General features: G+C 47.9%; 2 protein-coding genes across 2 annotated transcripts in view; one reads left to right on the top strand and one right to left on the bottom strand.

The window, feature by feature from the left end:
- The window catches only part of TIMM17A (translocase of inner mitochondrial membrane 17A), a 21,618-nt gene extending 19,482 nt beyond the window's left edge, over positions 1 to 2,136 (bottom strand). Inside the window, exon 1 of the mRNA XM_065403621.1 lies at positions 2,078 to 2,136. Coding sequence (XP_065259693.1) covers positions 2,078 to 2,103 — 26 coding nt within the window. The 5' untranslated portion in view covers positions 2,104 to 2,136. The remainder of the gene's footprint in view (positions 1 to 2,077) is intronic.
- Positions 2,137 to 12,244: 10,108 nt separating this feature from the next.
- Positions 12,245 to 60,879, top strand: LMOD1 (leiomodin 1). The gene is made up of 3 exons (XM_065404242.1): positions 12,245 to 12,505; positions 58,242 to 59,723; positions 60,853 to 60,879. The coding sequence occupies exons 1-3, from the start codon at positions 12,245 to 12,247 to the stop codon at positions 60,877 to 60,879; spliced, it is 1,770 nt and encodes a 589-aa protein (XP_065260314.1).
- Positions 60,880 to 71,648: the final 10,769 nt, after the last annotated feature.

Below are 71,648 nucleotides of genomic sequence, written 5' to 3'. Positions count from 1 at the left end.
AGGCAAGTCACCATGCGGTTCTCCCAGTCATCACAAACCCACCTATCTATGTTTCTAATGATCGAATCCCCCTAACTATTACCCATCTCTTCCTAATAACTGGAGTTCCCTCCCCCGGAGAGGTATCCTCAGTGCAAGAGGATACCATGACATCATCTGGAAGGAGAGCCCCAACTACAGGATCATTTCCCTCTCCTCCAGTTGGATGTTCTCCTTCCCTGAGACTGTCATCCTCCTCAACAGCACAGAGGCTGTCAGACCAGGGGTGGGACCGTTCCACAGTGTTCTGGAAAGTCTTATCTATGTACCTCTCTGTCTCCCTTAGCTCCTCCAGCTCAGCCACTTTGGTCTCCAAAGCCCATACACGGTTTCTGAGGGCCAAGAACTCCTTGCACCGAATGCACATATCCAGTTTTTCTACATCCTTTCTATTCATTTGTGAGCAAAATTGGACACAGTCCTCCAGCTGAAGCCTAACCAGCACCAAGTAGAGCAGTACTATCATCTCCTGTGATTTGCATGCTATGCCTCTGTTAAAGCAATCTAAAATTGCACTTGCTTTTTTTGCAACAGCATCCCATTGCTGACTCACATTGAGGTTGTGATCAGTGCTGCTGACAAGACAGTTTTCCAGTATTTGTGCATTTGGTTTTTCTTCCTTAAGTGTAGCACCTTACATTTGTTTTTGTAAAATTTCATTTGGTTGGCTATAGCAGTGGTTCTCAACCAGGGGTATGTGTACCCCTGGGAGTACTCAGAAGTCTTGCAGAGGGTTCTCAACTCATCTACCTCACTGTTTCTCAATATAGGGGCTGCAGCCCCCAGGGGAATCACAGGACAGGTTGCAAGTGCAGGGCCAGCAGTAGGGGGCAGCAAGCAGGGCAATTGCTCAGGGCCCCATGCTACAGTGGGCCACATGTGCTTCAGCCCCATGTGGTGGGACTCGGACTTCAAACAAGGCTTACAAGTGAAAAAACAAGCTCAAGCATCACACTGAAATGTAAGTACAATATTTATATTCCAATCGATTTATTTTCTAATGATATGGTAAAAATGAGAAAGTAAACAATTTTTCAGTAATAGCGCCCAGCATCACTGTTTCAAAGTAGCAGCCGTGTTAGTCTGTATCCGCAAAAAGAACAGGAGTACTTGTGGCACCTTAGAGACTAACAAATCACTGTGACACTCCTCTATTTTTATGTTTGATTTTGTAAGCAAGTATTTTTTAAGTGAGGTGAACCTTGGCAGTATGCAAGACAAATCAGACTCCTGAAAGGAGTACAGTAGTCTGGAAAGGCTGAGAACCACTAGTCTATAGCCCAGCTCTCCAATTTATCAATCCTTCTGAATTTTAGCTCTGTCCTCCAAAGTATTAGCAACCTTTGTCTCATCTGCAAACCTGATCAGTATGCTCTGGATTCCTACTGCCAAGTCATTATAAAAATGTTACCACCACCAAACCCAAAACAGATCCCCATTGAATCTCACTTAAGACCCCCGTTCCAATCCGACATCATTCTATTAATAGTGACACTTTGTTGGCAATTGCTTAACCAACTATGTATCCGCTTAACTGTGGTTCTAGTGAACTACCATTTCTCCAGCTTGCTTCTCAGAACGTCATGTGGATCACCCCGAAGCACCCCACAGCTGTCTCCGGACCTGACTCACGGGACTCATGCTGTGTAATTAGCCCCATTAATTTTTATAAGAGCATCATAGTTGTAACATTTCCCCAGTTATTCTCCAGCCTGCCCTCCCGGCCTGTGGGCACGAGGAGCCCCAGCCCGTCCCGCGCGGGCACAGCTGGCTACCACCCGCTCTGCTCTCCGAGCACTGCCACACGCCTTCCCTGCGCCCCCTCCTCAGTCGGCGCGGGGGCTGCTCGGCAGGCCCAGTCCCGGACGGCGCGGGCCCCGGGCACGGGCCGGCGAACGTAGCCCCCGGCTGGGGGAGCGCCCCACGGGCCCGGCATCGCGCTGCCCAGCGCCCCCCGAACCGGCACAACTCCCAGATCAGAGGCGCGGGGCAGCGGCCGCCCGCGCGACAGGCATGGAGCCCGCCAAGGGCCGCTCACCAAGGCTCGCGCGCGTACTCCTCCATCTTGGGTCAGCTGCAGAGTCCGAACCGGCACCCGAATAAGTCACGTGACTGACCTATGACACGTCCCACGTTCGCTCGTGACCCTGAGGCAATGCGGTTGGCTCCAGCCGTGGCGTGCTGGCCAATGGGGTTCATGAGGGCGGGCCGGGCGCGCTGTCATTCGAAGTGGGCGGTATTCGTCCTTTGACCCCAAACCACCTGATCCCTGCTGAGGCTGCCGGAGCCTGTAGGGGGCAGCCGCGGTGATCGGCCCAGGTGGTGTGTTCCATGTGCTGCCCTTCCCCCCCACATACCCCGTGTAACCCCAGGGTAGTGTGTTGTCTATGGTGTCCCTCCCCCCACACACTGTGATCCCAGGGTGATGGATTACCTGCGGTTCCCCCCAACTGATTCACAGAGCAGGAGGTGGCTGTGATTCCTCCCCTAGAGGCAGAAACATAGGAAGCTAATGGACTTTTGTGAAAAACACAGGAGATGACTGAGTTTGGCAAGAGTTATGTGGATCGCAGAGGAGCCAAAACTGGGACTTAGGCACCTAAGTACTTTTTTGGCTCTCACCCCTTATCCCAGCAGCTTCCCCTAACTAAGCAGCCAAGGACTACTCAGTCATTCCTCCTATTGGGGCAACAGAGAGTGATTCTGGCCTAGCACTGAAGCAGCACTAATCAATGTGCTTTGAGAGCCTGGGGATCAGATAACACGGCTGCTACTCTGAAAGATAACTCAGTGGTTTTCAACCTTTTTTCATTTGTGCACCCCTAAAAAATTTCACATGGAGGTGCAGACCCCTTTGGAAATCTTAGACCTAGTTTGTGGATCCCCAGGGAGTCGCAGACTAAAGGGTGAAAACCACTGTTCTGTGGTAATGACAATCTTTTGCGGACCCCTTAGACATAGTCTGTAGACCTCCAGGGGTCTACAGAACACAAGTTGAAAACCACTGAGGTAATAGATGCCCCTGAGGACTGAGTTTTCAGTGCAAGCAAAGCAATCAACTGCTCAAGGAAATCATTGACTGAGACAATGGGGGAAAAACCCTCTTTTTCTTCTTTATTTTGCTGTTTATAGAGGTGTTAAAAGACGGTCTTGTAAACGTAAAGATTTATTCTTATCACTGAATGCAGCAAGTTCATATTTGTCTTCATTGAGAAGAGGATAGTACCTCTCTACCTCGATATAACGCTGTCCTCGGGAGCAAAAAAATCTTACCGCGTTATAGGTGAAACCGTGTTATATCGAACTTGCTTTGATCCGCCGGAGTGCGCAGCCCCACCCCCCCGGAGCACTGCTACACCGCGTTATATCCGAATTCGTGTTATATTGGGTCGCGTTATATCGGGGTAGAGGTGTAGCTTTATTTCAAATGTATTGTTGTGCTGCAATAATGAAGGCTGCCAGAAGGTGGTGCTGTGGATTACATTTAGGCAGGACCCTGGGGGAAAAAAGAGGGGAAAGGCAGAGCATGAGTGGAAAACCATGTTCAGTTCAAAGCTGCAGCCTGGCTGTGTAGTCTCTACTCCTGCTAAAGCGTGAAACATCTTTCCAACATAGAGTTCATTTTTTGTATTAATACTTGTGGGTACATAATGAGCTGATCCACCCAATGCCAGTCACTTGGGAGCTATGGGAATGCCATGGTAACAATGGGATTCGCGTTCTCAGACAGCTGTTACCCTTTTCTCTAATTAATGGTGGACTGACTGGGGCAAATTAAATGCTAAGGGAACAAGCAAATCCATAAACCTCAGCCTCCAGGGAGAGTTCTCAGGATGGCTTCCAACATCGCAGGTGCAGCTGGTTTTGGCTGTCACTGCCCAAGTGCCATAGCTGCAGTGACTACAGCCATAGAATCATAGAATATCAGGGTTGGAAGGGACCTCAGGAGGTCATTTAGTCCAACCCCCTGCTCAAAGCAGGACCAATCCCCAACTAAATCATCCCGACCAGAGCTTCGTCAAGCCTGACCTTAAAAATCTCTAAGGAAGGAGATTCCACCACCTCCCTAGGTAACCCATTCCAGTGCTTCACCACCCTCCTAGTGAAAAAGTTTTTCCTAATATCCAACCTAAACCTCCCACACTGCAACTTGAGACCATTACTCCTTGTTCTGTCTGCTACCACTGAGAACAGTCTAGATCCATCCTCTTTGGAACCCCCTTTCAGGTAGTTGAAAGCAGCTATCAAATCCCCCCTCATTCTCCTCTTCTGCAGACTAAACAATCCCAGTTCCCTCAGCCTCTCCTCATAAGTCATGTGCTCCAGCCCCCTAATCATTTTTGTTGCCCTCCGCTGGACTCTTTCCAATTTTTCCACATCCTTCTTGTAGTGTGGGGCCCAAAACTGGACACACTACTCCAGAGAAGGCCTCACCAATGTCGAATAGAGGGGAATGATCACGTCCCTCGATCTGCTGGCAATGCCCCTACTTATACAACCCAAAATGCCGTTAGCCTTCTTGGCAACAAGGGCACACTGTGGACTCATATACAGTTTCTCGTCCACTGTAACCCCTAGATCCTTTTCTGCAGAACTGCTGCCTCGCCATTCGGTCCCTAGTCTGTAGCAGTGCATGGGATTCTTCCGTCCTGAGTACAGGACTCTGCACTTGTCCTTGTTGAACCTCATCAGATTTTTTTTGGCCCAATCCTCTAATTTGTCTAGGTCCCTCTGTATGCTATCCCTACCCTCCAGCGTATCTACCACTCCTCCCAGTTTAGTGTCATCTGCAAACTTGCTGAGGGTGCAGTCCATGCCATCTTCCAGATCATTAATGAAGATATTGAACAAAACCAGCCCCAGGACCGACCCTTGGGGCACTCTGCTGCCAACTAGACATGGAGCCATTGATCACTACCCATTGAGCACAACGATCTAGCCAGCTTTCTATCCACCTTATAGTCCATTCATCCAGCCCATACTTCTTTAACTTGTTGGCAAGAATACTGTGGGAGACCGTATCAAAAGCTTTGCTAAAGTCAAAGGAATAGCCATGAAAGTGTAAGGGGACTGTTGGCCCCTTACTAAAACTCAGTGGGGGTTTTTTGGTTGCTAGCTCCCAGTTTCTAAAAGGAAGGGGAAGGGTCGATGGGAAATCAGGACCCTGAGATTGACAGTCCCGAGGAACAATGGAGAGGGGCCAATGCTTCAGGTCAGCCTGATTGACAGGGCAGGCAGGCGAATGAGGGAGTCAGGAGCCTGGGATCCCGTCCTCCACGGGCACTGGAACTGCTTGAGGCAGTATAAGTACACAGACTGATAGAACCTCACTTAACATATGTTGCTGCATGTGAGCTTCCTTGAAGGAAATTTATTTTCCATATGGTATCATACCCATCTTGAATCTTCATCTCTGACAACTCGATGCTGTCTCTGAACTGAATTCTCTTGGTGAAATTCATAATATCCATAAATGGGCAAATCCTTACACTTCTCCTAAACTTCCCCTGTACATGTATGCCTAGGCTCCTCTACATTAGTCCTTTCCTGATGTTCACAGTACCTGCCATGCTAGTACGAACTGTGAATTTCATTAATGTGCTATTTTTCTTCTTCTAAATCATTAGTTAAAATGTTAAATAACACCAAACATAATGCTAATCATTATGATACCCAGAAGATACTGCCCTTCAACTTGGCCTTTGCTTTCTTCCTGGCCTACTGATCTGTAATAAAAAGTGGGACAGATTGTGACTTTCTCAGCCTCTGACGAATTTTAGGAATGCAGAGGAGCACCACACCAATACCAGTTTCTAGAGCCATTCTGCATGTGGTGAAGAGCGTCCGAGTGAATGTCTCCAGGGGCCCCTAAGAGGTGCGCACAGAGTGACAACTGCTGCACAGTTTAAAAGGATGCAGCATGCCTTCCCCAAGTGCTAGCATCAGACTGCCAGATGATGTGGAAGAGGTTGAGGCCAGAGTCCCGCTTCAGATATCCCAGGACATGCATCCTTTGGGGTATTTTACATTGCTAGTGGCACTCTGGCTGCCCTGCATATTGTGCTCCAGGGGCAAAATCCTGGCTCTATTGAAGTCAGTGGCAAAACTCCCATTGACTTTAAAGGGCCAGGATTTCACATGAAGTGTATGATTGGAGTTGCTCCCTGTTCAGGAATGCAAGGTGGGAAACAGATCCCTGCACACACTTTCTGTGACACCCTGTACCCCATATGACTCCCTGTACCTCATTTTCACCACTTTTATATGGTTATGATATGTTTTGTACAAAGTATGCCTTGTGAGGTGTCATTTGAAAACTCACAATCTACTGAACATCATTATCATGTTTAAATGTGTGGGTGACGGGTTGGATCACACAAACCCCCTTGGGAACTGCCAACTGATGTGCCAAGACTACTTCTGCCCCTGCTTTCCTGCCCTGGCAGCTTAGGACTCCAGCACCCTGTCTTGTTGAGCCAGACATGCCAGTCTGCTCCAACACAGACCCAGGGTCTGAACCACGTGCCCCAAAGCTGCAGACTTAACTGAAAGCAACTAACAGAAGTGTTCCGGTCTTTAACACTCAGATGCCCAGTTCCCAATGGGGTCCAAACCCCAAATAAATCCATTTTACCCTGTATAAAGCTTATACAGGGTAAACTCATAAATTGTTTGCCCTCTATAACACTGATAGAGAGATATGCACAGCTGTTTGCTCTCCCCCCCGGTATTAATACATACTCTGAGTTAATTAATAAGTAAAAAGTGATTTTATTAAATACAGAAAATAGGATGCAAGTTGTTCCAAGTAATAACAGACAGAACAAAGTGAATTACCAAGTAAAATAAAATAAAACATGCAAGTTTATGTCTAAGAAAACTGAATACAGATAAACCTCACCAGTTCCAGTAAGCTTCCTTTTACAGACTAGTCTCCTTCTAGTCTGGGTCCAGCAATCACTCACAGCCCCTGTAGTTACTGTCCTTTGTTCCAGTTTCTTTCAGGTATCCTTGGGGGTGGAGAGGCTCTCTCTTTAGCCAGCTGAAGACAAAATGGAGGGGTCTCCCAGGGGTTTAAATAGACTCTCTCTTGTGGGTGGAGACCCCCCTCCTCTCTCCTATGCAAAGTCCAGCTCCAAGATGGAGTTTTGGAGTCACATGGGCAAGCCACATGTCCATGCATGACTCAGTTTTTATCAGCCAAGCCACATTCCTGTGAAAGTTCAGATGTGGATTGGCATCGTCAAATTCATTGTTGGCTTATGTGTTTTTTGATTGGGCACTTAATTTGCACTTTTCTCAAGAAGCTGACCAAATGCTCTACTAGACTAGTTAAAATCAAGCAAGTATACAGCCAATATTCCTAACTTCAAGTACAAAAATGATACATGCATACAAATAGGATTAACAGATTCAGTAGATCATAACCTTTACAGAGATATGTTATATGGCATATGTAGCATAAAACATTCTAGTTATGTCATATTCATAAGCATATTCCATAAAGCCTTATGGGGGGCACCGTCACAGTGTGTATCAACATTGTATAGGGAGCTATGAGACCTTGCTATATGATTGTTACAGAAATAGGATGTAGTTCTGGGTAACACCCTCAGACTATTTTCTCAAAGACAAAGACAGACTTGTACACCAGCAAGGTGCTAAAGAGCCATTACCTACTTGGACATCCACCAGCAGGGGAGGAAGGTATAAACAAAGTATTTGCAATTCACCTGAAGGACAGCTTGTACGCAGTGGAACTGCTGACCCCATTATCCAGCAAAGACTTTTTCAATACAAAGGGTCAAAATATAAGAAGGGGGGAAAAGGCCTCTGGCTACCTCCCCACTCCACCTCCCAGGACATCAAGGAATACCTGAAGAACACTGAACTAAGGGGAGTGGTCCTAGGCTGGAAAAAAGAAGCACCCTGTGAAATACATTGCAGCTAATGGTGAGACGACCTATTTTGCTTTTAGAACCATTAGCCTGGGTAAAGTTTAGAAATTAGATTGTGGTTTTATCTTTTTATTTCTTTTGTAACCAATTCTGACTTGTACGCATTATCACCTGTAAATCACTTAAAATCTATCTTTCTCTAGTTAATAAACTTGCTTTACTGTTTTATCTAAACCAGTGTGTTTGTTTGAAGGGTTTGGGAAGCCTCCCCATGAGACAAAAAGGCTGGTGCACATTCATTACCCTTTGTTGGAATGATGGACTGATTTATGAGTTTGTACAGTCCAGTGAGCTACTGAATGGTACAAAACTCATATTTCTGGGAGGCAAGGCTTGGACTGAGGGGAACGTGAGTATCGCCCTGTAGCTATTCATGGATGGCTGGGCATAGTATTCATGTACTGAGCTGGGAGTGACTTTGCATGCTGCGAGTGATCAGAGCCTGGAGAGGTTTGCTGTTCACTAGCAAAGCATTGCAAAAGGCACCCTGGGCTGGAGAGTTAAGGGGACCTACCAGCTCAGCAGTTCAGGTTGCACCCTGGGGAATGTCATACTTTCCCAACCCCTATCTGATACTGTCCCAAGAAAGGGCAGCCAGAAAACAGGCCTGTGTGTAAAATACTCTGAATGTGTTTGGTGTATCTCCTAAGTATCTAGCCTATGTTTTCATGCACATACATTGATTTGTGTATGATATTTAGGGTTATGTAGTTTACAAAGTCCTTTATGCGACAGATGCAGTGCTTTTTACGAAGCACAGAATATTCAGACTATTTTATTAAATTTATAAATGTTACATGTATCTTTGTGGACTGGCTAGTGATTGAACCAGGAATACAATGGGAGCTAAACGATCTCCTGGAGGAACTAAAATCACGGAGGGGAGTGTTAAATACATACATTCTCTACAAGTGCCAAGCACCACATCCCAATGTACAGTAAACAAAATACACAGGAGTCAGAGGCCAGCAACCTTCCTCCATATTTTGCACACAGCTTTGAGAAGTGCGCTGTACCACATCCTGGCCAATCAGCCACATTGTTGAATCCCATTTGCCATTCCCCTGAAAATTGGCACCAGTCCCTGCAACATCTCCCTCCGCTCATCCGACCCAAGTGCCCCACAAACTCAAGTTTTCTTCATCGTACCCAACAAATCCTGCATCTTGGCAGGGGCTGAGACTAGCTGACCCTTGCGGTCCTTTCTAGCCCCATGGTTCTACGTGTCTAGGATCATCTTGATGAGATCAGGTATCACTCCAGTTATGCTGTGAATTTGGGCAATTACCTCCTTGTTAGTCGTGTGCTAAGTACTACTAACATGCAGCAGTCGCCTGTGGAATTTCCATTTGAGGGCAGAGAACCTCTTAATGTCCTGTTTCCTTAATGTCTCACATGCATATAGCAAAATGCTAAAGACAAGAGACAGCAGCAATTTCATTTTACGCTTCCTGGTAATACCTTTGCTTCTCCAAATGTGATTGAATGCTAGAACAGCAGTCACAAGTCCCATTCTGTGTCAGATCTCTAAGTGATGTTTGGTGTTCATTGTAGTTATCCTACCTAGGTATTTGAAGTGCTCAACACACTCCAATGCCTCCTCAAATGGTAACAAGTCTGGAAGTTTCACCCCAGGGAAATTGTGTAGACTGGTTTGATCTGGTTCAAGAGGTCTGGCAAATAAAGAACAGCAAACTGTATAAAGAGGCAGCCTTGATCTGGGAGAATGGTCACCACTCCCCCTTGATCCAAAAATGAACATCAGACTGGGAGAGAGGGCCTTGAGCAGGGGTTCTCAAACGGGGTCAGGACCCCTCAGGGGGTCACAAGGTTGTTACATGGGGGTTCGCAAGCTGTCAGCCTCCACCCCAAACCCCGCTCTGCCTCCAGTATTTATAATGGTGTTAAATACATTAAAAAGTGTTTTAAAGGGGGGTTGCACTCAGAGGCTTGCTATGTGACAGGGGTCACCAGTACAAACATTTGAGAACCCCTGCCCTTGAGCAAACATGAAATATTTTGCTGGCACCATGTACTCTAGGCTGTGTATAAGCTGTTTATTTTTTTAAGAGATGTTTTCTCTATAATGGTTTTGTTCTGAATAAATAGTACTTTGCTTTCTGATGTCTGGCTGGGCACTGCTTAACCCTGTCAGTGCCCCTGAGAGAACTGGACTACAGGTCCTGCTGAACTGCTGAGAGCATCATGGTGGATTGCAGGTCTAGAGGAAGAGAGTTGTGGGTCTCTGCTCTGAGAAAGGTGACAGCTAGAGACCTGAGACCTACGTGGAGGGGAGGGGGGTCATCAAGGGGGCCACAAAGGGGTCAGAATTGCAGTTAACTTGAGAACAAATATTTTAATACACTAAGTACTCACAGTGACATACTATAGGGAAGGTAGGCCATTTAGAGCTATGGTAATACCTCCATAAAAGAAAAATATGATTAACAGCCAAGATGATGTGAAGATAAAACTGTCAATTACAAACCTTTGACAGCTCCCTGAACTTATAGTCATCCAGGTCTGCTTGCTGCAGATCTGGTCAGGGACCATTTCCAGAGGAAGATACTCATTTTCCCACTTCGTCCTCCTCAGCTTCTCACTTCTTTCAAAACAGGGTGGGTTTCTCTTGCTTTTTTTGACACCTGCTGTTGCTCACTGTGGCAGGGTGAGACTCACCGGCACGGCACCTCCTGCTGGGCGACACGGGAATTAGCTCTTTCCAGCCCAGAGTGCCCTCCGTAGGCCAGTGTGTCACCTGCTGCTGCCCCTGTGTCCCTCTCAGACCCCGGTGCCCTTTGCCCAGGGGTTCTGCCCATCACAGTACCCCCTTGCTCTGGGTCTCCCCTCCCAGGGGAACCCCTACCCTCTAAACCCACCTTGCCTCAGTGGCTACTGCCAGTCATCATCTAGCCCCCGCTCCCTGGGGCAGACTGCAGTCTGTAAACCACTCATCATTAGCAAGGGGATTAGGATCTACTGCCTTTGCCTATCTCTGGAGCCCCAGTACCTATTTGGCCCTTTTAGCAAGGCCTGCAGCCTGGGTTTTTTCCTGGCTGGAGCTCCCCAGCTCCCTCTGCCCTTCCCCAGCTCCCTCTGCCCTTCCCCAGCACTGCTCCACCTCAGGTACCCTTCTCAGCTCCCAGGCAGCCAGGTCGGTCTGTCTGTCCCTCTCTCTCTCAAGAAGCTAAAGAGAGAGTGTGTGTTAGCTTCTGGCCCACAGCCCTCTTATCAGGGCCAGCTGGGCCCTGATTACGCTGGCCACAGCTGTGGCTACTTTCCCCCATCAGCCTACCTTTTCCCAGCTGCAGCCCTCTCCAGGGCTGCTTTAACCCCTTCAGGGCCAGAGCAGGGTGACCACCCCGCTACACTCACCCAATACACATACCAACCAGGCAATAGTTCTCTGCAATTTAAAAAAAACTGTAGCCAGAAATATCCAATGTACTCATGGATTTTTTTGGAAGGCAGGAATTGTATGCGCTTCCAAATGAAAGAATGTAGATTTGCTTTAAAGGGACGGGAGACTGTAAGTGATTTCAGGGAACTGTAAATATATACAGGGAACATTTTGTGAAAATGAAAACTTTCTTAAATGCTGTGCAGGCATATAATGGTCTCCCGCATACTATTGTCAAATTCAGCAGAAAGCTGGGAATTGACAGACTGTGAGTTCCAGCTACACATTTCACCCCTGTGATGGGGAAGCAAACTGTGTGTTAGAAGTAGCTTTAATGCCTTTGCTGTCAGATCTTGAAGTTGCATATGGACACATCCTAAAGATCTGCAGCTCTGGTTCTTTCCTCCCTAATTTCAAAGCCCCAGCCTAGCAGCTTGTGCGTTTTTGCATATTTTCTCAATGTGTTGTCCCATTGCCTTTAAAAGGCTAAATGTTCAGTACTAAATTTGGTCATGCAGCTCTTCCAGATTCCCTGGAATGTCCTCAGGTTTCAAACTCCTCTGATAGACAGAAAGCCCGCCTCCTGCTTTTCCTGATTGGTTTTTCTGAACCAGGCTGTACAGCTGTTAAATGTAATTGGCCAGCTATTGTACCAACCCAGGTCCTCCCTTTATAACCAATTTATCCTGGGTTGCAGTAAGTTAGAGCTGCTTAGATTTAACACTTCAGCACCTGAATGGTGGGGAGGGGGGGGAGTAGCTTCTGGTCTTCTATTATTTAACTAATTTTCCTCCACTCTGTGGCTTTGCATATCGTCACAGCTGTGCTTCACCTACAAACTGCCAAGATGTCCAGGGTAGCAAAATACAGAAGGCAAGTCAGTGAAGATCCAGATATTGATAGCTTGCTGTCTACTTTGTCTCCAGAGGAGATGGAAGAGCTAGAAAAGGAGTTGGATGTGGCTGATCCGGATGGAAATATCCCTGTGGGGCTCAGGCAGAGAAACCAAACTGACAAGCACTCAACTGGCTTATACAACCGAGAAGCAATGCTCAACTACTGTGAAAAGGAGACGAAGAAACTTATTCAGCGGGAACTGTCAGTGGACGTAAGTCACATCTGCCAGTATTTGAGTTGTAAACAGGGACATTTGGCGAGAACTCCATCAGGCTAGCTTAGGGGACAGAATGGAAACTAACATTTAGGAACAATTGGCATGTAGGGAAGTGAGCAGGCATGCTCCATGGCTGGGTTCTGAGAATTCTAAACGCATCCCTTTCTGTTCAGGGGATGGGCAGATGCATTGGGAAGGGGTCAGGGAAATTCTTGAAATCCCAACATTATTCAGAAGTACAGAAGCCCTTGCTACTGCCTGGAAATTTATTTCTGTTTGACTCTGGTAATCTACTAATTAATGTAAGGTTAACATCCTTTGGCAGGACTTTTATGGGAGGCAGCTTTTCCCAACAGAACACACCTCAAGATTTCAGTGCATTAAAACAATCCACAGTTGTGTGTTTCTCCACATTTGTTCTCTTTGGTTTTGGAGAGTTCCACTACCCCGGTCTTTTCAGTTCATCATATACCAATATTTGAAAGATTTCTTGGAATAGCAGAAAAGATGGGAGGTGGGTTTGCTGTCCCTATGAAAATCAGTGTCAGAAGTAGGTGTTGCAGTGCACTAAGCCAGTGGTTCTCAAACTTTTGTACTGGTGACCCCTTTCACATAGTAAGCCTCTGAGTGTGACCCCCCCTTATAAATTAAAAACACTTTTTTATATATTTAACACCATTATAAATGCTGGAGGCAAAGTGGAGTTTGGGGTGGCTGACACCTCCCAACCCCCAGTTTGAGAACCCCTGCACTAAACTATTTGGTTTGTGATTTTTACTGTAAACATAATTCAACTGAAGTTCACTCTTTTGTTAGAGTTGGGTTTATTTATGCTTCTTTTCTATTCATTTCTCTTTCTCTTTCTCTCTACCTGGAAAGTCTCATCAGTTTCTCAGGTACTGTGAATTTCTCTCTTTCAATGGCTTGCTCTCAGCCTTGATGAGGAGTTTGGCTTGTGGCTTCTTGTATGTAGCTTTGATGGAAGCCAATTCCATTTCTCTGCAACATTTATTACCCTCTGGAGTAGGAATACACAGCATTTGCTTCAGCCTTGGGAGGGTGGGGAAATGTTGGCTCGTATTTGCCATTTTCTGCAAGGTTTTTTTTTTTTTTTTTTTGCTATGGCAAACTGGAGCCGCACCCAAAAGGCTGAATGATAGGTCCCTCTACTTGTCTTCAAGCTTCCATGTCCCAGGCCTGACTGTATGTGCTGTAAGAGGACAGGACTGAGGAATATAAACAGAGTTAGCATAGTAAAGGCTTATGTGAAATACCCATGTTAACAGTCTGTATTGACCCTAATTTCTTATTTGTTCCACTTTATCCAGGAACACCTTGAATCTGCCAGCTCACAGCTGAGTAATCAAGCCCTAGACTAGACTGTAAACCCTTTGAGCCAGGGATTGTCTTCTTATGTATTTGTATGGCATTTGTTGTAATAGAGCCTCAATTCTGGTTGGGGCTTCTGGGTGCTGCCAGAATATTAAGGGGAAGAAAATTGCAAATTTAGAAGGAACAAACGAGATATTTGATATCTAAACAAAGAGTTAAATATTTCTCTCTCCCCACTCCCCATGGTTTGAATACTGCTGGGAGATTTGGTCTCACTCTGATGTGGCCTGGCCGTTTTTCTCTAGCAGGGCACTCACTGACTTCCACAATGATCTATATGGGACATTCTGTGTAGGTTGATGGACTTCTGCCCACTCCCAGAGCCTGTACTTAACAACTCACTATCTAGATACTATGGCTGTAAAGTACAGTTCACCTTAGTACCACAGGTCCAAATTTATTCTCTCACTTGCTGACTGGCATGCAATGGGAGATGTGCTCTTTGCAATGTAAACCAGGCCGAATGAAGAATTCCTGTTACCATAAAACAAATAGTTGTGTAAAGAATGGAATCTTGAGTAGGAGTAGGGAGGTTATATTACCCCTGTGTTTGGGTCATATATTTGGAGAAACTACCACTGGAATCCTGTGTCCAGTTCTGGTGCCCACAATTCAAGAAGGATGTTGATAAACTGGAGAAGAGTCGTGAGAATGATTAAAGGATTAGAAACCCCGCCTTACTGTAGGAGTTCAATTTCAATAACAAAAGAAAAGAGTGACTTGATCACAGTCTATAAGGTGTCAAGTATCAGGGGGTAGCCGTGTTAGTCTGTATCTACAAAAACAACAAGGAGTCTGGTGGCACCTTAAAGACTAACAGATTTATTTGGGCATAAGCTTCATCTGAAGAAGTGAGGTTTTTACCCACGAAAGCTTATGCCCAAATAAATCTGTTAGTCTTTAAGGTGCCACCAGACTCCTTGTTGTTTTTGTAAGGTCTAGATCAACAAAGGTCCTCGGGTGCCTAAGTCCAACTTAAGCATTGCTGACATTGTGTGTGCACCTCACGCTAGTGGTCAGGGCACTCAGCTGGGCTGGGGGAGACCTATGTTCACATCCCTGTTCTGCCTGATTTGGAGAAGGGACTTGAACCCAGGTCTCTAATAGGATGGCTTTTTGGTGTGTTGTTTTTTGGATACATTTCACTCCTGGTCAGCTTAGGCAGCTTGTTGGCTTCTGAGATCCCTTTCTTGGATGTCTAACTCTCTCCACGCATTGTATAGGGAGCCTGGACACCTAACACAGGGCCAGGGCCGTAGCAACAAAGAACGTGGCCCCCTCCGAACGGTGGCCCCCTCCGAACATATGTCCGGGCGGGGCCCCTTACAATGCAGAAACTGGAATGCGGTATTTATTTTGCCACTTTTAGGGGCCCCCTTCCTTGCAGGGCCCCCTCCGGTCGGAGGGTACGGAGGGCGCTCGCTACGCCTCTGCACAGGGCTGAAAATTCTGTGAGGTGGCCGGGCACCTTGGAGTTACACATTACAGTGCCTAAGTCCCTTTTTGGAGCCCTAGGTACCTACATGGGGAACAGCAATTTCATGACAGCGGGCTCTTCAAGGTCTAACAGCGGGCTCTTCAAGCAGACAAAGGTCTAACAAAATCCACTGGCTGGAAGGTGAAGCTAGACATTAGTCTAGAAATAAGGTGCAAATTTTTAACAGTGAGAGTAATTAACCATTGGAACAACTTACCCAGGGCTGTGGTGGGTTCTCCGTCACTCGCAATTTAAAAATCAAGACTGGATGTTTTTCTAAAAGATCTGCTCTAGTTTAAATAGGAATTAATTTAGTCCATTGGCCTGTGTTATGCAGAAGGTCAGACTAGATGATCACAATGGTGTTTTCTGGCTTTATGGTCTATGAATCTACCAAATGATGTTAGGAAGGGCTTGTGACAGTCAGCATTCTGCAATGGCATGCAGATTGAAGAGCCCAAGTTCACAGTGAGCATTCAAGAGCTGTCATTTGGAAAGCCTAAATAAACAGGCTGCATGAGATGCGCTGGTTCTCAATAGATTGTAAGAAGGCTTCTGCTACTTCTTGCATTTGGCATCTATGGTGATGGCACATAGTTTTTATTCACAGGCAACACCAACCCTGAACTGGAGTTAGATGAGAAAGTATCTGTAATATAAAGGAAGAGGAAGGAAAATGTGATTTTCGAAAACTAGAAAGCTAGGAATGTTGTCATTAAGGTTAAACTTTAAATAAGTTGGAAATTATGGAAATTCACCCCAGGGGTGTGGGTATGTGTGTTGTAGGGGAAGGACTGTGAGAATGACTCACTTTTCAGAGTAGAAGTGCACAGTAAGAAGAGATTTGAAGGAGAACAGTGAGGTCAGTTGCTCTGTGGCTGGAAGGATGGGGCTGTGGTCCTGGCATCTTGAGGGTGCTGCTTTCTCTCTTAGTTGACCCTCAGCCTGTGGAAAACAAAGCATATTGGCTGTTGGTCAAACTCTTTGGTAAAATTGGCCCAGTTAGATTGCATTGCAGTAATTGGATATTGTGGAGCTAACTTACTACTTCTATTTCCATCCCTGGAGGGAAAACAAAAAATATCCCTCCACCCTTTCCCCCCCGTCTTGGCATTGTTAGGAACTGGAGATTAGCACTTGTGAAAGACCAAGTCCCAGCACTAGCAGTTCAGTGCCTTCTGCTCTGTTGTGGGCCACACAGATCGGGAGAGAGCTCATACAACCACAGTGGCTATCCCCGAAAGCAGGCCACTTTCGTTACTCTCTAGAATGTAGGAGGCATGTACAGAATTACGATTATTTTGTTAGACAGCTTTAGCATACAGGACACAGTTGGAGCTTTCTGATTTGCTCTCCATGTCATCAGTTAATACCATGGCAATAATGCCCAGTGACTACACAAATCACTTTCCCTGTGTATAGATTTTATATCATCATCTTTGGCTGTACATTTGGAGCTACTATTGCATCTTGTGGAGGGGGTGAAGTCACTTAGCTTTCAGCTTTGTGCTTTACAAGCCCGCATGTATTTGGTCTCATGCTCCTGATTAAATAAATCAAGCAAAAATGTTAGAAGCAGAAAACAGAATTGGAAGCACGGGTGAGAAAGGGACGGGGCGAGGACCAACAAGGGAAGGACGTAAAGTTTCTTTTGACTGTAATGACTTTAGAAACGTATAAAATCTTTAAGATGTTTCTAATCTATTGGGTCTGAGTTTCCAGTAACTGGAAATGAGACCAGGTTTTTTTTCTTCCTTAAACTATAGAAAGTGCCTGAATCCGAAACATTGTAGAAAAGGGACACTAATATTAAATATCCAGGGGATTTTCTTTCTAGCTCCATGTTAGAACCTCATGCTGCATGACATTATTGCTAAGCAGCTAACTTTGCAAGGCAGCATGGGTGTTCATAGGTCCAATGACAGGCAATACAGAGCCTCGCAGCCTCCCCAGAGGTTGCCTGGTTTTGCTTAACATTGCAGTGCCTTTTTCGAGGATTACAGGAGGAGGGCTGTTCACGCTAACCCAGGCAGTGGTGAGAATTTTGCTGATATCTCAAATATGCATCTTTTAAAGAGATTTTTACCAGACTGCTAGGCTAAAATGATACTTACCAATGTGGGTGTGGATTGTAGACACATTGCACTTTTCCTGCTGCCCCTCCCCCCCTTCTTAGTAGCAGAGTATTAATATTTATGAGAACTCTTTGAAGCACTTGGAGACCATTCTAGCTCTGCTGTAGCTCTTGTTTGGGAAGAACTGATCAGTTTTCCTGGATCTGGCAAAATATACAGGAGCAAACTATGGTATCATACAGAAAGGGTCTCAGCCCTGCTAACCTTTGAAGTATCTCTTGAACTGATTTTTTTCTGAGGACTAGCTCCAGACACCCCAAATGCCTGCTGAATCTTGGAGGAGTGAGGTGAAAAGGGCAAACTTGGGTAACCATGAAGCTGTTTATAAACAACCCAAAATAGAAGTGAGCTTCTCTGCACTCCGGAGCCAAGTCCACATCTTGGTTATGCATTAATAAACCTTTGTTTCCTGTTGCTAGTGAGTGAAAATATCACCCAGTTCAGTCATTAGCCTTAGGAACAAGTCTCTCTTTAGAAGCACTTATCAGAACCTCAGACCTGCACAGAGATCCATGTATCAGGGGGTTTACGTGAAACTAGGCATTGAGATGAAATTTAGGTCCGGGATCTACAAGAAGATTTCCAATAGCAGAGGGCTCTATAATCTAGCAGACAAAGGCAGCACAAGATCCAATGGCTAGAAGCTGAAGCAGGCTAGAGATGTGGTGCACATTTTTAATGGTGAGGGTAATTAACCATTGGCACAGTGTATCTAAGGAGACGTGATGGATTCTCCATTGCTGGAAGTCTTTAACCAGGATTAGATGTCTCTTTCTAAAAAATAAGCTCTAATTCAATCACAAGCTATGGGCTCGATGCAGGAATCACTGCACATATATGGGGGGGTTTGTTCTTGTGGGGAGAGTATTATTGAGCACCAGGAATTATGCTTTGGGTTTCCTTGTCTCTCCCTCTCTCTCGTTTTGGGGCTTGAGGAACTGGGTAAAGAGTTGTCCTGCTGGGTTCTGTCTAGAGTTATTTCTACTAACTATTTGCCAGACCCTCTCCCCTTCGTTTATGTTCTGCACACACACTATCTCTGGGGACTTTATAGACAGGAAAGGGGGTGTATGTGACGGGGTGGTACACACACACTTCTTTCAAATCCAGATCTGTACCCTTAGCCCTCCTGCTGTGTGCGGTTTATTAAAGTTGTTTTTAATCCACTCAGTAGTGTGCTCACATTACACTCACGTTCCGACATATTTGGGTTAATAAGGTTACCCCCAGGGGATAGCACCTGGTTTGGTATGTGCTGCCCTCGCCATTGGATTCATGTGGCTTCTCTCCTGAGACCCTGGAATTCCCATTGCTGGAGCAGGGAACCAATGACCCCTACCTCTCTGTGCTCCGTGGCGTGCCCCAAGGGCTTGTTCCACCTTCCTGGCAATTGTCATGAGCAGCTTAGGAAGGGTTATATGCTGATGCTATGGCACTCCTTGGACTCCTGCTGCTGGCCTGGGGGCAGAGGATAGGTGGCAAGAAATGGAATTGCTCCAGAAAAGGGTGGGTGCCTGTAGGCTCAGACTCTAGGGTTTAGAACAAAGGGACTTTGGTACCGTAATGCTGAGCACTTCAGTGCTTAACCTTTAGGGCCCCTGCTCCCAATGGAATCCACACCCCCAGGTCAGTTGCATGGGGAGAGATACAAGCGTAAGAATGGGATCCTCAAAAGCCTGCCTGCCGAGTGGGGAGCCACCTAAACTAACCAATGAAAATGCCAAGGAGAAGGGCGTGAGCTAAGCCCCACCCTTCAAAGGAAGCTATGCACCTATTTGTGCTTGGGGCTTTCTGCTGCGAAACCTCTCCTGGGGTTCGATCCCCAAGCTGCTTTTTGCAAGAAACAGGACAGGAAGCCTCCCATACAACCATTAGCCCAGTGGGCAGAGTACACTTGCAGATCCAGTTCTGCCCACTGCCTGCTGGGGAGCAGGGATTTGAACTTGGGTGCCTCAGCTGAGCAGTCTAACCCCTGAGCTATAGACTTTGTCTGGCTCCCTGTGTATTTAACTATTTATATACAGTGGAACAGCTTCAACAGGAGAGAGAGAGAGAGAGAGAGAGAGGGTGACCCGCCCCAGAGCATCCCATAGTCCATTAGCCAGAGCTCTAAAGTTCAAATCCCTGCTCCACAGAGTGGGGAATTGAGCATGTGTCTCCCTTGTCCTGGTGAGTGTGTGAACCAGTAGGCCAAAGGCTGTTGCTACTTCTCTCTCTTCCCCAGTCTGTTTGGGGAGGTTGAGGCATGCTCTGAGCATGCCTTCTGAATTGGGCCCCCAGGCAAGAGGAGGAGGGATAACTAATTTGAAGATCCCGCTGGAGCTTGGGCAGGAGGTAGGCGCCCAGGCACCCTGACTGAGGTGGCTGTGCACAACCTCACTGGCAGAAACATTGGCACTAGCGTTTCCAGGCGTCCAGTTTTTGACCGGAACGCCCAGTCGAAAAGGGACCCTGGCGGCTCCAGTCAGCACAGCTGACCAAGCCATTAAAAGTCCAGTTGGCCACAGCGGCCAGCTCCACACGGCTCCCAGAAGCGGCCTGCATGTCCCTCCAGCTCCTAAGCACAGCTCCACATGCTGCCCCCCGCCCCGAGCGCCGGCTCTGCAGCTCCATTGGCCAGGAACGGCAGCCAATGGGAGCTGCAGGGGCAGCACCTGAGATGAGGGGCAGTGCGCAGAGCCCCCTGCCTGTCCCTAGGCCTAGGAGCCAGAGGGATATGCCGGCTGCTTCCCAGGAGCTGCATGAAGTGAGCAGTGCCTGGAGCCCGCACCTCTCACCCCCTCCTGTGCCCCAACCCCCTGCCCCAGCTCTGAGCCCCCTCCCACACTCTGAAACCCTTGGCCCCAGCTCAGAGCCCCCTCCTGCACCCCAAACCCCTCATCCCAAGCCCCACCCCAGAGCCGTCACCCCTACCCCTCTCTCACCCCAATCCCCTGCACCAGCACCTGAGCCACCTCCCGCACCCAAACTCCCTCCTGAAGCCCGCACCCCCTCCCACACTCTAAATGCCTCAGCCCCAGCCCAGAGCCCACTCCTGCATCCCAAACCCCTCATCCCTGGACTCACCCCAGAGGCCACACCCTCAGCCGGAGCCCTCACCCCCTCCTGCACCCCAACCCCCTGCCCCAGCCTGGAGCCCCCTTCTGCACCCTGAACCCCTCATTTCTGGCCCCACCCTGGAGCCCACATCCCCAGCCCAGAGCCCTCACCCCCTCCTGCACCCCAAACCCCTGCCCAGCCCGGTGAAAATGAGTGAGCGAGGGTGGGGGAGAGCGAGCAACAGAGGGAAGGGGGATGGAGTGGGCGGGGACTCAGAGAAGGGGATGTTTGGTTTTCTTCAATCAGAAAGTTGGCAACCATAATCGGAACCTTCAAGGCTAGGTAGCAGCTGAGCAGGGATTTTGCGAATCTCGTGGTGTCTAAATAATATATGGAGATATACCTATCTCATAGAACTGGAAGGGACCCCGAAAGGTCATCGAGTCCAGCCCCCTGCTTTCACTAGCAGGACCAAGTTCTGATTTTGGACTTAGGCCTAAACTGTCAGGTAGGCTCGTAAGCCCCATTGTGGATCTCTCTCTAGGAGTATATCTACCCCTTCTCTTGCTATTTGCCTTTACAGCAGAAACCCATGGGCCTTGGTGCTTCCTTCACCCTCCACGTCAATAGATTGACTCTTTGCTTTGCCTCTCTGCCCCTTTTACACTTGGTGGGAATTTTAGTTTCTCCTTTAGGGTCCCCATCCATCCACAGCCTCACTCACAACAACAACAACTCCATGCTTTTCACACCAGCCTGAGCAGAGTCTGCATCTTCTTCTATGTGTGAAAAGTGCTAGCACATTGGGGCACTATCCTAGTACCAAAAATGGGTCTCTGTATTTCTGAGCACTAGATAGCCTCACAAAACTTAAAAAATGAACCCTCCCCAAAAGAGAATTTGAGCTACCTCTGCTGAGTTTTCCAACACCTCTGTTATTCCCAATCTTCGGGAATGGTCCTCACATACACTAATGTTCAGAGAGGACAGACTCCCATTTCAGAGCAATTAAACCTTCAAGCGCCTCCTATTGCTCACATGTCCGATGTCCTACAGGAGGTTTTGTCTGAACCAATATGCTTGAGGATTTCCCTATGTTTTGGAGCAATACAGTTTATCTTTTGTTAAATAACATTGCTGCTGGGCAGAACTTTGCTCTTCCGTGCCGTGTTTCGGTATTAACAACTACTGAAAAGAGATCTCAGAAGTAGTTTACGTACTCCAAATGTACTGCATTTGATGCGTCTAGTTTTCAGAGGACAGTTGGAGAATGTAGAGCAATGGAAACATTGGGTGTTATCCCTAAGTGGTGTAATATTGGCTGAAAATCTTTCGTTTTGACTGGATTGCCCCAAGGAACCAATTCTAAGAGAGGCACCAATATATGAAAACAATATTCAGTTGGAGAGCAGCAGTCAATAGCACCAAAAACGTATACTTGAGTTCCCAATAAAGGTCTCCCAAAGGTTCCTACTACTCTCTCTGAATTGTTACTTGGGCTGGTGCAGTACTTCATGCTGTGCAGTCCTGAATACCGGATTAATGCTTGTGTCATCTTTGGAAGACAATGCCACCAAAAGCTAAATCTATGAAACTTTAACTCTGTGTGGAAGCTGTGGAGAGCCGAGAGAGTTTCTTAAATTTCATGGGCATACTCCTGAGCTTGCTATTTTTTCCTGAGAGTGTTTAGAAAAAACATGCTCCAGACTTGAGTAGCTGGGACAGGCTTGAGTGAAATCATAAAAAAAGAAAACAAATGGTTGTATCATTTTCTAAACATGTTAATGATTTTGTGACTAACACTGATGCATGTAAACTCTGCTACTTCGTTTACCAGCCATTTCTGTAGACTTGCCAGGCATGTTCCTTCATCGACTCTGGAGACCATCTCTCTTTCTCCCCTCCTCCCCACTCCCCAACACACACTTCTCCTCCTGTAGACCTTGCTCTGGGCGTTGTCATGGTCTCCTGTAACCTCACTGTCTGGGGTTCATTTAGCCTGGTCTTCAAAGCAATAATAGGATGTAGCAATGACCATGGGGTTGTGCGAGGTTACCCTCCCCGGCTGCACGTGGATCACCCCCTTTCTGTGAAATTGGGGAAGGACAGATGCTGCTGTGGGTCCAGGAATGGGGGAGAGGCAGTGGGACATGCATCCCCCCCCACTAACACACACACACACACACACACACACACACACACACACACACACTGCACTGAAAAGTGAATGCAGACTGACAGGACACTAATGTGTGTCTGTTCTGGATAGGGGCTATTTCAGCAGACAGCAGCTGGAGAATGGAACAGGCAGTGACCACTCTCAATCCCAGGGGCCTATATGTCTCTTTCTTACAACAATTTTTACAAAACACCAAAATGAAGCCTTTGGAGAAACATTCTCTAACAATCTGGAATAGAACAACTAATCCCCGTTCTTTCTCTATTAACTTTAATTATAGGGAATTAAATCCACTCCAGCTTCTGGAATATGGAATAGGCAGGGTATCATAACCTACAATCAGTTCTTTAAAAACAGGGGAAAGACACTTGAGACTTTGCAGGCATGATATATAGCTGTCTGCAGTACCTGTTTGTGTCTTCAGATACTTTGCACTATATGGCTATATTAGTAGAAAAGAGGTTTTTTTGTTTTTTTGTTTTTTTTTGAGGGGCTCATTTCATCTTTGTTCACCTAACTTCTTGATGATGAAACAGAGAAGAATAAGTTTTATTATATTAAATTGCTCATAAATGGAGTTTACCAGCAGCAAAAATTTGCAGCTGATCAGTTTTACACTCCCCCTGTAACTACAGAAAAGGGCACACATGGACTCTGTTCTCAGCCATTCTATAGCTGGTTGCAGAACAGGCACACATCCCGTACTCTGTCATGAATCATAGAAGATTAGGGTTGGAAGGGACCTCAGAAGGTCATCTAGTCCAACCCCCTGCTCAAAGCAGAACCAACCCCAACTAAATCATCCCAGCCAGGGCTTTGTCAAGCCAGGCCTTAAAAACCTCTAAGGATGGAGATGCTGCTATCAAATCCCCTCTCACTGTTGTCTTCTGCAGACTAAATAAGCCCAGTATCCTCAGCCTCTCGTCATAAGTCATGTGCCCCAGCCCCCTAATAATTTCCGTTGCCCTCCACTGGACACTCTCTCCAATTTGTCCACATCCTTTCTGTAGTGGGGGGCCCAAAACTGGATGCAGTACTCCAGATGTGGCCTCACCAGTGCCAAATAGAGGGGAATAATCACTGTCCTTGATCTGCTGGCAGTGCTCCTACTAATGCAGCCCAAAATGCCGTTAGCCTTCTTGGCAACAAGGGCACACTGTTGACTCATATCCAGCTTCTCATCCACTGTAATCCCCAGGTCCTTTTCTGCAGAACTGCTGCTTAGCCAGTTGGTCCCCAGCCTGTAGCGGTGCATGGGATTCTTCCATCCTAAGTGCAGGACTCTGCACTTGTCCTTGTTGAACATCATCAGATTTCTTTTGGCCCAATCCTCCAATTTGTCTAGGTCACTCTGGACCCTATCCCCACCCTCCAGCATATCTACCTCTCCCCCCATCTTAGTGTCATCTGCGAACTTGATGAGGGTGCAATCCATTCCATCATGCAGATCATTAATGAAGATGTTGAACAAAACCGGTCCCAGGACCGACCCCTGGGGCACTCCGCTTGATACTGGCTGCCAACTAGACATCGAGCCATTGATCACTACCCGCTGAGCCCGACGATCTAGCCAGCTTTCTATCCACCTTATAGTCCATTCATCTGATGCATACTTTTTAACTTGCTGGCAAGAATACGGTGGGAGACCATATCAAAAGCTTTATTAAAGCTTTACTTGTGTTCTTTCCTTTTTCTTTTCTCCCCCCCCCCCCCCACATTTTTTTTAAGTTTAAAATGATTGTAGACAAAGTAAAGGTTTGCTCTTTGTGTTTAGAAACCTAACAAGCATCGCAATGAGGGGTATGAGCTCCTAGACAGCAAAGGAACAGCACAATGGTCTGGTTAAAAAGGAAAAGGGCAAACTATGGAAATAGGAAAAGTTTGCAGTTTAATGAAAAGCAGGAACAATTAGGATATGTACACAGATATGAACTGCATTTTCATGTAAACTCTGTGTAAGACAATGGCATAAAAATATTGTTTCTAATACTATTAGAAAAACGGACATTTGCAGGGTTTTCCAAAGGAACTGGGTGAGTTGCAGTATAAAGTTTGGCCAGAGGTTCTTAAGATGTTCCAAAAACAAACTTCCTAGCTGAAAAATGTTAGTTCCATCTAAGAGCACAAATGGAGGGAGAAAATGGCTCTGAATTTCTAACCAAACTATAAAAGCATCTTAATGCCATATTTACATAAAGGACAGCTATATAGGACTGCAGTGAAATACATGGAGAAACAGTATTGTTTAACTTATCAGTGGGAGCTCAGTCCATATGAGGGAATTGTATTTATTTTCTATTTATGGTTGGCTGGTAAGTTGACTTATAGAGCAGGAAGGGAATTCAGATGCTTTATGTATCGCTTTTCCCCTCAGCATTATTACGTCATTCATACATTAAAATGGCCTCTCTGACTCAACTCCCAATGGGGCAGTCACACTGAACCAGCTGTGTCACTCAATCCTCCCCATGTCTCATTGGGCACCATGGCACTTTGGAGCATGCATCCTCTCGCTGAATTTCATAGGAGATGACATTTTCAGGGCAATTATATTTCCCCCCAGGGTAACATGTGCAGTGTGGGGATAGAAGCATCAAATGAAGAGGGTTCTTTTCAAATGTTTCCAAAACAACTGTGAATTGATGGTGGCAAAACATCATCATGGTGAAATATCACATGATGAAACTACATGATCCCTTCTCAGTTCCCTCACTACCTTTACCAAAAGCTTAGTGGCAAATAGGGATAAATAACACCCATGGAATCCCTAGGAAATAGCTAAATTGCAAAAATAAGGTAATGAAAGGGACCATGAATATATCACCTCCTGCTGAGAGAACCAAGATCAGGTCACTTCTGATTAGGACTTTCATACTTGGGGAAGAGCCATGTTTCCATTTGACTCATTATCAGGCCAGATTGAGCAGCGACCAGAACTGGGACCAAATATTTCACTTGTATCCATCTGTTCTGAATGTGCTGTAAAGTGGTGAGGAATTAGGTGAGTTTAGATGGCACAGCAGTGGGCCAACCAAAGAGGAAATGTAAACAGACCAGTTATCGACTAGCGAGATCAGGCTGAATTGGTAGGTGCCAAGACACTTGGGACAAGCCAGAGTCCAGCAGTTTTAGAAGCTTTACTCTACATAGGCCATCTCTCCAGATGAAGATAACTGCAGTTTGTTCCATTTGATGCAAAAGTCTCACCTCTTGGCCCACAGACCATGTGCCCCTTCATTTGGATGACTCTGCTTTATTTAAGTATCATGTTCTGGGTAAAAGTTTCAGAAGTCCCCAAAATCCAGGGCCTCAAGGTATTTAGGTGCATAACTGGGGCAGGAGAAAAATAGGCTTTTCTTAAAACCTCTATCCCAGTGCACAATGACATCAATGACATGAAAGAGAATCTCTTGCTGACCCCCCCCCACCCTTGAAGAAGTAACACAAACCATTATGCAAACTAAGAAGAACAAGGCAGCAGGGCCAGATGGCATACTAGCTGAAGTCTACAAGTTTGGAGGTGAAGAACTGGTAACAAAGCTCCACAAACTTTTTCTTCATATCTGGTATGAGAAGTTTCCAGAAGACTTGAGAAATGCTAGCATTGTTATAATCTTTAAGAAAGGAGATAAGTTGGAGTGTGGAAACTATCAAGACATTGCCTTGCTATCTACAGCAGGAAAAAATCTTGCCTGTATCCTCTGTGACAAAGCTCCGAGCCTGTATTGGTGGGTCCCATGCTTCCTGGCGAATTCAGTGGCCTTAGAAGCTCGCTAAGGCCCTCAATATGACCTCCCTTTCCCAGTATGGCAGCAAAGGTTACAGCTTATTGAGCTACTTTCATCACAGGCCAGTATGGGAGGTGGGAAGGTGGAATACCCACAGTCTCTGTTGCTCCTTAGAGATCAGTAGGCACAGTTTGGTCTCCTGCCTGGGCCAAAGTCTGTTTCCCCTCTCAAAGGGATCTCTGTAGAACATGGGGGAGGTGAAAGGGGAGAACCAGGGCCCACCCTCTACTCCAGGTTCCAGCCCAGGGACCCTAATGGTGGCTTCCTCCTCCCAGATTGTGATTCCACATCAGTTTTCTTAAGATACGCTTTCAGTGTGTCTTTGTAGCATTTCCTCTGACCACCACGGGATCTCTGACCATCATGGGTGAGCTGAGAGTAGAGGACTTGTTTCACTCGGTTAGTCACTATGAGGGAAGACTGTGTGGAACGTCACAGGGACAGAACAAAGCTACCTGAATGGAAGCCATGATGGCAGATCAAATTCAGTGTTGACATGTGTAAGATAATGCATGTTGGAAGAAATAATCTATAGTACTGAGACCCCCTAGTGGGCTCTATATTAATTATAACTCAGCAAAGGGTGTGGGCACCATTGTAGACCACTCAATGAGGACCTCTGCTAAGCACTCAGCAGTCAAAAAAGCAAGCAAGATATTAGGGTGTATAAAGAACAGGGTAGAAAATAATATTGAAAATGTGATAATGTCATTCTATAAATGAGTGATATACCCTCAGTTGGAATACTGGGGCCAGTTCTGGTCACCACGTCCCAAAAAAGATACAGCATAAATAGAAGGGTTCAGGATTTGGGCAATGTGAATGATCAGAGGCCAGGAGAGATTTTCATAAGAGGAGAGATTGAAAAGATTGAGGCTATTTGTTCCCTGAGTGACCAGAGCAGGGGCTGCACTAGAGTAATCAGGAACCTGCTAGAACCAGTTAAGGCAGGCAGGCTAATTAGGACACCTGGAGCCAATTAAGAAGCTGCTACAATCAATTAAGGCAGGCTAATCAGGGCACCTGGGTTTTAAAAGGAGCTCACTTCAGTTTGTGGTGAGAGTGTGAGGAGCTGGGAGCAAGAGGCGCAAGGAGCTGAGAGTGAGAGGGTGTGCTGCTGGAGCTGAGAGTGAGAGGGTGTGCTGCTGGAGGACTGAGGAGCACAAGCGTTATCAGACACCAGGAGGAAGGTCCTGTGGTGAGAATAAGGAAGGTGTTTGGAGGAGGCCATGGGGAAGTAGCCCAGGGAGTTGTAGCTGTCATGCAGCTGTTACAGGAGGCACTATAGACAGCTGCAGTCCACAGGGCCCTGGGCTGGAACCCGGAGTAGAGGGCGGGCCTGGGTTCCCACCAAACCTCCCAATTGACCTGGACTGTGGGTTCTTCCAGAGGGGAAGGTCTCTGGGCTGTTCCCCAACCCACATGGTGAATCTCTGAGGCAAGAAAATCCGCCAATAAGCGCAGGACCCACCAAGATAGAGGAGGAACTTTGTCACACTGGTGTCAAGAGTGGGATCTTGGGGTGCACAGCGCAGCAGAAGAAGGAGGGTGATTTTTTTTAAAAAAAAAGAGAGGGTTTATTTTTTTTAACCACAATGGATGACGTAGTGCGGGCACTGATACAAGCTACGGCGGCCCAGCAGGAGGCTACCCGTGTCCAGGCAGCCGCCCAACAGGAGGCAGTGCGGCTGCAGCAAGAGATTAATCGCCTGCTGATGGACCAGGCTGCTCAAGACCGAGCTATGTTGCGGGAACTGGTAAACCAGGTAAAGTCCCTTACAGAGCTGAATCGCGGCCATGATGGGACGCGGCTTATACGGGCTAGCCATTGGCTGCAGAAAATGACACGGGAGGATGATGTAGAGGCATATCTTCTGGCCTTTGAGAGGACAGCCCTACGGGAGGCCTGGCCTCGAGATCAGTGGTCTGGCATCCTTGCCCCATTCCTGTGTGGGGAGGCCCAGAAGGCCTACCATGATCTGCCTGAAGAGGCTGCGGCAGACTACCCCCAGCTGAAAGCAGAGATCCTGGCCAGATCTGGGGTAACGACAGCAGTGCGGGCCCAGCAGTATCACGGTTGGAGGTACCAGGAAGACAAAACCCCGCGGTCCCAATTGTATGACCTCATCCATCTCGCATGAAAGTGGTTGCAAACAGAGTCCCGGAGTCCGGAAGAGATACTAGCGGTTCTGGTCATCGACCGATACATGAGGGGACTACCACCAGACCTTCATGCCTGGGTAAGCCAGAACGAACCCTCCACCTATGACGAGGTTGTCACCCTGGTAGAGAGGCGAAGGACAGCGAGGGAGCTGACCCGACCAGTTAAGGAAGAGACACCCCGGGTTAAACTAGCAGCACCAAGCCCTAAAGTTCGGGTGACTGGGCCACCAGGAGGGCCCAGGTGGAAAAAGAGAGAGGCTGAAGGCCCATCAGAGGCCACAAAGAGTCAGAGCACTGAGGGAGAAGAGGATCGTTATGTTAGACTGCCCAAACCAAGAGACCGGGGAACGCCTAGGGCTCCATACAGATGTTGTGCCTGCGGGGAGTGGGGACACATAGCTGCACAGTGACCCAATGCTGAGGAGCCTATGCAGTGTAACCTGGGGAACTGGGCAGATCCATGCTCCCTAATCCACCTTGTGGGGGTCTCACTAACCCCACATATGTATACCAGACCAGTGAAACTAAATGGGGTAGGGACCACGGCACTGGTTGATTCGGGGAGTGCTATCACGCTTATCTCAGCGAAGCTCGTGAAACGTAGTCAGCTGCTACAGGCTAAACGTACGGGGATAACATGTGTCCGTGGGACAGTTAGTTACTACCCCACCATCCCAGTAAAAATCGAGATCCAAGGAAACACTACTGAGGTAGCAGCAGGTGTAGTCCCTAAACTCCGATACCCGGTGCTCATAGGGAGGGACTTCCCAGGGTTTGGAAACTTACTCCCAGTAGGGGGATTGGAGAAAGATGGGGACCCTAAAATTGGTGAGGCATCCACAGCAGACTGTCAACCCCCAATCTTCTCTGAAATATCCCCAGATTTGTTCTCCACTCCCAGACAGGGTAGAAAGACAAAAAGGGAAAGAAGGGCAGCTAAGGCCTTGGGAACCCGAATACTGACCCAAAGCCAGAGGGTCACTCTTGTAGGTAGGCGGACCCGCACAGGCTGAAAAGGAGGCCACGCAGGAGGGAGAAGCACCTGAGTCTGACCCCCACCCTAATGCTTCTGAACCAGTAGGGGCAACAGAGACTGGGCCCCTAGATCTTGGGCAGATTAGCCCCGGGAGAGGAAATTTTGGACGGGACCAGGCAGAAGATCTAAGGTATGACAACATTAGGAAGGAGGTGACTGAAATAGATGGGGTCCCCGTGGAAGGGAAAACCCAGGGACCAGGACCCTACTTCATAATGAAGGATCTCTTATACCGGGTTGCACCAGTAGAGGGGCAGAAGGTACAGCAGATCCTAGTACCTCAAAAACACCAGAACGCTGTATTAAGTCTTGCTCATAGTCATCTTGGGGGTAGAGAAGACCCTGGCACAAGTCCTACGATGGTTCTTCTGGCCTGGAGTACATGAAGAAGTGCGGAGGTACTGTGCCTCCTGCCCGGAGTGTCAGCTGCACAGTCCCCGTCCCCACTTGAGGGCACCTTTAGTACCCCTTCCCATCATAGAGGTCCCCTTCGAGCGAATAGCCATGGACCTAGTGGGACCCCTGGAGAAGACGGCTCGGGGCCACCAATATATACTTGTTGTTTTGGACTATGCTACTCGCTACCCAGAAGCCATCCCCCTGCGGAACACGGCCTCTAAAACTATAGCCAAAGAGCTGGTGGGGATCTTTGCCCGAATGGGGCTACCGAAGGAGATATTAACCGACCAAGGAACCCCATTTATGTCGAAGCTAATGAAGGACCTCTGTACGCTGCTCCATATACATACCCTGAGAACTTCGGTCTACCATCCGCAGACTGATGGGTTGGTAGAAAGGTTTAACCGAACCCTCAAGGCTATGATAAGGAAGGTGGTAAGTTGGGACGGGAAGGATTGGGACACCCTACTACCCTACCTTATGTTCGCTATCCGGGAGGTACCTCAGGCCTCAACTGTGTTGTCTCCCTTAGAGTTATTATACGGGCATCACCCCCGTGGCATACTAGATATCGCCAAAGAGATCTGGGAAGAGGAACCCAATGAGGGGAGAAATATAATAGAGCATGTAATGCAGATGCGAGACCGGATAGCCCGGGTTACCCCTATTGTACGGGAACATTTGGAGAAGGCACAGGAGGCCCAGCGAACCCATTACAATCGCCAGGCAAAAGTGCGACTGTTCCAACCAGGGGATCGGGTTATGGTGTTGGTACCCACAGCAGAAAGCAAGCTTCTGGCCCAATGGCAGGGGCCCTATGAGGTGGTTGAACCCGTGGGGGAAGTAACCTACAAGGTGCGGCAGCCAGGACGCAGAAAACAAGAACAGATTTATCACGTTAACCTTCTGAAACCCTGGCATGCACAAGAGGCATGCACAACGGTCCAAAAAGACCTAACCCAGGAAAACAAGCCTTCCAAACAGGTGAGAGTGTCTCCCGATTTAACACCAGACCAGAAGAATGAGGTGTCTGAGAGGATCTTCCGGAACCAAGATCTGTTCTCGACAAAACCAGGTCGAACAACCGAGACATATCACCATTTTGTCACGAACCCTGGGGCCAGAGTAACAATGAGGCCCTATCGGGTGCCAGCGGCAAAAAGGGAGGAAATAAAAGCAGAAGTAAAAAAAAAATGCTGGAGTTGGGGATCATCGAAGAATCCCACAGTCAGTGGTCCAGCCCAATCGTGCTGGTGCCCAAACCTGGCACCACAAGATTTTGCAACGACTTCCGGCGACTAAACGAAGTATCCCAGTTCGACGCGTACCCCATACCTCGCATAGATGAGCTAGTGGACCGTCTGGGTATTGCCTGGTACTTGACTACCCTAGACTTGACAAAGGGGTACTGGCAGATTCCCCTTGCAGAAGACGCAAAGGAAAAGACTGCGTTCTCTACACCAGAGGGTCTTTTAATATACTGTCTACACCAGAGGGTCTTTCAATATACTGTCCTCCCTTTTGGACTACATGGGGCCCCAGCTACCTTCCAGCGCCTCATGGACAAGCTGTTATGCCCGCATAACAGTTATGCTGCTGCCTACTTGGACGATGTGGTCATTCATACCCCAGACTGGGAAACCCACCTGGAGAAGGTGGAAGCAGTCCTCGATACCTTCAGGCGAGCTGGCCTTACAGCAAACCCTGCCAAGTGCGCTGTAGGGTTTACAGAGGCCAAATATCTTGGCTACATTGTGGGAAAAGGTCTAGTAAAACCCCAAGTGAGCAAGTTAGAGGCCATCCAAAATTGGCCCCGACCAAGTTGCAAGAAACAAGTCCGGGCAAATATACTGGTCACTGGATGAGTAGTTTTCTGTTCCCTGAGTGACCAGAGCAGGGGCTGCACTAGAGTAATCAGGAACCTGCTAGAACCAGTTAAGGCAGGCAGGCTAATTAGGACACCTGGAGCCAATTAAGAAGAAGCTGCTACAATCAATTAAGGCAGGCTAATCAGGGCACCTGGATTTTAAAAGGAGCTCACTTCAGTTTGTGGTGAGAGTGTGAGGAGCTGGGAGCAAGAGGTGCAAGGAGCTGAGAGTGAGAGGGTGTGCTGCTGGAGGACTGAGGAGCACAAGCGTTATCAGACACCAGGAGGAAGGTCCTGTGGTGAGAATAAGGAAGGTGTTTGGAGGAGGCCATGGGGAAGTAGCCCAGGGAGTTGTAGCTGTCATGCAGCTGTTACAGGAGGCACTATAGACAGCTGCAGTCCACAGGGCCCTGGGCTGGAACCCGGAGTAGAGGGCGGGCCCGGGTTCCCCCCAAACCTCCCAATTGACCTGGACTTTGGGTTCTCCCAGAGGGGGAGGTCTCTGGGCTGTTCCCCAACCCACATGGTGAATCTCTGAGGCAAGAAAATCCGCCAGTAAGCGCAGGACCCACCAAGATAGAGGAGGAACTTTGTCACACCAGTTACCAATCCATGAGAGCACCTTCCCTTTTATCCCTTGGCAGCTTACTATGCATAAGAGCCTTTGGTGAGGGACCTTATCAAAGGCTTTCTGAAAATCTAAGTACATTATATCCACTGGATCCCCTTGGTCCACATGCTTGTTGACTACCTCAGAGAAGTCTAGTAGATTGGTGAGGCATGATTTCCCCTTACTAAAACCATGTTGACTCTTCGCCAACAAACTATATTCATCTACATGTCTGACAATATTGTTCTTTATTATAGTTTCAACCAGTTTGCCTGGAACTGAAGTCAGGCTTACAGGCCTGTAACTGCCGGGATCACCTCTGGAGCTCTTTTTAAAAATTGGCGTCACATTAGCTATCCTCCAGTCATTTAGTACAGAAGCTGATTTTAAATTATAGGTTACAGACTACAGTTAGTAGTTCTGCAATTTCACATTTGAGTTCCTTCAGAACTCTTGGGTGAAAACCATCTGGTCCTGGTGACTTATTGCTGTTTAATTTATTAATTTGTTCCAAACCTCCTCTAATGATACCTCAGTTTGGGACAGTTCCTCAGATCTGTCACCTAAAAAGAATGGCTCAGGTTTGGGAAACAGGCGGAAGGGAGACTGCAGACTTCTAAAAATGGGGTTTATTAGAGAAACAAAACTGTCCATGTGCAACGCATCCAGCAGCCTAATCGGATCTCTGGGCACTCGCTTCACAATACCCACAAGGAAATGGAGCTATTTTCGTAAAATGTCATTTTTGACAAAAGAACTGAATCTTAAGGTCTGTTCACTGCATTCAGTTCAGCAAGCAAGGTCAATTTAGGCCTAGACTTAGGGCCAGGAAAAGGTCAGTCTCTGGAGAACAGTGTTCCAGTTCTGTAGGAGCATGTTTCAGGACTACTGGCCTGGGGAGCGGAGAAAGGTGGTGGACTCTCTTGGCCTGACCAGAGGGGAAGTGGAATAAGTTTGTGCCCCTTGTTAACATAAATGAAAGGAATGGCTAAGGAACAGAAAATAAGCTGTTCATGCATTAGGTACATGCAGGGTTGGTGGGAGGCCAGGCAGGGTCTGTAACAGCAATGGCATCCCTGCTTGACACTGGAAACCAATGTCAATTTGCCAGTGCCAGAGTCACACTGTGTCTTGCCAAAAAATGTAAATATGCCAAAATGTAAGTCAGCAGCAGTCTGGGAATCGCCTTATTAGGGAAACTCTAGAGACAGGATCTCTGGTTGGCAAGGCAGTGCACCAAGGCATTGGGAGGGTCTTCAGCATATGTGGAAAATGGGCTTAGCTGACCAAAGGGAGGGCAGATCCGCACTGGAGAATGGATGTGGTCAGAGAAGCTCAGGTAGAGAAGTGCCAGACTTCCTTGGGGGTGGGGAAAATGTATCCCATGGGACCTGGCTACCTTAGGAGCAGATTGGGACCCTTTGCTCACACTGAGTCACACTTTATTCTGTTAGTAGACACCCTGATTGTAACGTGACTGTTTTCAGACTAAGGTGCTACTCGGCTCGGTATACGCAAGGGCATCCTCATCTGGCCTTTAGAGCCCTCTGTCTCCAGGATCTGCTGCAGTAGCTGTCCCTAAAAGTGCATTTTCAGGGGCAAGCCAAGCCCCACTTTAGATCCTGCTCCCTCTGGTGGCCATTGGGAGTCAGAGTTTAGTAACCTTCAGAATATGGCCAAGGACACATCTTTTTGCCAGGAATTTAGTTGACTATGGCCCATGCCTGGGTTATTTATGCTTGGCTGGGGAGCACAAGGAATGGAGTTGTGTGTCCTCTCAGTTGTGGACAGTTTGAGTTAATTAATCTCTCCCATTTGCCCAGATGTTGTGATAACAGGTGTATGAAAATTCAAAGAACCTGCCTTGACTTGTTGGCAGCCTCCCTCAGCTCTCTGTGGGAAGGAGAAGGCTCTGGCAGAGATGCTCCCACTCACCATCAGCTTTCCTGGGCCTGCGTCTTCCCTTGGTCACGGCTACTCACTTCCCTACAGCTGGCTCCTGCTCCTCCTCTTCGTCTTAGTCTTTGTCCCCTTCCCCTGGCTCCTCCCCTTTGTCAGCTGCTCTCCATCTCCACCTCAGCCAGGGCTGGTGGGGCTGCTCTGCACTCTTGGTTCTCACTGAGCATTCTTGTCCCACTCTGTCTTCCTTTATGCTGGGTCCTGTCTAAAATGAGGCTGTTATGTAGATCTTGAGACCTTCTGGTGCTCATCAGGCCTTCTGAGTAGCATCTGTAGAACATGCAGAAGCATCTTGGGCAAGCAGCTGGGCTGGTTGGTTGCAGGGCAGTAATTATGATTAAATCCCTTCATTAGAGTGACTGACACCAGCTTCGCGCACATAGTGGTCTGCTCTGGAGAGTCCCATCTCACTCACAGTTTCTTGCTAGCTGCCTCTTTAAATCCCCAGACCCTCTCCAGGCCCTTGTGAGACCCCTGATTCACTGCCCATTGCTCTCTTGCAAATCCAAGATGGCGGTCAGGACCTGACAAAGCTTTTCCATTCACTCCGTGGGTTCCCCACTGTCCTCCATAGAGCTCAGAGACAGTGAGCAGCAGGGAACGTTCTGTCAGCTGTAGAAGGCTTTTAACAATACAGTGGGGGGGGGGGGGGGGGAGGAGAAGAGGGACAAATGTTTGTCTCAGGTTTTACCAGGCTGCCCTACGGTCTCTGTGCTATTCAGGTTTGCTTGCAAGGCACAAACTCCTCTCTGGAGATTATCTTCCCAGGAGAAGATAAAACTCCTGCCTGCCAGTGGCCATGCAGACGACAGTGCCCTTAATAATAGTTGGGTGAGTTAGGGAAGGGGCTGTCTGATAAATCAATGAGAGCTAGGCACCTAAATATGTTTTAGGATTTGGGCCTAACTCCTGCTCCTTGGTTGATGAGAGGTTGAGGAAAAGGAAGTATCTTTCATTGAGGTCCAGTTTACACACACAAACTACACTTATTTGACTAAATCAGTTTCTAAATTGATTTAGTTAAAGTTGTGCACCTGTCTCATGTGGATGCTCTTAACCCACCTTAAGAGTGGCAAATATCAATTTAGGGTAATTCAGTAACAAATAGAAGAAGCTAAATGGGTGTCAGCCATTCCTAACCCAATTTAAGAGCATCCACTCAAAGAGGTTGTGCTGATTTAATTAACTCAACTTAGAAATCAATGTTGTTAAATCAGTGCAATTTCGGTGCGTGGACAAGGCTTGGATGTGCAGAAAATTGCCTCCCAGTTTCTCTGTGGACTCGATGGTATGTGGTCCTCCACTGCCTTCCTTGAGAGCAGATTTCTCCAAATGACACATGGATTTCGAGCTGTCTATTTTAGGGTTTAGTGAAGCTGCCATCACTGGAAGACATTAGCAAGGAGTTTCTGGAGCCCTGAATCACTCAGGAGTTGATGGTCCATAATTTCCAATGCTCAGTGCCCTGATGGTGAAAAATGATGCTGTTTGGGAGGTATCTGTGACATTGTGCAGTCTATATGGTTTTATAAAAACATGATAATAAGTGAATATAATGTAACTGGGATAGTTTTAGAAAAATATGGTAAAAAGTGAATATAACGTACTGGGATATGCTTCATGCAAAAGGTCTCTTGTAAGGTATCATTACAAAGCTTATAATCTACTGAGTGTGATCATCCGATTTGTATAAATGTACCACTCTTGTATCTAAAACTAGAAATATAAAACATAACTCTGAGGGCCTATTGTAATTATGTAAAGTGTGGGCCATTAATGATGGTTTGGAATCTTGATGACTCCCATTAACAAGGACCATTGTCTGCAGATGACTGTGTTTACCTGTGAGTCTTCCTGTATATGTGTGTGCTGGCAAGTGAGTAATGAAGTCTTGCAGTGACATGTGATCATGTCACCTGAACTGGAATCCATCTTTAACCTGGTGCTTTTCCAGTGAGGGGGGGTGGAAACCCAGAGGGACAAAGGGTTCCCGCCTTATGCAAAAGATATATAAAGGGGTGGAAGAGAACAGAGAGGGAGAGGAGCCATCATGGAGAATCCCCTAGCTAACACCTAAGCTGGAACAAGAGCTGTACCAGGGGAAAGAATTGTGCCCAGGCCTGGAAGGTGTCCAGTCTGAGAAAAACTTACTGAAGCATCTCTGAGGGTGAGATTATCTGTATTTAGTTTGATTAGACATAGATTTGCGCATTTTATTTTATTTTGCTTGGTGACTTACTTTGTTCTGTCTGTTACTACTTGGAACCACTTAAATCCTACTGTCTGTATTTAATAAAATCACTTTTTATTTAGTAATTTACTCAGAGTGTGTATTAATACCTGAGGGAGCAAACAATTGTGCATATCTCTCTATCAGTGTTATAGAGGGCGAACAATTTATGAGTTTGCCCTGCATAAGCTTTATGCAGGGTAAAACGGATTTATCTGGGTTTAGACCCCATTGGGAGTTGGGCATCTGAGTGCTAAAGACAAGCACACTCCTGTGAGCTGGTTTCAGGTAAACTTGCAGCTTTGGGACAAGTGATTCAGACCCTGGGCCTGTGTTGGAGCCGGACAGGAGTGGCTGGCTCAGCAAGACAGGGTGCTGGAATCCTGAGCTGGCAGGGAAAACAGAAGCAGGGGTAGTCTTTGCACATTGGGTGGCAGCTCCCCAGGTGGTTTCTGTGATCCAACCCGTCACAGTATCATCACACACAGCCCTAAGCAAACAACACAGTGTGATGGGTTGGATCACAGAAAACCCCTTTGGAACTGCTAACTGATGTGCTGAGACTACCCCTGAGCCCGTTTTCCCTGGCAGCTTGGGACTTCAGAACCCTGCCTGGTTGTGCCAGACACCCTAGCCTGCTACAAACACAGACCCAGGTCTGAACAACATCTTCCAAAAGGCTGCAGGCTTAACTGAAAACAGCTTAAGAAGTGTTCCTGTCTCCAACACCCAGATGCCCAGTTCCCAATGGGGTCCAAACCCCAAATAAATCCGTTTTACCTTGTATAAAGCTTATGCAGGAAAAACTCATAAATTGTTCACCCTCTATAACACCGATAAAGAGATATGCACAGCTGTTTGCCCATACATACTCTGGATTAATTAATAAATTAAAAGTGATTTTATTAAATACAGAAAATAGGATTAAATGGTTCCCAGTAGTAACAGAAAGAACAAAGTGAATTACCAAGCAAAATAAAATGAAACACACAAGTCTAAACCTAATACAGTAAGAAAGTGATTACAGATGAAATCTCACTCTCATAGATGTTCCAGTAAGCTTCTTTTATAGACTAGCCTCCTTCTAGTCTGGGTCCAGCAATCACTCACACCCCTGTGGTTACTGTTCTTTGTTCCAATTTCTTTCAGGTATCCTTTTGGGGTGGAGAGGCTATCTCTTGAGCCGCTGAAGACAAAATGGAGGGATCTCCCAGGGGCTTAAATAGACTTTCCCTTGTGGGTGGAGACCCCCTCCTCTCTCCTATCCAGAATCCAGCTCCAAGATGGCGTTTTGGAGTCACATGGGCAAGTCACATGTCCATGCATGACTGAGTTCCTTACCAGCCAGGCCACATTCCCGGGAAAGTTCAGATGTGGATTGGCATCTCCAAGTTCATTGTTAGCTTAAGTGTTTCTTGATTGGGCACTTACTGAGAATAGTCTTTTCTCAGGAAGCTGACCAACTGCTTCACTGAGGCTACTTAAAATTAAACAAGTACATAGCCAATATTCATAACTTCGAATACAAAAATGATACATGCATACAAATAGGATGAATATATCCAGTAGATCATAACCTTTGCAGAGAGATGTTACATGGCATATCTAGCATAAAACATATTCCAGTTATGTCATATTTACTTTCATAAGCATATTTCCATAAAGCATTATGGGGTGCAGCGTCACACACAGTTGTCTCCAAAAACTCTGGATCAGCTCTGACTTCACAGCTTGTTCTCATTCTGCCACTCAGCCATGCCACAGCCTGATGAGAAGATATTACTCACCTGACACATATCTGAATCAATCTAGCAATCAGGTTGGACTGTTTTTGGAAGACCCCAAATTGTTTAGCATAGGATCTTTTGGGTTTCACCATCTTTAAAGATAGGATACTTACACACTGTAAGATGAATTAACTAGATTTTAGGAGGATTTAGCACTGGTGAAAGGTGCAGACTTTGACATCCCTGGACAGTGTCTAGAGTGATGTGCAGCCAATATCTGAACAAGGGGCTCCCACAAACAATTTCCCCTTAACTGATAAACCCCATGTCCCATGGTGCATGTGCTTTACAGAGAAGGAAGGAAAGTCTAGGAAATCTTTTCATTTGTTTACCCATTTAAACCAAACTCCTCTCCAAACCAAGGAGGGAAGCAGTTCCCCTTATCAAACAAGTTTATGTTTAGCTGCCAATTCCTGGCAATGTTTACATTTTGTCCCTGAGAACAAGGAAAGCTCAGCAGAGTGCATGGAGAGTGGAGCAGAGCAGTGTGTTCAGCTGGGGGCAGATTGGAGGGGCTCTGCAGACACGTTCCCAGGACACGGTTTGAAAAGACTGGCTCTTTGGTGTAATCTGGTCTATTCCAAAGGCAAAACATTCTCTTCAGATGTACTTTTACCAAGCCTGTGGATCCGTGCTCTCTGCCAGGGATGATGTAACAGAGAGGCAGGGAAATCACCCCTGCCTTCCCCTCTGTTTGATTGCAGGATTTTAAGAGAGTCCCCCCCAGCACTTCACAGGTGGCAGCATGTAACTATTCCTCACATCACCTGCAGCAATATATCTGCCTCTGCCCTGAAGAGACCACTTCTAGGCACAGAGGGGAATTTCTGTCTCCATGATCCAGTCACTCTTTGATTCCTGTGCTGAGACGGCTAAGTAGGGTGCCGTTTGCTGAAGGCTGTGTGATGTGAGCATCCAGGTTATCATCCACATCATTACTGGTGTTCTTTAGCTAGCCATTTTCTATCCCTGGCAATTTGTAAATCGAGATGACTCTTTTCTCAGAGCTCTGCTCTATGAATTCTTGTGAGGCAGGTCTCTGGTCTGTTACACATGAGCTCAGACTAGATGTCACAATGGCTTCTTCTCACCTTGGAACCTAGGAAGCTATGAAACTGTCACAGCACCTTTGTGACACTTTAGTATTGAGCCTAGACCAGTAAGGGGCTGCTGTGGCTCATAGCCCTGACACCACCAGCTGGCAGACAAGCATGCAGGCCACACCCTGGCTTTCACCGCCCAGTTACTTTTTGTAGTGACCCCAACACCCTTCCAGTTCCTGCATTTCCCCAAAGTCGGCTGCAGATGTGACAATCTGCTGGGGGTCCTAGAACTGTGAGTGACAGCACTACCCCTCTCAACCTCAGCAAAGGAGAGGGTTGCTGCTGCTCAGCTGTGAGACAGCTCTGACACCCCAGTGTGTCTGCCTGGCCAGCAAACTCTTCAGGGCTCTGCCAGTCCAAGCCTTGCCTGGCAGGTAACAGACAGCGATCCCCAGCTCCCGAGTTCCCCAGAGACGTCTCCCTGCAGTGTCCAGCCCATGCCTGTAGGACTCCAAGAAGTTATTCAGTTTGTTGCTCAAGTAAAGAGACAATACACTGCAGCACATTAAGTGAATTGGGGTTTGACAAACACTCTGATTTCAATCATAGCCTGAACTGGCTTATAGTAAAAGTAAAACAAGTTTATTTAACAAAAGGATTAAATGATACCAAGAGTAAGGAATAAAGTTAGAAAGGGCAACAATCAAACAAAAGTAAAAATACGCATTGAAGACTAAAATGTAATGTCAGCAACTTAGTCTTTGCCTAAGCAGGTTTCTCACCTAAACTCAGTTCCTAGAGCCTTCAACCCCCCTGATTGAAGGCTCCCCAATGTTCTGTGATTTCAGTAGCTCCAGCCCCTGGAACCCTCCTAGTGATGGATACCTGAATGGCTTTTCCCAAAGCTCATTGACCCAGTTCCAAGAGGCAGGAGGACCTCCTGCTGTTCTTCCCTTCCTGTGGGCTTCCCATCCCGCTGCTGATTCATATGTAAATAGGGCTTCCATTGTGTTGGTTCCATGATGCTTAATTGACACTGGAGACAGGTCGATAGCTGTCTTCTGTCTGTTTCTCCTTGTGTTTGGTCACAGACTGTAACACATGATCTCCGTGAGTATCCATAATTCCTTCTATAGTCTTAAAACAGACATTTCACAGTGATATCAATCCCCAGTGTGTCACAGGCTTTCCGAAAAGACCTCACTCAGTACACTTTTATCATACAGTCATATTGTGTACAATCAGCTGTTTCACTTGCTTATCACTTGAGGTTCAGATCCCTTGCCTTCATAGTCCAGTAAACCTTGAAATGGATTCTTTGAAAAGTCAGTCCAGACCAAACTTCTCTCTCTTGCTGGGGTGTGGATGCCATGCTGTCTTCCCAAAGCTCATTGACCCTGCTTCAAGAGGCAGGAAGGCTCCCTGAGGGTGCAGTCTCCATCCCCCATTGAGATTGTTAAGTATTCCTCTTTCCCCACTCACTCTCCTGATGGCTTTGTTCACCTTGCATGTAAAGATGCCTTCTTTGTCTTTGATCACACCCTGTACACATTTAGGCAGGTGGAACCACGTTCCTATGTCTGCAACAGGCCTGGCTTAGGCATTGCTTGCCAAACTCATTTTAAGAACATAATTCTAGCCCATATTTATAACTCTTTTTCCTCCCCCTGATATGTGCACCAGGCAATGATTTTTGGGACCAGTGTGTTACCAGTTTGTATGTAATATCTTATGTGACACCTTTTAGATATAGATCACGATAACCGTTTGTTAGGTGTGGTGAGTGTGTCTGACAAGAGTTGCTGACACACAGTAATGAACCACTAGTGGGCCTCTGGTTCGCAACCTTCCTATGCAACATGTGCATGTCTACACTACAGTCCTAAGTCGACTTATGTTAGGTCAACTTACAGCCACGGCAGTAATTACTGTTCGTGCTACCCTCCTTCTGTCGACGGTGTGCGTGCTCACCAGAAGCGTTTCCACCAACTGCTAGCTCTCAGCTCCATGCAGCTCCCCGCCCAGTGGCTCTCATTTCCCAGCTGAGATCGGAGGGGCAGCCACTTAGGCTATTCAGGGAGCCTCCAGGCAGCAGTCAGGGTGGGAGTGGGGAGCCGGGGGCAACCGGACTCTAGCTGCCAGGTTTTCTTGTCAATTTCATGGTTCCAGCATGAAGACGTGAAATTGACAAGAAGGCCATAAGCCTATGTAAGTAATGCAGTGCCTACACAGACACTGTGTCACTCTAACGACACCGACATAAGCCCTACGCCTCTCGTGGAAGTGGAGTTATTATATCGCTGTAGTAGGGCATTTACATTGGCGGGACAGGACTGTGGTGTGTACACTGACATAAGTAGGTCAACATAAGCTATAAGGTGTATAGAAAGCTGGCTAGATTGTCAGGCTCAGTGGGTAGTGATCAATGGCTCCATGTCTAGTTGGCAGCCGGTATCAAGCGGAGTGCCCCAGGAGTCAGTCCTGGGGCTGGTTTTGTTCAATATCTTTATTAATGATCTGGATGATGGGATGAATTGCACCCTCAGCAAGTTTGCAGATGACACTAAACTGGGAGGAGTGGTAGATACACTGGAGGGTAGGGATAGGATACAGAGGGACCTAGACAAATTAGAGGATTGGGCCAAAAGAAATCCGATGAGGTTCAACAAGGACAAGTGCAGAGTCCTGCACCTAGGACGGAAGAATCCCATGCACTGCTACAGACTAGGGACCGAGTGGCTAGGCAGCAGTTCTGCAGAAAAGGACCTAGGGGTTACAGTGAATGAGAAGCTGGATATGAGTCAACAGTGTGCCCTTGTTGCCAAGAAGGCTAATGGCATTTTGGGCTGTATAAGTAGGAGCATTGCCTGCAGATCGAGGGACGTGATCATTCCCCTCTATTTGGCATCTGGAGTACTGTGTCCAGTTTTGGGCCCCACACTACAAGAAGGATGTGAAAAATTGGAAAGAGTCCAGCGGAGGGCAACAAAAATGATTAGGGGGCTGGAGCACATGACTTATGAGGAGAGGCTGAGGGAACTGGAATTGTTTAGTCTGCAGAAGAGAAGAATGAGGGGGGATTTGATAGCTGCGTTCAACTACCTGAAAGGGGGTTCCAAAGAGGATGGATCTAGACTGTTCTCAGTAGTACCAGATGACAGAACAAGGAGTAATGGTCTCAAGTTGCAGTGGGGGAGGTTTAGGTTGGATATTAGGAAAAACTTTTTTACTAGGAGGGTGGTGAAGCACTGGAATGGGTTACCTAGGGATGTGGTGGAATCTCCTTCCTTAGAGGTTTTTAAGGTCAGGCTTGATAAAGTCCTGGCTGGGATGATTTAGTTGGGAATTGGTCCTGCTTTGAGCAGGGGTTGGACTAGATGACCTCCTGAGGTCCCTTCCAACCCTATGATTCTATGACCTAACTGTGTAGTGCAGACCAGGCCTAAGACCCAGATCCTCAAAGATATACTGCCATTAATTTCAGTGAGTGTTAGGCACCAAAATAGCTTTGAGAATCTGGGCCTAAGTGTAGAGAGGTCGCTGCACAGAGACAGGGAGCAGTAAGATAGCACTGTATTCTATTAGCTGAGCCACCGCAGGATTCAGGAAGAAGCAATGTGGGTCTTTAGCCCTTAGTTCTTTTATTAAAAACATTGACGCAGTGTGCTGCACTTCACCTTCATGCCAATCTTCTGCTAAATGCCACAGATCAACAGGTGAATCTCCAGCGTCAAACAATGTCTGTTTAATAACCCCTGCAAACATCTGTCTCTGACAAACAAACTTTGCAGTAGAAGACTGGCAGTTTGTACTGGGGAGGAACCACTAGCTTCTAATGCTCAGATTCCAGACAAGTTCTCAGTCTCCTTTTCCTTTTAAGGAAACATCTGAGTGGGTTTGGGAGTGCAATCACCAGCAAGCAATGGCAGTACTCATTTTAGTCTATTTAGAGGAAACTAGCAGTCATTTCAGTTCATCAAAACACCAGTGATTAATCAGCCAAGCACCCGGCTGTTTTTGTTAGACTTCTTTTTAAAGGTCTGACACTGGGTATGAAAACACTACCCTAATTAGGGTGACCAGATGTCCTGATTTTATAGGGACAGTCCCAATTTTGGGGGCTTTTTCTTATATAGGCACCTATTACCCCACACCCCCTGTCCCAATTTTTTACACTTGCTATCTGGTCATCCTAGCCCTAATAATTGTGCTCCAGGATGACTAGGGAAACACACTCAGATGGGAGATTTGCACTGTCATTCATTTTTAGACCTATTAGAAGTAAATGTGTCAGAGCACTATGGAAAAGCCTAAACAGATGTGGTGTGAACAGGGCAGCAGAGATGGAGCAGATTGGCAGGGTGCAACAGAGGGGGAGGGGCATACATTGTGTGGGGAACTGTACCTTTAAGAGGCTCTGGCATTCTGTGCAGCCACTCGTGTTCCGCAAGGCTGATTGTTGAGAACTCAGTGACTGAATGAAGCAGAGTGTGTCAGACTGCTTGGCTTGACATGAGCACTGACCACCTTGTATAGCAGCAGAGAGAGCTGCAAGGCAAGGGAAGAATGGCCTTGTGGCTAAGGCAGTGGCCTACGCTGCAATAGGTGGGGGTTCAGTTGCTGGATGTGCAAAGCTGAACAGAGTTTAGAGGCAGGAGGGGCCATTATGATAAACTAGTCCAATGGCCTGAGACTCCCCCCCAATGATCTCTACTGTATCAAGCCCCTCACTTCTGGATGAGCTAGTCCAGTGTTTTTCAACCTTTTTTCATTTTTGGACCCGTAAAAAATTTTAAATGGAGATGCAGACCCCTTTGGAAATCTCAGACATAGTCTGTGGACCCGCAGGGGTCTGCGGAGCACAGGTTGAAAACCACTGAGCTAGAGGATAGATTTTAGAAGAAGACATCTAGCCCTGATATAAAACTGTAAGTGAGACAGTATCCAGCATAGCCCTTGGGAGTTGTTCCAATGGTTAATTACACTCACTGTTAAAAACTTGCACCTTATTTCTAATTTGAATTTGTCTCACCTCAGCTTACCTTGTTACACCATTATCTTGTTAAACTGAAGATCCCTAGACTGTCAGAAAACTTTTCTCCACCAGGTACCGGATGGTCTGTGAGCAAGTCATCCCTTGACCTTGTTAAATTAAATAGATTGAGTTTGTTTATTCTCTCACTGTGAGGTCTGTTTTCCAGACCTGGAATAATTTTTGTAGTTAAACGGCTTTTTTAAAAGTGTGGGCACAAGAACTAGACACGGCATCTAGTAAGGATCTTGCTAGTGCAGTATTCAATAGTGATAACACCACCCCTACTTCTGCTTGGATTGTAGTTGCTTCCTTAGCCACCTCACTGCACTGGGGCCAGGAGCTCCCAGTACGATGGTGTGGCCATAGGGGTAATGGGGAATATCACGTAGGGTTAGAGGGGTGATTTTCCCTCTGTATTTGGCACTGGTGTCACCGCTGCTGGAATCCTGTGTCCTGTTCTGGTGCCCACAATTCAAGGAGGATGTTGATAAATTGGAGAGGGGCCATGAGAATCATTAAACCTGCCTTCGAGTGCCAGGGCAGGTCTACATTCAAAACACTGCATTGGCAAGCTGTGCTGCTGTAGTGCTTAAGTGAAGAAGCTCCTATGCTGATGTAAGAACTTCTCCATCGGCGTCACTACTCCACCTCCCAGAGAGGAGGCAGTTGTGTGGAGGGAGGAGGCATAGCTCAGTAGTTTGAGCATTGGCCTGCTTAAACCCTGGGTTGTGAGCTCAATCCTTGAGGGGGCCATTTGGGGATTTAGTTGGGGATTGGTCCTGCTTTGCGCAGGGGATTGGACTAGATGACCTCCTCAGGTCCTTTCCAACCCTGATAATCTATGATGGGAGAAGCTCTCCTGCCAACATAGCACTGTCTATGTGGGGGGCAAGGTTGGTGTAACTACATCACAGGGGGATGGATTTTTCACACCCCAGAGTGATGTGGTTATACCGCTATAGGTCTGTAGTGTAGGCCTGGCCAGAGATTCAAGGATCTATTTAGCTTAACACAACATTAGCATTCCTGGGAGCTGTGTATTTAGACTGCTATGTTTCCCTCCCAGAATGACTGACTGATATTTTAGCCACATTAAAGACCTCAGTCAAACTACCATTACCAGTTTCCAGAGAAATTTTTTTGCACTGGGCTCTTCTTGCTTCAGCTTGCCACGTTGGCCTCTGAAACCTCTAGGGTTGCCTCCTTCTTCCCCTGTTCCCCAGATCCCCTCAAGCAAGTCTAATTACCCTCCCCTCGTGGGTGGCTGTGCTTGGCTTTGGACATTAGGGAAGAACAGTGCTTTCAGAGAGCTCCGGAAGAAGTGATGTGAAAATCATTTTCAAAGCCATGACTCCAATGATCTCAGCTGTGCCAGGACAGAGACTTCACAGCCAGTTTATGCCTCTTGGAAATTTTGTTGCTCTCCCCAGGACAAATTCCTGAGGCTCTGCCATTGCCAGAGCAAAGAAACTCAAGATGATGCTTATTGGAGTCTTTGTGAAGATGAAACTTGTAGCAAACCCACAGACCCGACCCTGCAGTGGGCCCAGGAGTTAAACATGCACACTGGTATCTGGAGAGATGGGAATGTGATGGAGAACAATGGCAATTAGGTGTTACTGTGCTGGAAGCGATAGGAACTGTTGCTTCTATTGCAGATTTGCTAAGCCTGGACCTGCCCCGTGTCCTATTTTGCTCTAGTCTCTTCAGATTTGGGGGAGAACTATCTTCTACTCTTTCTTTGTGCCACTCCCAGTGCAGGACATGTTCCTTCTCTCCCACATCTTCCTTCACAGCCTCCCTTTCTCCAGGGAGTCCTCATTATTTGCTGCTCAGCCATATGGCACCAGGCGTCCTTGGGTCCCAGGTGTGCCCAGACCATTGCTGATTTGAACCTGAAGGACTTGGAGGGGCTCAAGAGTCTCCAATGTGCCAAGCTGCACTGGCTGAGGTGAGAAAGAAAGCGCTTTCAGAGCAGCTGGCATGTGGAGTGAGCAGCTGGCACTTGCATAAAGAGCTGAAAAGATCAGGGGAGACGGGATTCCTTCTACTTGAGGCAGGAGGACGAGTGGAACTCCCAGAATGCCAGCTATTACCAGTGCCCATCTGCTTGGGTCACATCAGAGTGTGGGGGGCACATGTTCTTCCAGCCCCCGCCCACGTCCATGAATACTATTATTATTGATTCATATTTCAGTAGTGCCAACGGCTCCGAGGAGGAGTGGGAACCATTGTGCGGGGTACAGACAAACTGGGACACTCCCTGTCCCAAGACGCTCACAAGACAAAAAAGGTGAACACAAAGAGACAGACAACCAACGTGCAAATGGCTAACTCTGTCCAACCTGTCCCATGAGATCAGAGTATCCTTGGTCATGTAATAGTATAGACTGGGTCATAAAAGTATCTCCCAGCATCATACCCCATGTGGCTAGGTGGTATGGCTGTGTAGGGGCTCAGTGGGGGCGGGGGTGGGTGGAACGGCTGTATAGGGGCTCAGTGGGGGTCGGGCCGGGTGGTATGGCTGTATAGGGGCTCAGTGGGGGCAGGGCTGGGTGGTATGGCTGTGTAGGGGCTCAGTGGGGGCAGGGCTAGGTGGAATGGCTATATAGGGGCTCAGTGGGGGTGGGGCCGGGTGGTATGGCTGTATAGGGGCTCAGTGGGGGTGCGGCCAGGTGGTATGGCTGTATAGAATCATAGAATATCAGGGTTGGAAGGGACCTCAGGAGGTCATCTAGTCCAACCCCCTGCTCAAAGCAGGACCAATTCCCAACTAAATCATCCCAGCCAGGGCTTTGTCAAGCCTGACCTTAAAAACCTCTAAAGAAGGAGATTCCACCACCTCCCTAGGTAACCCATTCCAGTGCTTCACCACCCTCCTAGTGAAAAAGTTTTTCCTAATATCCAACCTAAACCTCCCCCACTGCAACTTGAGACCATTACTCCTTGTTCTGTCATCAGGTACCACTGAGAACAGTCTAGATCCATCCTCTTTGGAACCCCCTTTCAGGTAGTTGAAAGCAGCTATCAAATCCCCCCCTCATTCTTCTCTTCTGCAGACTAAATAATCCCAGTTCCCTCAGCCTCTCCTCATAAGTCATGTGCTCCAACCCCCTAATCATTTTTGTTGCCCTCCGCTGGACTCTTTCCAATTTTTCCACATCCTTCTTGTCGTGTGGGGCCCAAAACTGGACACAGTACTCCAGATGAGGCCTCACCAATGTTGAATAGAGGGGAATGATCACATCCCTCGATCTGCTGGCAATGCCCCTACTTATACAGCCCAAAATGCTGTTAGCCTTCTTGGCAACAAGGGCACACTGTTGACTCATATCCAGCTTCTCATCCACTGTAACCCCTAGGTCCTTTTCTGCAGAACTGCTTCCTAGCCATTCGGTCCCTAGTCTGTAATAGTGCATGGGATTCTTCCGCCCTAAGTGCAGGACTCTGCACTTGTCCTTGTTGAACCTCATCAGGTTTCTTTTGGCCCAATCCTCTAATTTGTCTAGGTCCCTCTGTATCCTATCCCTACCCTCCAGTGTATCTACCACTCCTCCCAGTTTAGGGGCTCAGTGGGGGCGGGGCCAGGTGGTATGGCTATGTCGGGGTCCAGGGGGGTGGGTTAACCACACCAGCGAGAATGCCACACCAAAGTGCAATGAGTGAGGGAGTTTCCACCCACTCAAATACTGTTGTAATAGGAATGAGGTGCTGTCCTGGCTATGGCTTCCCTGGGATAACAGTGTCTCTGAGACTGCACTGAGCTTGCGCTAATGCTCCCAGCGAGAGGAAGTCCCAGCACTTGCATGCCTGCCATCTACATGTGTGATGAGCCTGAGGCTTATTCCACCTTATGTAACAGGACACAGGAACGCCTCCTGAGCTGTGCAGCGAGGCACAGGCTGGGGCACTGGGTGATGTCCTAGTGTCTGGGGGATACTCGCAATAATGGGGACATGGGGTGGTAGCTAAAGCCAAGGAGGCAGGGTCTCTGCCAAGAGGAAGGGGCTGAAGGAGCAGTGGTTCATGGAGGGGTAGCTCATTACCGGGAGGCTGGAGCGGGTGAATGGGGTTGCTGTGGAGAAGGGAAGGTGGCAAAGGGTGGTGTTGGAGATGGGGCACTGATAGAGCAGGAGCAGGAGAAGGGAATTCCTGAGGCAAAAGAGAAGCAATTACTGAGGATGGGGCTGGTACCAAGGGGAGCAAAGGGATCATATTACCATGCAAGTGCCCCTCACTGGGGAGCTGGGACAGGATCGGTGTACGATGGCTGCAGGAGAACTCCTGGGCCTGCTGCTGAGATCCCTGATTTGGAGACAAGAATGAGCCTCATTTGCTTCTGCTTGAAGCAAAGAAAGTGTCTGGCAGCAACCAACATGGATTAGCCATTTTTGTTCCAGAGCTGGAGATGTCGCCACCTAGTTCTCAGAAAGGGGCTCTCACCTTGGTGAGAGGGGAAATGCCACCACCCAAGGTGAGCTCAAGCTGCCTGCTCCCAGCAGCTGCATCCAGAATGAGAAGAAGGAGAAGCTGGGCTGTGGGCTGGTGAAGCCCCAAGGCTGCCTCCCCAAGCAGCTAAGCATCTCCTCTCCCAGGTGGGTGGCTGCAGTGGCTAGTTTGCATTCCAGGCTGGAGCACATGGAATTGGCAGGAGGAGCTGCTGCGGGGCTGTTGCTCAGTCTGGTGTATGCCCTTCTGCTGTTTGTTTAGATCTGAGATGAGCAGCCAAGAAGTCTCTAAATGAAATAAACAGAACTCCCATCCCAAATGGCATCTGTTTATGCTCCAAGTACAAGCAGTCTCCAAGGGCAGCTCCACACGCACTTAGAGCCAGGCCAGATTTTTCCACAGAAAAACGTCTGTCTTTGTGGAATTCACTTAACCCCGGATTTGCAAACTGCACATTGCACAGCAGGGAAACAGTTGGGATGGAGATGGGCCTGAGCCAGAGCTGAAGATCTCTGCGGCGTTCAGAGCTGGGGGCTGGCCCATTATACAGAAGGGAAACAGTGTTGATTGCGGGCCAGAGCAGCAAGAGGACCCAGGTTAATTCATATAGTTAAAGCTCTGAGCCCAGCTGAGCACCTAGCTGTGTGGTGGGGGTGGCTCCCTGTTAGCTATAGTGCAAGGCAATGATCCTCTTTGCTTGTCTTCAGACAGAAAACCTTTCCCACCTAGCCACTTGGCTCAGCCCACTGTTCCCTTCTGACCTCTTAGAGGAGGCAGAAACTCTCCCAGGATCAATGAGTGACACACAGATTTGATCCCACCCCTCATAAGCTACCTAGTGCACAAAGACAGAACCAAACTAACTGCAGTGGATCCCAAGGAGCAGTCCCATTGCACTTCGTGAACCACAGGAGAGTACAATGCAGGTTAAACTAACAGGCCTCAGACCCAGAATTCACAGGAGAATGTTAATTCACCCAACAAACAAACAACCCAAGCCACCCCTCCAAACGTGGTCTCCAAGTGACAGATGCTAGGGTGCTGTGCAAGCACCGAGCAGTCTGATCATGGGGTTCCATGGAGCTGTGGAACAGCTGCCCTGGGTGTTTGCTTTGAGTGGACTGGCTTTGTTGTGTCTCTGTGAGGCACATAAAGAATAGAAGACAAATCCCAGGCCACAAGAAAACAAACACACCGGGAGAGGTTATTTGAGTCAAATGGAGATCCTCCAGGATGTGGAAATCTAACCCTCATTAAGCCAATGAAAAAGAGCCTAAACAACATCAGGATATTTGTACAAGGAAATAGGGAGGCTAAGATGGGTTTTGAAGAGCAAAAAATAAACAGAAACTACAAGAAATTCTTTAAGTGTGTCAGAAGCAGGAAGCCTGTGAAAAAAACAGTGTGTCTGCTGGATCACCAGGGGTTAAAAGGAGCAACTAAGGAAGATAAGGACATTGGTGAGAAGCAGCATGATTTCTTTGCATCAGTCTTCCCTGTGGAGGAAGTTGGGGAGATTCCTACTACAAACACACTCTTTCCTGGTAATAAAGATGAGGTACTATCAGAGAATGAGGTGTCAGAAGAAGACAGGCTGGGAAAAAATAAATACATTCAAAAGCGGTATGGCAGCCTCATGTTACAACTCTAGTTGATCTCCCCAGCTGAATATGTCCCAGACTGCTGGGGGGGAGCCACCCACTTAATCCCATGTTCCTTTAGCTTGCTGGGGCTGGGCACTGTTAGGCCCTGCTCTAGGCATGCACTCCAGCATGGAAGCTTGGAGGGTAACTCGTGTTGTACCAAGATTTAGAAACATTTATAAAAGGTTCTAAAGGCAATCTGAAGAATTACAGACCAATAAGCCTTACATTTGTACCTGGTAAATTGGTTGAAATTATGATCAAACACAGAATAATAAAATTGTAAGATCATGCTACATATAAGATCTAAGCAGCACTGCATCCTTTCTGCTAAGGAAAATCATGTCTCACTAATCTATTAGAAAACTTTGAAATTGTCAGTAAAGTAGTGGATAAAGGAGAACTGGTTGACAATTTAAACTTTCAAAGGCCTTTGACAAGGTCCTACACAAAAGGCAACTAAAGAAGCTAGCTAGTCATGCAATGAAAGGCAAAGTATTGTTGTGGATCAAAACAAAGAATAGAACTAACTGACCAATTTTCATTCTGACAAAAAGTGAACAGTGAGGGCCTGATGTTCTGTACTAGGCCCCTGTCTTGTTCAATATATTTATTAATGAGCTGGAAAGGGGCATGAGCAGTGAGGCAGCAAAATCTGAAGATGACACAGAATTCTTTAGGTCAGTGGTTCCCAAACTTGTTCCGCCGCTTGTGAAGGGAAAGCCCCTGGCGGGCCGGGCCAGTTTGTTTACCTGCCACATCTGCAGGTTCGGCTGATCGTGGCTCCCAGTGGCTGTGGTTCGCTGCTCCAGGCCAATGGGAGCTGCTGGAAGCGGCACGGGCCGAGGGACGTACTGGCCGGCGCTTCCAGCACAAGCGGCGGAACAAGTTTGGGAACCACTGCTTTAGATTAATCAGGATCACAGAGAACTGTGAGGAACTTCAAAGAGACCTAACAAGCTAGGGGAATGGGCAACACGATGGCAAATTAATTTCAGTGTCGATAAATGCAAAGTAATGCCCACCGTAGCGGAAAATGTGAAGTACTAATGCACCTTACAGGCTGCTATACTAATTGTATCATGTCAGGAATAGGACCTGGATGTCATTGCAGAAGCTCAATGAGACTTTGGCTCAACATCCATCTGTCATCAAAGAAGCAAACACAATGTTAGGAGACATAAGCAACGGGATGGAGAATAATACATAAAGTATCATAATGTCACTATAGAAATCAAAAGTGCTACCTCATCTGGATACTGTCTGCAGCACTGATCTCTCCATCTCCAACAGGATATTGCAGAACCAGAAGGCTTTCAGAGAAGGGCAACAAAAATGATCAAGGGCCTGGAAAAATTCTCCTATGAAGAAAGATTGAAAAGTTTGTGATTGTTTCATAAGAAAGGCAATGGGGATAGGAAAAAAATGATTAGCCTAGAGAAGGGAGATTGGGAGCTTCTTTTGTCCCTTCTCATAACAGAAGAACAAGGGGACACAATTAAAATGAAAGGTGGGAAATTCAAAACTGATAATTGGAAATATATTTTCACACCACGTATAATTAGACTGTGGAACTCACTGCCACATGAACTAATAGAGATCAAGAATTTATAGCTTCATAGGTTCCAGGCCAGAAGGGACCATTGTGATAATCTAGTCTAATTTCTTGTATAATACAGGCCACAGAACTTCCCCAAAATAATTCCTAGAACAGATATTTTAGAAAAACATCCAAACTTAATTTAAAAATTGCCAGTGATAGAGAATCCACCACAACCTTTAGTAAATTGTTCTATTGGTCAATTACTTTCACTGTTAAAAATGTATGCCCTATTTCCTGTCTGAATGTGTCTAGCTTCAAATTCCAGCCATTGAATCATATTATAGCTTTCTCTGCTAGACTGAAGAGTCCATTGCTAAATATTTGTTGCCCATGTAGCTACTTATAGACTGTAATCAAGTCACATCTTAACCTTCTCTTTGTTAAGTTAAATAGACTGAGCACCTTGTCTAATCTTTTAATAATTCTTGTGGCTCTTCAGTTTAACATTCTTCTTGAATCATGGACACCTGAACTGGACACAATATTCCAGCAGCAGTTAGCAAACCCAAAAATAAAATAATCTCTCTACTCCTACTGGAGATTCCCCTGTTTGTGCATTAGACCTTTTGGCCACAGCATTGCACTGGGAGCTCATGTTCATCTGGATTATCCACCGGGACCCCCAAATCTTTTTCAGAATCACTGCTTCCTGGGATAGAATCCCCCAGCCTCTAAGTATGGCCTAAGTTCTTTGTTCCTAGATGGATACATTTGCATTTAGCCTTATTAAAATGCAGTGTTTGCTTGCACGTAGTTTACCAAGTGATCCAGATCACTATGAATCAGTGACCTGCCCTGTCCATTATTCACCACTCCTCCAATTTTTGTGTCATCTGCAAACTTTAGCCGTGATGATTTTATGTTTTCTTCCAGGTCATTGATAAAAATGTTTAAAAGGGTTAAGAAGCAATCCCTGCCCGACCCCACTGGAAACACACCTGCTCAAAGCTGATTCCCCATTTACCGTTACATTTTGAGATCAATCATTTAGCCAGATTTTAATCCATTTAATGTGTGCCAGGTTAATTTGATATCATTCTAGTTTTATAATCAAAATGTGGTGCGGTTCCAAATCAAACACCTTACAGAAGTGTAAGTAAATTACATCAACACTAAATTACATCAACACTATTATTATCAACCAAACTTGTCATCTCCTCAAAAAAAGATAGTTTGGCAGGATCTATTTCTATAAAGCCATGTTGTTTTGGCATTAATTATATTAGTTAGTTAGTTAGTTAGTTAGTATCCTCTGGCATTTGGGGCAGCGATGAAGCTCCTCCACTCCTGTCTGTTTCTGGCAAGTCTTTCAATGGTTCCCCAGCTGTGCTCCAGGTTTTTCAGCTCAGCTTCCACAGCTCTTTGCCATGTTGTTTTCAGGCGTCGTCGTTTTTGCTTGCCTTCAGGTGTCCAGCTTATTGCTACTCTGGTGATGGAATCAGTTTCCATCCGAAGCACATGGCCAATCCATCTCCAACGCCTCCTGGCAATGATAGTGCTCATATCTTCTTGGCTGCACTGTGTGAATAGGTCTTGGTCTGAGATTGTTCTGGGCCAAAAGATAGGGAGGATTTTTCTGAGGCAGGTTGTGTGGAATGAAGACAGTTTGGACATGTCATACTTTCTCATTCTCCAGCATTCTGCACTATAAAGTATAAACACAGCTCTGATAAATCTTGAGTTTGGTTTTGGTGTTGTATTTTGATGATTTCCAGACTGTATTTAAGCTCCTGAAGGTGTTCCTGGCTTTACTGATTCTGTTCCGGATGTCCTGACTTGTTCCACCATCCTGGTTGATGGTGCTGCCCAAGTATGTGAATGTTTCTACATTGGTGAGAATGTGATCCTCTATCCATACTGGTGATGGTGAGGCAATATTAAGGGTCATGATATCTGTCTTATTGCAGTTGATTTTCAGTCCAATTTGCTAGCTGAATGTATTGAGTCAGGTTGTTTTTTCTTGTATATGGTGTTGGGTATGTGATAGGAGAGCGAGATGATCTGTGAAGTCCAGGTCTTCAAAGGATAAGAAGGGTGTCCATCTGATGCCTCTTGGCATGTCTTCTGTTGTACACCGCATTACCCAGTCGATGGCAATGCTGAAGAGGATTGCAGACATGATACACCCCGACATACTCCTGTTTTGACTTCAAAACAGCTCACTGTGATCAACATTGCATGTAAAGTTAGAATAGAAGCTTTTGATTATGTTGATTATACAGAGAGGGATTCCATATGCCTGCAGAATACGCCATAGGCTGATCCTCTGAATGCTATCAAAAGTCTTCTCAAAGTCTATGAAGTTTATGTAGAGTTGCCATTGTCATTCTGAGCATTGTTCTATTATGTTTTGTAGAGTGAAGATCTGGTCCGTCCATCCACCCTTTCCAAAAACCGTCTTTCTCTTTTCTGAGAATGCTATCAACTGTCTCTGATATACACTGGACTATGATCTTACACAATACCTTGCTTGGCACAGATAAAAATGTGATACCATGCCTGTTATTACAATCACTGAGAGCATCTTTCTGTGGTATCTTCACTATAACCCCATTGGTCCACTCATCTGGCACTTTTTCCCTTTCCCAGCCTGATGTGAATAGAGGGGCCAGGATAGATGCTACTAACTCAGGATTTACCTTGAACAATTCTGCATTCAAGTTGTCCTTGCCAGGAGCTTTCCCATTTTTTAAGGATTTGATGGCATGGATGATCTCTTCCTTAGTTGGGGTGTCTGTGTTGATATCAAGATCTTCTTCTGCCTTCCAGATGTTTGCTTCCTCTTTAGGTGGCTCCCTGTTCAGCAATTCTTTGAAGTGCTCTGTCCAGCATATTTCTTGTTCTTTTTCTGTTGTCAGTGGGTGGCCTTGTTTGTCCTTGATGAGTGTGTTTGTTGGTGTCTGCCGTTTGCACTGATAAGTCGCATCATTTTTTTAGACAGTTCCTTGTTCACCACGGGTAGCTGCATCCTCTGCTTGTGTTGCCAGTTTATCAATATAATGTCGTTTGTCCACTCTCACAAGGTGTTTGACCTCCCAGTGTGCCCCGCTATACTGCTTGTGGTATTTGTCCTTTAGCTTCTGGGATTTTGTGTCTAAAACTTTTTTCTTCAGAGCTTGTCTGGTTTCTATGGCGTTCCATGTGCTGGGTGTAATCAATTCCTTCCTTCTCTTCTGCTTGTAGCCTAGACAAGCTTCACTGCTCTGTTTATAGATTGTTATTATTTTGTCCCACTTCTTGTTGATCCCCTTATCTGTGTTCCCCTCCTCTTCATCGTCTGCAAGTGCCTGTAGCCTGTTCTTTAACTGCAAAACGAAGGCTTTCTGTATTTCAGGGACCTTTAACTTGTTAACGTGATAACGTCTATGTCCCTTGTTTGGTGGACCCACACTTCTCAGTTTTAGCTTGATGGAGGCTGTCACAAGGTGGTGGTCGCTGCCAACATCTGCACCCCTTCTCACTTTCACATCTGTCAGTGAGCGTCGCCATTTGCCATTGATCATCATATGGTCAATCTGGTTCTTATCTCTGCCATTTGGAGAACACCATGTCAGCTTGTGAATTTCACAATGTTGAAATAGGGTTCCGCCGATGACTGGATCGATCATATTGCAGAGATCAACAAGTCTCTCTCCGTTTTCATTCATGGTGCCACACCCATGTCTTCCCATTGCTCTGGCATTGTTTGTGTTGTCCTTACCAACTTTGGCATTCAGGTCTCCCATGATGATAGTTAGGTTGTGGCGTGGTACTTTCTCTAACTCCGCCTGTAGAGTAAGGTAGAATTTGTCCTTTGCTTCTTCATCACTGTCATTTGTCGGAGCATAGCACTGGATGAGGGTGATATTATTGTGTTTCCCTTTCAGTCTGGCTCTCATAAATCTGCTGCTGATGGACTTCCATTCAAGCAGGGACCACTCCACTCCCTTCTTCAAAAGGGTAGCAACATCCTCATGGTGTTGTCCATCATCCCGTGCAGAATACAGCAAAGTTTCTCCCGAGGCTATTGTTAGTCTTCCTGATCCCATCCATCTGCTCTCGCTGACACCCAGGATGTGTAAGCTGTAGTGTCTCATCTTTGCTGTGACCTGAGCTAGCTTCCCTGTTTCGTACATTCCATCTATGTTCAAAAAAACAAGTTTGATTTTTGTCTTGATGTTGAGCACTTCAGTCTTCATGCCAGTGGCTTCCATTAATTAATTATATTACCCTCCTTTAAATATTTATTAATCGAGTCCCATTTCAGCCACTGCTTTATTTTGTTAATTTCTAACAAGTAGGGATTAGGATGAGACTGTCATGGGGGATGGATTATCCCACATCTGCTACTGGAGGTTTCCTGCACCTTTCTCTGAAGCATCTGGTGCTGACCATTGTCCAAAACAGGGTACTGGGCTAGATGGATCCTGGGTCTGATCTAGTCTGGCAAGTCTTCTGTTCTTTTCATGAGCTACCAACATACCACATGTATCATACAATGCCTGATTAGTGTGTTTGGATGTGTATTGTATACTGTGGAGACCCAGATTAATACCGAGAGTTATTAAACTACCTTTGAAAAACCTGAATAGCAACAGAATTTATAACTGTTTTGCATTAAGCAGCACTGACATTATAGTAAATAACAGAAACAGAATGCTACCCAGTTACTCTGTTATATTTGCTAGACAGTTATGGGAGTTTGTGATCGGGGTCTTAGTGGGGAGCCAGCTGTGGTCACTCAACTAGGGTGAACTGCAAAGAATGGGGCAGACAATCCCCATAAAGCTGGTGGATATTCCAATACCTAGATTTACCAAGCCAGCATAAAACAGCTTCTTTATTACCTCACTGATTACTCAGAAGTCCTAACAACACAGTTCCCTTAAAGTGATCCAGCCTCAGGCCTCCATCCAGGTACCCATGTCAAATATGATGAAAATTTCTGTAAATCTTATTTCATCATATAAAAGAAATGTTCTACCAATCCCAAAGGATCGGACACATTACCTCCCAGGTTAATGAATGTTTCAGACCTTACCCAAATATATGCTACTTCCAATTCTTATTAACTAAAATCTAAAGGTTTATTTATAAAAAGAAAGAAAGAAAGAAAGAAAGAAAGAAAGAAAGAAAGAAAGAAAGAAAGAAAGAAAGAAAGAAAGAAAGAAAGGTGAGAGTTAAAATTGGTTAAATGGAATCAGTTACATACAGTAATGGCAAAGTTCTTGGTTCAGGCTTGTAGCAGTGATGGAATAAACTGCAGGTTCAAATCAAGTCTCTGGAGTACATCCACAGCTTGGATGAGTCATTCAGTCCATTGTTCAGAGCTTCAGTTTGTAGCAAAGCTCCTCCAGAGGTAAGAAGCAGGATTGAAGACCAAATGGAGGTGTTTCCAGGCCTTTTATAGCTTTTGCCATGTGGAGGGCATCCCATTGCTTTTACTGTGGAAAATCACAGCAACAAGATGGAGTTTGGGGTTACACAGGGAAGTCACATGTCCATGCATTTCGCCTAGTCATAGCAGGACATTCCATTAAGTATAGATGGGCATCTCCCATGGTCCATTGTCAGTTAAATGTTCTTTCGATGGGTTACTCAATTTGAATAGTCCCTCCAAGATGTGCTGGCTAATTACTTTGTGGGCGTTACCCCAGGAGCAAACATTTGAAATCCAAGTATAGAGCCAATACTTATAACTTCACATACAAAAATGACACATGCATACAAATTGCATAATCATAACCAGCAAATCATGACCTTTTCATAGACACCTCACTCGACAATCTTTGTACAATATTTGCTGCAAATATAGTGGTTGCAACAATGATCTATATGGTCATATTTTAATCAGATAACATCACAGAGTTGTATCTAATAGTTTGTTGTTTCTTTCTCTAATTTTCTTTCTCATTAGGAAGGGACGCCAGCAGAGAGGAAGAGAGACCCCAGGAACCTGGAAGGAAAGGGCAAGGAAGCTCGTTCCCAAGACCTTGTCAGGAAACGAGACTTTGATCTGGGAAAAGAACGTAACAAAGGAGAATGTGCTCAGAAAACAAGTTACAAAGGAAAGGAAGAATTAGAGAGTAAATGCAATGAAAAACCCAAAGGAGAAAAGGCCCCCAAGGACAAAGACAAGACCATTGACAAAAAACTCATAGGAAAGGACAGAAAGGAAGAAGAGAAGAGTGCAGCACCAAAGAAAGAGCTAGGAAAGGACAGAAAGGAAGAAGAGAAGAGTGCAGCACCAAAGAAAGCGCTAGGAAAGGACAGAAAGGAAGAAGAGAAGAGTGCAGCACCAAAGAAAGAGCTAGGAAGGAATAGAAAAGGAGAAGAAAAGAGAGAAAAGGAGAGTAAAGAAGAAGAAAGGTGTTCAGCTTTAAAGAAATACTCAAAGGTTGATGGTAAGGAGAAATCACTTACAGACTCCAAAGGTGTCACTGAGGAAAAGGCTCCTCTAGCACCAGAGACAGAGCCTAAACAGATCCCAGAAAACAGCTCCTCAAAACCCGTGGATAGCCCCCCAAGCCAGACCAAGGAAGAGGAAGAAGCAGCTTCCAGTATCTTTGATGAGCCCTTAGAAAGAGTGAAGAATAATGATCCAGAGATGACAGAAGTCAATGTGAATAACTCCGACTGCATCACCGGTGAAATCCTGGTGCGCTTCACAGAGGCCTTGGAATTTAACACCATGGTCAAAGTGTTTTCACTGGCCAATACCCGTGCTGATGACCATGTCGCATTTGCCATCGCCATTATGTTGAAGTCAAACAAGACACTAACCAGCATCAATCTGGACTCTAACCACATCACAGGTAAAGGGATCCTGGCCATCTTCCGTGCGCTGCTGCAGAACAACACCCTGACAGAGCTGCGTTTCCATAACCAGAGACACATCTGCGGGGGGAAGACAGAGATGGAGATAGCCAAGCTACTGAAGGAGAATACCACCCTCCTGAAGCTGGGCTATCATTTTGAACTGGCAGGTCCCCGCATGACAGTCACAAACCTGCTGAGTAGGAACATGGACAAGCAGAGGCAGAAACGCCTGCAGGAACAGAAGCAGGTTCAGGAACGTAGCGAGAAGAAGGAACTGCTAGAGGTGCCAAAGGCAGGCGGCTTGCAAAAGGGGTCCCCCAAGCCTTCGCCACAGTCATCCCCAAAATCTTCCCCGTGGTCTTCCCCTAAAAGTTCTCCTAAGAAGGGTGGGCCTCCGGCTGCACCTCCCCCACCCCCACCTCCACTAGCCCCACCCCTGATCAATGAAAATATAAGGAATTCTCTCTCTCCAGCCACCCAGAGGAAGATGGTGGAGAAGGCACTTCCTGCTCAGGAGAAGAACTCAAGGGACCAGCTATTGGCGGCCATTCGATCCAGCAATGTCAAACAGCTAAAGAAGGCAAGTGAGGGGCCAAGGAGCTGGGATCTCCACAGAACATTACCAGGTTCATTGGGTGACCCAAGATTTCAGGTCTAGCTTTAGGTTCCTTCCCTCCCACACCCCCACCCACCCCAGCGTTTGAGTCCAAGCACATTTGGACACCACATTCATGTCACCTGAGTACTGAATAAGGGAGGCCTAACCTGCTTTGGAGAGCCTCTGTGTGCTAGCCAATCAGAACCAACCTCTGGAATGGAATTCTGGCACTTTAGTCAGTTCCCTAGATCCTCTCACCGTTTTCCTCGGCAAAGCCCGGTAACCCCAAAGCAACTGGCTGAAGGCTCCTGAGCAGTTTTGCTATATTCTTTCCAGCAGCCAAATTCTGGTCCCACCCCATTTAAGTCAATGGCCAGTTGCTGGGGGACCAAGATTTGGCTTCAGATGAGCTCAATAGCCTGAAAATTCCTGTGAGTCACCAGCCGACAGTGGGTGAGCCCAGCTTCCCCAGGCCCACGGGCACTTAGTCTCTGGGGCGTTTCTACACTCTGAGGTTGAGGATTTTTTACAATGTCTCCCTCAATAATCCAGCCACAGATAACTGGGCATGTGCTCAGTGTAGTACCCAGAGGCATGTGCCATGGGACCCAGCTGAGCCAGGTGTTAGTGGGGTGAACATCTGTCTTTTTCGCCATCTCAGCCCAGTGCCGGTGTCTGAGCTCAGGTGATACACCACAGGCTCTGTCTGGCTCAGTGTGAGGACAGAGATCTCCTGTTAGAGTCAAGTGTGAAGGCTGGTGACTCAGGTGAATAGTAATGGGGTGCCCTGTCTCTCAGCAGTGGCTTGGGGAATTGCAGGCCCCACCTGAGTTGCCCATATTGCAACTGGTTTTCTGGCATCAGTGAGAGGCACAGACTGAACGGCCCATGGAGACTGAATTCCCCTCGACCCTCTCGAGCTGGGACAGGGAAAAGAGCCCTGAGCTGCCGCTGCTGCCTGCCCACTGGAGAGAGAGTCACTCCCCATGGCTACTAATGCAACACCTGGCTCACACTCAATTCATTTAAAAATAAACAAGCCCAACCCATTCCAGTAACCCCCTGGTTCCAGTCCTGTGCCGAAGGGTAACCAACCCTTTTATCTTGGCAGGTGGAGGTCCCAAAACTATTGCAATAGGACATGGAAGCTGGATCTCCCGCATGGATGAGACCTGTGGCAGAAAATAGGATGTTAGCCTTTCTTATGACTGTTTACATGACCAGTCCTTGGGGACTCTGCAGTGGCCACCTGCCTGCCCCAGAGCTGGAGGAGCAGTGTTCTCTGTGGGGTCCAACTGAGGGGGGCAGCCCTGAGAAGGGCCCTGGGGTCATTGGATGCAGTGTGTGCGGCAGACCTGGTATTCATTTTTACAATTTTAAAAATCTTAAAGCTCTTTCTTTTAGCCAGCACCAGCGTGCGACGTGCCAGTGCAAGATGGGGGCAGGGTTGCAGGAATGGGGGGAGGGTGTTTGTTCCTGTTGCTGCTGACAGAGTTTGGAGCGTGAGTAGTTACCAAGTGCAGCAGATGCAGGATGGATGTCCCTAAATGTCTGGGTCCACATCTCCAGAACCGCGTGGCTCTGCCAATACAGAACAGCACACAGACAGCAACCGGCACCCCAAAGAGCCTTGCTTTGCTCTCGGCTTGGAGTCTGTCGGGCAGAACTGGCAGCGGGACATTGTCTAGAGTGACGCAGAGCCAAACTCAGGAGAATGCTTGGGGCAGAAATGAATTGCCATTCCCCTCTGCGGGTTCAGGATCTCCAGTGCCCTGAAAAGGAAAAGGGAGCATACGGTGCAAGGGGAGAGATGCTGACTGCCACAGACAGTTAGTATTGGCTGAATGTGTTGCGGGGGGCTGGGGAGATACACCTGATGCTGATATTTTGTGCAAAGAAATAACTGAAATTTGCAGAGGGCTGGCCCAGAGATGTCACCTCCCCCCAGTATCTTCAGGGCTCAGTGCAGCCACTGTCTAGTGCCATGCTTTACATGACTGATCCTGCTGTCACTGTGCTGCTGCCCTTAGTGCTGGACACACATGGTGGGGACTGGCAAACAGAAAGCAGGGTTTTTGCTGAGAGAACACTGCTCCTGGTTTTCAGACCCAGCTGTCCACGAGGGAGGCACTGGGAAGGATGTGCTTGGCCTGCAGGCTGTAGCCCAGCATGCCCAGAGCCCTCTGCACCTGAGGAGCGGGGGGAGGGTCTGTGTCAGAGGAGCAGAGGGGGGCTGCGCCTAAGGAGCTGGGGAGGTCTGCGTTGGTGTAGCAGGGGGGGGGTCTAGGGAATCACACCCTGGGGTCTGCTCTTGTGTGCCCCATGCCTGCCTGTCCACGCCCATTCTCTGGGCTCATCGCTTTGCGTGCCTTTAAATCCCCTTTGGCCGCATGCTGCGTCATTTTCACAGTAGACCAGGTACCCTAAGCCACCACTGTTGGGGAGAGGGGGCCCTGACTCTGAGAACTGCTCTCTGGGGAGGGGACAATTCCCTCCTGAGCTGTTCTTGCCAAAGCACAGGGCAGGGCCCCAGTGGAGCGCTGTCCCAGGCCCAGGCTGTTCTCAGAGCCCCGTCAGATGGCCAGCGATGAGAAAGCAGGGGGCTGTTGACGTGCTGCTGATCCGTGGCCCTCCTGAGCCTGGGTGAGATGAACTGAGGGGCGATAACACATCAGCATGAGGGGAACCTCCCACTGCTCAATGTCACAAGGTAGCACCTGACTCCACAGACACCAGCTTCTTCCTTGCCCTGGGGGGTGCTCAACCCCTGCTCCGCCCCAGGTCCTGGCCCCACTCCACCCCTTCCCCCACCCCATCTCTTCCCACCCAGTTCTGCCCCCACCCCCAAGTACGCCCTGTCCCCAATCCTCCCACTCCCCTCAGCACCTTCTGCACACCGCGGAACAGCTGATTGCAGTGGGCGGGAGGCGCTAGGAGGAAGGGGGAGGAGTTGATCGGCAGGGCAGCAGGTGGGTGGGAGGTGCTGGGTGGGGGGAGGAACTGGTTGCTGGTGGGTGCTAAGCACCCACTAATTTTTTTCCATGGGTGCTCCTGCCCTGGAGTCTCCAGCCCTGGAGCACCCATGGAGTCAGCGCCTATGCCTGACTCACCTGCTGGTGCCTGTAGCTGCACCCAAGTCCAAAAGCCATCTCAGGTCCTGTAAGTCCCAGTTTCTGAAAGGGGGCAGCAGGCGTGGCCAGCCCAAGGCACAGCCCTGCCAATGTGTTGATCAATATGCAGGTGTGCTCAGATGGGGCCCCGTCTGCCTTGCTGTGCTTGGTCGCCAGGGACTGGGCCTTTGCAGCTGCTTGGTACGGCCAGTGTGAGCGCAGTGGGCTCAAGGCGTGGTGCGGGCCCAGATGCTGCATGGTGCGGTAGCATGGCAAGCCGGGCAGGGCCCATGGAAGCAAAACGCCAGCCATGGGCACTGGCTGTTATGGAGCAGCACTGGAGGGGCTCTGTTCTCACTTCTCACTGCTGATGGATAAATACATAAGGCTAGTGTAGTTGTTCCACCATCGGACGGTGGGAATATGCTGCAGTGAGCTCGGGCTCTCACACACTGCACAGGCGGGCTGCCAAGCATGACTTGCTCCAGACATGGCTTGCTTGCTGCCAAGCATGACCTGAGGAGCGAATGGCCCACCAGGCTGTCCAATGAGAAATGAAACCACTCTGCTTTCAGGTCTGACCAACACCCCAAGTTCTCATGTCAGTGTCAGACACATGACACCTGCCTCCTTAAGGGCCTCATGTGGCAGCTGCCCTCTTGGCTGGCACCAGCAATCAACCAGGGATCTCCAGAGTTGAGGGCCTGAGCTAGGCTTTGGCACTGGGAGCTGCCACCCAAGCTTGCTAGGCAGCTGGATGGGCCTGACCCTAGCTTGGCCAAACAAGGTGCTGCGGAGCAACACAACAAGCTCCTATTCCCCCCCCCCGTAGAGGCTAAGCATGTTGATACTGCATCCATCTGAGACCCCATATCAGGTCTGGGGGATCTCAACAGGTGCCAATCCCTGATCTCCCTGTGGCCTGACAGAGCAAGACCCAGTCACTGAGCTGGCCCAACACCCACTGATACTCATGAGTAACCCACTCAAAAGACCTGCCAGCAGCATCTTGAAGATGTGGGGAACAATGTTGCATGCTCTGCTACTGCACAGAGTACAAGCTACCTGCCAACCCCATGCTCTGAGCTGTCCTGCCCCATTGTCTCAGAGGCACAGGCAGTGTGTGCTAATGAATAGCGTAGACCTCAGAGCCAGGAACAGCTCAGTTCTAACCCACCACTGATGCTGACTCCCTGTAGCCCTAGCAAAGTAATGTAGTCTCGCTGCTTCAGTGACTCTCGGTATAACAAGGGACTAATGCCCATCTCAGGGGGGTGGGGGGCAGCGTTTTATTAGTGTCTGCAAAGGGCTTTTTAAGTGCTGGAGATGCTGATTTATAAACAGAAGCCAAGTCACGTTCCCCCAGAACCACCCAGTGGGGGCTTCATCCTGCCACGCAGGAAGGGAAGGACATTGTGGAGAATACACTGAAAAGTGTGAAGCTACAAGCAAACACCGCAGCTGTTCTCAGCTCTGTCCTCTGTGATGGTGAAACCTGTTTGCACCATGTACAACATCACCCACCGTGTCACTAATAAAGCTCACCAAACACTGCCTGTGATCAATATGGATGGCTCTGGGGTTGGGGGAAAACAGCCCACCTGGGGCTTGCTGCAGAGTTTACCAGAGCAGGGCAGCGCTGCAGCAACAGGACTCCTGCCCTTGGCTGCAGGTGAAGATGGGCCCAGGCTGTGGGTGTGCCAGTGGCACTAATGGTAACGTGACTGGCCTGGGTTGGAATTAAACCACCAGGGAGAATTTGCACCAGAGGGAACTGTTGCATCTATGCACACGGCTGATTTGGGAACACATTGTTCCTTGTGTAAATAGGTGTTTAAATGGGAATTCTGCTGCTCCTGCTGGTTGTTGGCAGGAAACTCCTTCTCCTAATGGGTGATGCTGAGGGCTTCAGGCACATTAAGATAAATGCTCAACTGCTGGGAAACTCCAGAGCTGCTGGGCAAACCTGCCAGAGCAAAGCAACTAACCAGTGCAAAGTAAAGGACAGTGATTGGAGGCTCTGGCCTGAGTCGCTCCTTGCTTGTCCAGTGCAAACTGGGGGTAGGGTTACCAACTTTCTAGTCGCACAAAACTGAACACCCTAGCTCCACCCCTGCCCTGAGGCTGCCCCCCCCCCCCCCCACTCACTACATTCCCCTTCCCTCGGTGGCTTGCTCTCTCCCACCCTCACTCACTTGCACTGGGCTGAGGCAAGGGGTTGAGATACAGGAGGTGGTGAGGGCTCTAACTGGGGGTGCAGGCTCCGGGGTGGGATGAAATGAGGGATTCAGGGCACAGGCGCCAACTTTTTTTTTCTCCGGTGGGTGCTCGTGCCCCCGGCCCCGCCCTTGCCCTGACTCCACCCCTGCCCCAAAGTCCCCGCCCTAACTCTGCCCCCTCCCTGCCCCTATTGGATCCCTCCCTAAATCCCGGCCCCGCTTTATCCCACAAGCACGCCACATTCCCCCCCTCCCTCCCAGGCTTGCCGCGCGTAACAGCTGTTTCGCGGCACAAGCGCTGGGAGGGAGGGGGGAGAAGCAGGATGTGGCGGTGCGCTCAGGGGAGGAGGCGGAGCGGAGGCGGAGGTGAGCTGGAGCGCGGGGGGCAGGGAGCTGCCGGTGGGTGCTGCAGCCCTGGAGCACCCATGGAGTCAGCGCCTATGATTCAGGGTACGGGATGGAGCTCTGGGCTGGGGCAGGGATTTGGGCTGTGGGAGGGGGTGAGAGCTCCGGCTGGGGGTGTGGTTTCTGGGGTGGGGGGCTGGGGATGAGGGGTTTGGGGTGCAGGAGGGTGCTCCAGGTTTGGGGGTTGGGGCTCAGGGTTGGGGCGTGGGCTTATCTCAGGTGTCTCCCAGTCAGTGGGGCTAAGGCAGGCTGCCTGCCTCTCCTGGCACTGTGCTGCATGGTGCCCTGGAAGCGGCCAGAAGGTCCAGGTCCTAGGTGGGGGGGAGCAGGAGGCACCGCCCCCCAAGCTCCCATTGGCTGGTTCCCAGTGCTTGGGGCGGGGGCAGCGGCACACGGAGCCCCATAGCCTCCCCCACACACACCTAGGACCCGGACCTACTGGCAGCTTCTGGGGCACCGCGTAGCACAGTGCCAGGATAGGTAGGGACTAGCCTGCCTTAGCGCTGCAGCACCAACCGGACTTTTAACGGCCCAGTCGGCGGTGCTGACCGGAGCCGCGAGTCCCTTTGCGACAGGGTGTTCCAGTCGAAAACCGGACACCTGGTCACCCTAGGGCCACACGCACCACTGACCCCAGTGGAGAGTCTCCGGTGAAACCCAAAAGCAATGAGACTAGCTGGGCCCTCCATACACTTGATGAATGGCAGGGCCAGGCATGGAGGCTGGGTCAAGGCCTCATAAATTCCAAACTGATTTTCCCTGGTAACCTAAGTCCAGCAGATGAGTCCAGGTCTCCAGAGCCGAACAGCCAATAGAAGACCAACCCACAGAGCCTCATGGCAGTAGCAGCCTTTCTTCAGTGTCCAGGAGGAGTAGAGATTTGGTGCTGAACCTCCTGCAGCTGGGGTGGAGGGCGAAGGTGGGTCGATGACCATCAGGAGGGGAGGCACTATCGCAGCACAGGGCTCTGGCTCTGGAGCTCAGAGATCTGCCAGAGAACAGCCAAGGCTGTAGTGTCAACCTGGCGCAAAGCCATCGCTGCAGCTTAGCTCCCCCTCCTCACAACCCACAGACACCCAGCACACCTGCTCCCAGTACACCCACACAGAGCGCACACCCACTCCCAGCACACCCACACCCAGCACACCTGCTCCCAGCACACCCACTCAGAGTGCACACCCATTCCCAGCACACCTGTTCCCAGCACATCCACACCCAGCACACCCACTTAGAGCATACCCAAGCCCAACACACCCAGCACATCCATCACCACACACACACACACACACACTCACTCACTCACTCACTCACTCAGCTGAGAGAACCTTACAGGCAGACAAGCACTCACCCAACACTGTCCTCTGGGTCCTTTCCAAGCAAGGACAAAGCCACTGCAGAGCTACTCCTCTGCCCCACTGGCAATGGGACCAAAGGCTGAGCCCAAAACATCAGCATGGGCACGTCATCCCCACCCTGTGCTGGGAGGAGGCCGCTGACTCCCAGGCCCAGAGTCTGCATCCCACAGCAACGCCCCCACCTGACAGGTTAGTCCCAGGATGGCTCACCCTAGCCAATGAGCCCCTAAAGGGCTGGCGGGGGGGCGGGGAGGGGTGGACCCTTCCTTGTAGGGCTTTTGTATTCTCCAGCACTCACAGTGAGGCTGTTGCTACCCATTCAGGCTCTGGGCTTAGCTCACGTATAAGAGAGGAGTTTTCAGAGGGGACCATGGAAAAGGCCCCATTTAACAAAATGCCAGTGGGAACCATAGTTCTTTAGCCACTAGCCAAGTGGCAGGACCGCCACATAAGAGTTTGCCATGTGGACATCCCAGTACGCACAGACACATGCCTGGGTGTACACATGCACACAGAAACACATATGTGCATCCCCACCTACACCCAGACACTCCCATGCATGTGCGTGCAAACACATAGCCAGGCGGCTCACTGGGCAAGGTCGGCTCAGGGCTGCACCAGGCCAGAGGGGCCCCTCCCTGGCCAGGCCTCACTGCTCGTTCAGCTGAGCCCTGCAACAGATGGCTGGGTCAGGCTCATACCCCACATTAGCTGCAGATGCTGCCAGCTGCCGAGTCTGGTTCCAAAGCTGGCTTCTTGGACCCAGCAAAATGTCTATATTTGGGCATTGTACACAGAGCTGCCCAAGCGGAGTCTCATTCCTCTGTTCTTCCTAACTGTGGGCAGGCAGCCAGTTCCAGGCCAGCAAGGGCGCTGGGATTTGCTTACTGCACCCACAAGGAAAGAAAACAAGGCCCAACTCCCTCCTGCTGCCCCCGACACAGTCACAGCACACCCAGGGGATGGGGAGGGCCTGGCCATCACAGGACTTCACGGGGGGCAGGGGGGTCCTGAGTCCCAAGGGATGGAGGGCCTGGCCATCAGAGACTCCTGGGCGGGGGAGGGTCTCGCCATCACAGAGTCATGGGGCGGTGGGGGGGAATCTTGCCATCACAGACTCCTGGGGGGGGAGCGCTTGGCCATCACAGACTCCTGGGGGGGCGGGAGCACCTGGCCATCACAGGCTCCTGGGGGGGAGGGAGCACCTGGCCATCACAGACTCCTGGCAGGAATGGGGCCTGGCCATCACAGACTCCTGGGAGGGAGGGGGGCCTGGTCATCAGAGGCTCCTGGGGGGAGAGGGTCTGATCATCACAGACTCCTGCAGGGGAGGAAGTGTCTGGCCATCACAGGCTCCTGGGGGGGAGGGAGCACCTGGCCATCACAGACTCCTGGCAGGAATGGGGCCTGGCCATCACAGACTCCTGGGAGGGAGGGGGGCCTGGTCATCAGAGGCTCCTGGGGGGAGAGGGTCTGATCATCACAGACTCCTGCAGGGGAGGAAGTGTCTGGCCATCACAGACTCCTGTGGGGGGGGCAGGAGGTCTGGCCATCAGAGACTTCTGGGGGAGAGGTGGAGTCTGGCCATCACAGACTCCTGGAGGGGAGGGGGGCCTGGACATCACAGGCTCCTGACGGGGGCCTGGCTGTTGGGGTGGCGGGGGGAGGTAGCGCCCATCTCCTGAGCCTTGTGGCACATAAGTGTAACAGCCTAGAAGGGCAATGGTGGCACATGGCCAGGGCCAGATTAACCCCTCCCTGTCCCTAGGCAAACATACATAGATTCATAGATTCTAGGACTGGAAGGGACCTCGAGAGGTCATCGAGTCCAGTCCCCTGCCCGCATGGCAGGACCAAATACTGTCTAGACCATCCCTGATAGACATTTATCTAACCTACTCTTAAATATCTCCAGAGATGGAGATTCCACAACCTCCCTAGGCAATTTATTCCAGTGTTTAACCACCCTGACAGTTAGGAACTTTTTCCTAATGTCCAACCTAGACCTCCCTTGCTGCAGTTTTAGCCCATTGCTTCGTGTTCTATCCTCAGAGGCTAAGGTGAACAAGTTTTCTCCCTCCTCCTTATGACACCCTTTTAGATACCTGAAAACTGCTATCATGTCCCCTCTCAGTCTTCTCTTTTCCAAACTAAACAAACCCAATTCTTTCAGCCTTCCTTCATAGGTCATGTTCTCAAGACCTTTAATCATTCTTGTTGCTCTTCTCTGGACCCTTTCCAATTTCTCCACATCTTTCTTGAAATGCGGTGCCCAGAACTGGACACAATACTCCAGCTGAGGCCTAACCAGAGCAGAGTAGAGCGGAAGAATGACTTCTCGTGTCTTGCTCACAACACACCTGTTAATACATCCCAGAATCACGTTTGCTTTTTTTGCAACAGCATCACACTGTTGACTCATATTTAGCTTGTGGTCCACTATAACCCCTAGATCCCTTTCTGCCGTACTCCTTCCTAGACAGTCTCTTCCCATTCTGTATGTGTGAAACTGATTTTTTCTTCCTAAGTGGAGCACTTTGCATTTGTCTTTGTTAAACTTCATCCTGTTTAACTCAGACCATTTCTCCAATTTGTCCAGATCATTTTGAATTATGACCCTGTCCTCCAAAGCAGTTGCAATCCCTCCCAGTTTGGTATCATCCGCAAACTTAATAAGCGTACTTTCTATGCCAATATCTAAGTCGTTAATGAAGATATTGAACAGAGCCGGTCCCAAAACAGACCCCTGCGGAACCCCACTCGTTATGCCTTTCCAGCAGGATTGGGAACCATTAATAACAACTCTCTGAGTACGGTTATCCAGCCAGTTATGCACCCACCTTATAGTAGCCCCATCTAAATTGTATTTGCCTAGTTTGTCGATAAGAATAGCATGCGAGACCGTATCAAATGCCTTACTAAAGTCTAGGTATACCACATCCACAGCTTCTCCCTTATCCACAAGACTCGTTATCCTATCAAAGAAAGCTATCAGATTGGTTTGACATGATTTGTTCTTTACAAATCCATGCTGGCTGTTCCCTATCACCTTACCACCTTCCAAGTGTTTGCAGATGATTTCCTTAATTACTTGCTCCATTATCTTCCCTGGCACAGAAGTTAAACTAACTGGTCTGTAGTTTCCTGGGTTGTTTTTATTTCCCTTTTTATAGATGGGCACTATATTTGCCCTTTTCCAGTCTTCTGGAATCTCTCCCGTCTCCCATGATTTTCCAAAGATAATAGCTAGAGGCTCAGATACCTCCTCTATTAGCTCCTTGAGTATTCTAGGATGCATTTCATCAGGCCCTGGTGACTTGCAGGCATCTAACTTTTCTAAGTGATTTTTAACTTGTTCTTTTTTTATTTTATCTGCTAAACCTACCCCCTTCCCATTAGCATTCACTATGTTAGGCATTCCTTCAGACTTCTCGGTGAAGACCGAAACAAAGAAGTCATTAAGCATCTCTGCCATTTCCAAGTTTCCTGTTACTGTTTCTCCCTCTTCACTAAGCAGTGGGCCTACCCTGTCTTTGGTCTTCCTCTTGCTTCTAATGTATTGATAAAAAGTCTTCTTGTTCCCCTTTATTCCCGTAGCTAGTTTGAGCTCATTTTGTGCCTTTGCCTTTCTAATCTTGCCCCTGCATTCCTGTGTTGTTTGCCTATATTCATCCTTTGTAATCTGTCCTAGTTTCCATTTTTTGTATGACTCCTTTTTATTTTTTAGATCATGCAAGATCTCGTGGTTAAGCCAAGGTGGTCTTTTGCCACATTTTCTATCTTTCCTAACCAGCGGAATAGCTTGCTTTTGGGCCCTTAATAGTGTCCCTTTGAAAAACTGCCAACTCTCCTCAGTTGTTTTTCCCCTCAGTCTTGATTCCCATGGGACCTTACCTATCAGCTCTCTGAGCTTACCAAAATCCGCCTTCCTGAAATCCATTGTCTCTATTTTGCTGTTCTCCCTTCTACCCTTCCTTAGAATTGCAAACTCTATGATTTCATGATCACTTTCACCCAAGCTGCCTTCTACTTTCAAATTCTCAACGAGTTCCTCCCTATTTGTTAAAATCAAGTCTAGAACAGCTTCCCCCCTAGTAGCTTTTTCAACCTTCTGAAATAAAAAGTTGTCTGCAATGCAATCCAAGAATTTGTTGGATAGTCTGTGCCCCGCTGTGTTATTTTCCCCAACATATATCCGGATAGTTGAAGTCCCCCATCACCACCAAATCTTGGGCTTTGGATGATTTTGTTAGTTGTTTAAAAAAAGCCTCATCCACCTCTTCCACCTGGTTAGGTGGCCTGTAGTAGACTCCTAGCATGACATCACCCTTGTTTTTTACCCCTTTTAGCCTAACCCAGAGACTCTCAACACTTCCATCTCCTATGTCCATCTCTACCTCAGTCCAAGTGTGTACATTTTTAATATATAAGGCAACACCTCCTCCCGTTTTCCCCTGTCTATCCTTCCTGAGCAAGCTGTATCCATCCACACCAACATTCCAATCATGTGTATTATCCCACCAAGTTTCAGTGATGCCAACAATGTCATAGTTGTATTTATTTATTAGCACTTCCAGTTCTTCCTGCTTATTACCCATACTTCTCGCATTTGTATATAGGCATCTAAGATACTGGTTTGATCTTTCCTCCCAGTTTTGTCCTGACCCTCCTTTCTCTCTGCCAATATAGCCCACACTCCCTCTCGTTTCCGACCCATCTCCCAGGTCTCCATGTTCCCCACTTACCTGCGGGCTTTGCTCACCTGTCCCCGTCGAACCTAGTTTAAAGCCCTCCTCACCAGGTTAGCCAGTCTGTGTC

This window comes from Emys orbicularis, chromosome 4 (assembly GCF_028017835.1).
Source record: "Emys orbicularis isolate rEmyOrb1 chromosome 4, rEmyOrb1.hap1, whole genome shotgun sequence".
Lineage (NCBI taxonomy): Eukaryota > Metazoa > Chordata > Testudines > Emydidae > Emys > Emys orbicularis.
This window is presented reverse-complemented; position numbering and strand designations above follow the sequence as displayed.

Coding starts and splice junctions, on each gene's coding strand:
- LMOD1 (XM_065404242.1), top strand. CDS start 12,245: ATGTCCAGGGTAGCAAAATACAGAAGGCAAGTCAGTGAAGATCCAGAT. Junction 12,506..58,241: donor AGCGGGAACTGTCAGTGGAC/GTAAGTCACATC, acceptor CTTTCTCATTAG/GAAGGGACGCCAGCAGAGAG. Junction 59,724..60,852: donor ATGTCAAACAGCTAAAGAAG/GCAAGTGAGGGG, acceptor TTATCTTGGCAG/GTGGAGGTCCCAAAACTATT.